We start from the raw sequence: 72,089 nt of genomic DNA on the forward strand, positions 1-72,089 counted from the left end.
CGCGCCACCGCTATTCAATCGGGAAAACTCTAAAGCGACCGAATGCAAAGAGGAAAAGGAATAAGACGAGAAAAGGGTTGAAAATACTACTAAATTTATTTACTATTTACAGGCTCAAAATAACCAAGGAAGAAGGAAAGATAAGAAAATAATTTACAGAAGATATTAGAGACACAGTGCAACGCTAGCTTACCTACAGTCTTAATTAACCCAGGGACAGAACAAACAAGGACAGACTCACGCGGGGAATGATGATAGGACTGGCAGGAGGTGAATGGCTGGAGGGAGAGGAAGGTCCACGGGTACTGCAGCAGTGCAGCACGATCGGCGCGTTTAGCAGCCGTCGTTCTTTTGCGGCCCTGCTCAAGAACTGCCGTCAAGGCCCCAAGCTGCTGTGGCTGCTGCTGTGGCTCGAGCTGCTGTAAATGCAGTTTCGGTGGCTCGAGCTGCAGCTAACCTCTGGACTTCTCTCGGACTCAACTCAAAGCGCCTCTCTTGGACTCAACTCAAAGCGCATCTCTTGGACCCAACTCAAAGCGCATCTCTTGGACCCAACTCAAAGCGCATCTCTTGGACCCAACTGCTTGGACTTGGACTCCCTCTCGTCTGCGCTTGGGAACACCCCGCCGGCGGGTTATATAGGCCCCGCCCCTCAACCTTTTCGAACCTCCCCCAAACGTTCTCTCTCCGCCCTCTCAAGCCAAACCCCTGGCTCATGGTTGGTCGAGTGGGGCGGGCTCACTCCTCCCCTCTATGACGAGGTGGAGACACGCCTTTCTTCTCCGACCCTGCCTCGTGGTCAATGGCGGCAATTGGAGGGGAGGTAATTGCCAATCGACGAAAGGGGGAATGGAGGTTTTGGGAATGGGAATGAAGGGAATCTATCTCTTTCACTTGGTGCAATGGAGTATTTAAGTTAATGGGAGACACAGCCTTACTCTAAAACACATAATAAGATATAAGCTACTGAACAGGGATATTCTATGATTGGCTGACGTGGATGCTTTATGGACTAATTACCGAGACGCCCTTTTTACCTTTACACAACTCCGGAGGCAGGAGGCGCAGAATAAACAATAATAATAATAAAGCACACAATAAAAAAAAACGCAATCCTCATATCCGCAACAATATATATTTATATATATATATATATATATATATATATATATATATATATATATATATATATATATATATATATATATATATATATATATATATATATATAAATGTAGTGTATATATATATATATATATATATTGTTGTGCATTTGAGAATTGTGTTTTTTTTGTATGTAAATATCACCCTCCTTGGTGTGAAGGTCAAAAGGTCGTCCCTTAGTTAGTCCATATACAATCACGTAGCAAATCATAGATTTCCCTTTTCAGTAGTTATCTCCTTATTATGTGTATTAGTTTAAGGCTCTGGCTTCCATTAATTGACACTGCATTGCACCGAATTGAAATAAGGTAGATTCCCTCCAATTCCCCATTTGTCGGCAATTGCCAACTGCACTCCACCATTAGCCACGACGTAATTTCGGAGAAGAAAGGCGTGTCTCCGCCATCATCGTCATCGGAAGGTGGTGCCAGCGAGCCCCCACCCGCCAATCAGGACTGGTGAGATACCATCACGGGCGTGGGGCGGGTTGATCTCGAGGCGCGTTATAAAAGCGCCCGCGCAAGCCTTTTTAGGAGATGCGGCAGATGAGTTGAGATGCGGCAGATGAGTTGAGATGCGGCAGATGAGTTGAGATGCGGCAGATGAGTTGAGATGCGGCAGATGAGTTGAGATGCGGCAGATGAGTTGAGATGCGGCAGATGAGTTGAGATGCGGCAGATGAGTTGAGATGCGGCAGATGAGTTGAGATACGGCAGATGAGTCCAGATGCGTCAGAGAGTTGGCAGTCCACCGGGAGAGAGTTGAGTGGTGTTGATCAGTTCAGTGGAGGAGGAGCAGTGAGGTTGGGCGCAGGAGGCGGAGGACACGTGAGACCGCTGCCGGTGTGAAACCGATTACGTGGAGCTGCCGGCTCCTTGCTGCCAGCCCGAAGCGGAGCTGTGTTTGCCGGGTTTTCGCCTCGACCCCAAAGCGTGGATCGGAGCGCGCGCTTGGAGCGGGACCTCGACGCCTACCATCTGCCTGGACCCTCCTCTGCCGTCCCAAACCATTCCTGCCATTCCATCCTTCTGTGTACGTGAGTTTGTTCTGTGTGTCTTGTCCCTGGGAATAAATAAGACCGTTTAGTTAAGCTGGTGTTGCACTGTGTCCTTCTGGTCCGTCCCTCTTTCTGCCTTTATTTTATTATCTTTCCATTCTCCTTGGTTCTTTTGGTCTTGTAAATAATAATAATAAATTAGATTTGTTCTTCCTACCTTGCCTTTCTTTCCCTTACATCCGTCGTCTTAGTGATTTCCTTCATTGAATACCTGTGGCACGATTTGGCCAACGTTAAGGATCGGGTCAGTGCTTGTTAATAGTTCGTGCCGCGGTTGCTAAACCGCTCGGCAATTACCATCTGTCCGCGGTCACGAACGGGGTTGCGCTCCTCCCTCTCCAGAGGGAGCGGTGCAGCGTCAGGACTCATGTCGGTCAGTCACGAACAAGGGGACTAATCCCCCCTTCTTAAGGGGAAGAAGGCCGACGTAGAAATCCGTAACATTATTTATATATATATATATATATATATATATATATATATATATATATATATATATATACATACATACAGACGTGGCCGAAAATATTGGCACCCTTGCACTTATTTCAAATAACTCAAAATTTTCTCTAAAAATAAGTTTAAATTGACAAAAGTATTTGGGTGTTCACAATTCTTTATTTCACTGTTAATATTGCAGAACCTTTGTTTTTGATTCAGAACTTAATATATCCTTTTAAATCAGAAAATAAAAATAAATGGCATTGACAAAATTATTGACACCCTCGACGAAATAATTGGGAGCACAGCTTGTTGACAAAATAACTTCAGTCAAGCGCTTACTTTAGCCGTGAATGAGCTTCGTTCACCTCTCTACTGGCAGTTTGGCCCACACTTCTTGTGCAAACTGCTCCAGTTCTCCAAGATTTGAAGGGTGCCTTCTCCCAACTGCTGTTTTCAGATCTCCCCACAGGTGTTCAATGGGATTTAGATCTGGTCTTATTGCTGGCAACTTCAGAACAGTCCAGCATTTTGTCTTGAACCATTCCTGGGTGATTTTTGAAGTGTTATTGGGGTCATTGTCCTGCTGCAAGACCCACGACCTTCGACGGAGACCCAGAGTTCTGACACTGAGTTGAACATTGTGCTCCAAAATGCCTTGGTAATCTCCTGATTTCATGATGCCATGCACACATTCAAGGCACCCAGTGCCAGATGCAGCACAGCAACCCTAAAACATCACTGAACCTCCTCCATGTTTGAATGTCGGGAAGATGATCTTTTCTTTGAAGGCTTCATTTTGTTTTCTGTAAACATAGAGATGATGTGCTTGACCAAAATGCTCTAATATGGTCTTAACTGTCCACAGGACATTCTCCCAGAAGGATTTTGCCTTGTTTAGATGTGTTTTGGCAAACTCCAGTCGGGCTTTCTTAGCAGTGGGGTCCTCCTGGGTCTCCTACCATAGAACCCCCTTTCATTGAGTTGGCGACGTAAGGTGCGAGTTGAAACTGTCGTACTTGTGTCTGAAAGTCAGCTTGAATCTGTTTGGTAGTAGTTGATTGAGGTGCTTTCTCCACCATTCGAACAATCCTTCGCTGCAATCTTTGATCAAGTTTTCTCTTGCGGCCACGTCCAGGAAGGTTGCCTGCAGTGCCATGGGCCCTAAACTTCCTGATAACATTGCGTATGGTGTGCACAGGAACATCAAGGTCTCTGGAGATGGACTTGTAGCCTTGAGATTGTCGCTGCTTGGCTACAATCTTGTATCTCACCTCCTCAGACAATTCTCTGGTTTTCCTCCTTTTCTCCATGCTTATTGCAGTACACACAGTGACAAAAAACAGCAGAATGACTCCTTTTCTCGATTCAAACTGGATGAATGATTGATTTTTATATTGCAGGCACCTGGAACTCACCACAGGTGAGTTCAATTCCAAAGTAAAGGAGAATCACCTGCTTGAAATCTAATTGTTTCTAACAACTTCTGCAAGATGCCAATAATTTTGCCTGGGCCATTTTAGGAATTATTTGTGGAATAAGCTAAGATTTAATAATTTTTTCAGCGTTTTTTTTTTTGTTTTGTTCCACTGCGCACCAAATAATTACATTTGTGGATACCAAAAGATTTTTTAATTTCAACTATTTTTTGGAAGAAATGTGCATTATTTTTAAAAAGTGCAAGGGTTCCAATATTTTTGGCCACGACTTTTATATATATATATATATATATATATATATATATATATATATATATATATATATATATATATATATATACACATACATACATGAAGCAGTAAATAACTAATCTTAAAATATTTTTCACAATCTGATTGTTGCATGTACGTGTGTAACAACTATTCTTTTTCAACATAATCTCCATTGTGTTCAATCTTGATGGACTGTTTGGTCTAAAGTGGTGGCTCATATTGGCAGAACGCTTTAGCGGGGTTACAGGAAGCAAATGATTGGCTTGTTTCATATCTTTCACCTCTAAGCTAGGGGAAATTTAAAATATCAACACTTCTGGCCAACCATTTGGAGATAACTCAGCTCCCTGGGTGTGTCTGTTCATGCAGGCCAACAGATATTGGGCATTTCCGATGGCTTGCCAACAAAAGCAGGCAGCACAAGGTCGGAGCCCATAAGCAGTTAATTTAGAACGCACGATGGAACAGCTGGGAAAGGGGTGCAATGTCGCAAGATGGAAATTGCTTCCATATAGTTTAATTAGCTTCTGTTGGCTAGGACAGAAGCCTGACTGCCTATTATATCCTCTGCCAGCCCTCATGCTCACAGAAATGGAAAGGTCATTTTCACATGTGAGACTGTTCCTGTTGTGATGTCACCTGACTTGCAAGAAGCATATTTGGCATTACCTCAATTGTGCAGAAATTGTGTAGGCCTAATCCAACAGACTTAGCTACAGATCTAGCTGGTGTTGTTGAATCATATTTTTGGTCACATGTTCCATAAGATACCTTCTTACCACTTGAATATTTTTTCTCCCTTCACTGCTTCAAAGTTGTAGCCATTACCATCTCGTAATTGTCTCCCATTTCCATTGATGATTTGTTTGATGAGATGACACTTATGGTACTGACATGTTAAAATATTCGCCCACATTGGAGTTTTCCCAATTTGTGAGAATGTATTTTATCACATGTACAGCACCTTTAAATACATGTAATTTGTAGCTTCTCACACAAAATTCACATTGCTAACACAACTCTTTAATTTGAGGTCGTGATATAACTCGAGCAACTACTGGGTGGCAGGATAACGCTGTTGACAGTGTCCTCAACATTGACTTGTCTAATCAGATTTTGTTGAACTCTATGGGGTTGAGTTTAACTAAAAATTGCAGATCTGATGCGGTTCCGACAGAGGGCGGCGAATCTCTGAGAATGCCCACTCTTTGAACGGCAATGTAAAGCCGGCTGTCCTGTTTGCATTCAGTGTGTACACATCATCCAACCCACGGTAAAAGAGAGGCAATTCTGGCGATATTCTGTGGCTAAGAGGAATATGTAAATTACATTTTTCTCCCAAAATTCTTGGTAAGTAAAAGAGTAAAAGTTGTTCCTGAAATTAGTTACAAGTGATGGTGAGTTAGATGAAACAAGGAGAAAGATGTAAAATGCCATAGCCCGCGTGCTTTTCTTTATCATATCTTTAAAATGGAATTATACTCATAGTGGGGCGGCTTAGCCCAAATATTCAAAAGAATTGTGCATTTTGTGATACAAGCACCAAATTTGGCACACTAGTAGACTATCATATTATGAAAAGATCTGGATATTGGGCCATCTCAGATTCAGAGATTTGATTTTTGCAAGATTTGCAGATTTTGCAAGCTGAGATTGCAACGCCAGGGACGGCCGACTCCTTCCTACGAGCTGCCCACGTCACCCGCACAAGAAGAGCTCATCAAATCACTGCAGCGGCACCGCACATCCTGCAACACCGTGCGTATGAACGCCACTGTATGACATATGCTGATGATGCAGAAGACCTGCCTGAGTTCGAAGACTGGTGTCACCAGAGAGGAGAAGACATTCCCAACTTTCAGTACTGGGCAACTGTGCTGGAACTAGAGATGTTGGTACTGGTCTACGTGCGTTCTCTGCGGCAGGCTTCATTCACGATGTACCTTGATGCCCTGACGGAACTGGTCCCATGGTTCCATGCCTTAGACCACACACACTATGCCAGGTGGGTCCTTGTTCACCTGAGGGACACGGTTGCACTCCCAATGAAGCACCCAGATGTAGCCAGAGAATTCAGGGCTGGCAACTTCACTGTACAGAAGACGAAGAAGGTGTTCTCTTCGATCCCAATCGAATCGAAATCTTGCAAAAATCAAATCTCTGAATCTGAGATGGCCCAATATCCAGATCTTTTCATAATATGATAGTCTACTAGTGTACCAAATTTGGTGCTTGTATCACAAAATGCACAACAGGTTTGCTATGCTGCTACACTATCACCATTATGTTGTCCAATAAATAGTTACACACATAAACAAAATGGCTGCCACTGAACGACCTTTGATCAGACCGTGAAAAAAATGAACTGCAATGGCCACCAGTCGGCCATCTTTGTTTAGATTGCGAAAAAATAAACTGTCAACTTTGGTTGGATGACAAAACAAAATATTCTGCATATGGGATTCTGTCATGCCAAGTTTGAATAAAATTGGTTTAAATGCCATAAATGCCCACAAGTCGGCCATGTTGGATCTGATCTCGAAAGGAAATGACGTGCATATGTAAGCCATCATTCTTTATCTCTGTGCCAAGTTTGAACCACATCGGACCATGCATGTCCGAGAAATGGTTGAGGGCATGTTCAACATCGGGTTCGTACAACTAAAATGGCTACCAGTCGGCCATCTTTTATCGAATCGCGAAACAAAATGATGTGCATATGTATACCATCATCTGTTGTCTTTCTGCCAAGGTTGAACAAAATTGGTACATACATGAACCACATATGGCTGTGGACGGATGGACGGACGAAATTCAATCCACAATCCCCAATTTCGAATTAAGTCCAACAGGGGCTAATTATGAAAAAAATTGGATTATCAATAGAAACTCTTTGCTTGAAATTCTGCTTGCTTCTTCCCTCCCAACAAGAGATGGAGGCTTTCAATCTCAGACGTGAGATCAGGACCGTCTATCCTGACATATCTCGATTATCAAGCAATTGAGATGGTCTGGCATCCTGTCTTGTTCTCGAAATTACTCCCTGACTATGGCATCCAAAGCTACCTCCACACATGACCTAGCGACTTCCTCTACTCTCGTAGACAACATATTGCTCTCAAAGGGTTCCTTTCATCTCTGCTCCTTTTCAAGGCTGGAGTGACCCATGGCAGTGTCTTGGGCCCATTCTTATTCCTAATCTTCATCAATGAAATTTCTGACTGGAAAATCATCTTTATCTCTTTAGTCTGATTACTCAACCCTCTGCAGTAACATAAATCATCCTTCAAATGGGCTAACAGCAACCTCTTCCCTCTCTCCGGAGCTTGATAGAACCACCAACTGGTCCGCAACTTGTAATATGTCGTTCAATCCCGGCAAATCCCACACACTCACTCTCTCTCTGAAATTACTTCTGTCCAACCATCCCATCTTCTTTAGCAATCCTCCTGGGAAAGTTCAATCACTCTAACGTTTGGGTCATACCATCAGCCACGATCTTTCTTGAGCAAACCACATATCTAAGTTGGCCTCCAAAGCCAGTTGTCGACTTGTGACCAGTTGTCCTCCAAATCTTTCCTTAGTACGCCTCAATTTTTATCGACCTACAAGACCATACACAGCATGATGGAGTACTGCCCTCCACACTGGGCTGGCACCCCTGCCTCACACATTGCTCAGTTTGATCCAATGAAGGCTTTCAAAATCATTGGTATCTCTTATGATGACACTGACAATCTGGGCCCTTCTCTTTCACATCACAGACAGGTCAATGGCCTCTCTGTGTTGTACCATCTCCTTTCTGGCATTACAGCTTTTGCCCTTTGCATGCCATGTGGAAGGTTTCTGCAGGGTGCAATTGGCCTGCCAGTTTTACCCTTCTGGTGAAAATCCCAAACCTCACTGCTCACCTCCACTCACTTGTTCCTCTTTTCACACATGTAGAACCAACCTCCTCAGTATCTTCAATCTCATTCTTCTAGCCAGGGCTGCAAGGCTGTTCTTTGCCACCACCTCAAGTCATCCAGCATCCATAACCATGATCTTTTCTACCCTCATTAACCTTCACCGAGCACACCTTTTCTGGGTTTCGAGTGTTCCTTCCATTTCTGTAAATGAGAATTTGAGGCTCCAGCCATTTTGTCCAACCCTTGGGTCTTCCCCTAGCCCGCACTCTTACCTACATCTCTTATCCCTTGAGTACCAGTTCACTGGTAATTCCCTGTTTGTCGTTAAAGGCGGCAAAAAGGGTTGGCGTCAGGAAGGGCATCCGGCCGTAAAACATTGCTTCAAATAGGGGACCGAAAAACAACAACAACCACGGTTCCCGAAAAAGGCCAACCCCCGCTTTGCGGGGAAAAATGGCCTCTAAAGGTGGTTATTTTTTTTTTCTCCCTCTATGGAGTCCCAAAACACTACTGTTGGTGTGTTCCAATCCCCCACCCGCTTCTCTTTCTACTGTTCGTTTCATTCTGTTATGTTGTGATACATTCTGTGTTCTATCTGCCACACAAGCTTTCACGTCATGATACATTCTATGTTCTAGCTGCCCCATGGGCTTTCGGCACTCTGCCAAAAAGTACGTCATTCATGAGTAATTTGAGAGAATGTGTGTGTGTGTGTGTGTGTGTGTGTGTTGTGTGTCAAAAGCAGAAACACGGCATAGAAGATATTTGTCTTCAATAATCTTTAGTTATAAACTGCAACTCAATGCTTCGTGGGTGAAGGAAAAGGTGGAGGAGGAGCAGCAAATTTGGTTGCACCCCAACTCTCGCACTTATTGTACACAACAACAACAACAACAGGCATTTTAAGGCCATTTTCTCTGCTAGAGCGGAGGGGGGGGGGGGGGCACTTATTGTAGGTGTGAGATATTGTTATAATTATACAACTGAATCCAAGCAGGGAATTTGCCCAAAGTATTGAAATATGTCACGGGTTATATTTTTGCATACAGACGTTTAAAACATCATTTCAACTGCAGACATGGCAGCCTGATGTATATGTCCAACCATAGGACAGGTTGCAAAGTATCCAATCTGAAATGCCATCAAAATTTGAAACCCATTTTTTTAACTCTGATCTAACGCTTGTAGATGAGCTTGTCCCTATTTCCAATTGCATTGCAAGGATATTAGGAGACGTATCAGCATATTTCGACAATAATTAGAAAAACCTGAGCAGACAGTGGACAGAATTCAATATTGTACATGGAGTTCGATCCTGGGATTCCAGCATCACAAGCAATGGGCTCAAATGGGGGCAGTAAAGAGGCCAATCCAATTTTAAGCCTGATTTATGGGATGCCAAACTATAACATCGTCTTATATATTTCAAAAAACATTGTTGGAACTTTTTTTGAGGATTGGGATGGGCACAGGTTTAAAATGGTGGTGGGAGGGTGGGGGGCCCACATAGCGACACACAAGACAATGATTAACAGGCCATTTTAAGGAAGTCATTATAAGACTCCAACATTATTTTAAAAAAACAGAAGCTGGGACTTTTCACCAATTCAATTAAATATTCCCACAATTGTCATGGTTGTTAAAGCCACATAGTCGTTAACTCTTTGTTCTTCTCTGCATGCTTCAGCATTTTTTTTGAGTAATAATTGCTTACACACCTTTAGTTGAGGTTTTCCATGCTGATCCTGCATCCCTTTCGGTTTTTATTCCAGTGATTATCCCAAGTTCATTGAAATTTCACCGATTTTTCCATCACAGTTGCATTCGCGTGTTCAGTATTGAAATCATTAATCCATTTCCCCAGTCGATAAAACCATGGCAAATGCGCCATAAATGAGCAAATATCTTCTAAATTAAACCCATCGTCGACTGTTTTCTGAAATAGGCCAAATCACTGGTTCTCATCGGCCACCAGTGGGTTGTGCGTTGTTTTGCAATGTTTTTTTCAGGGAAATAACCACATATTAACTGCACAGCATGCTACTCTAAAACGCTTTTGAGACTTGCTATGCCAAGCCAAACTGGAACACAAAATTACTTTATAAACTGACGGTTGCGAAAATATACCATCACAATCAAAAGGCCATCTTCTTCTTTTTCGTCGTCTTATTTTAAGCCAGTAGTCAGGCCGAAGTCACATGACATGGATCCTCAGCATCCAGAGGGGGGGGGGGGGAGAGAAGGGTAAGTTAAAAAGCTATCAGTCAAAATGCTGTCAGTTACATTAATTTCTGTGTCATGGAGTTACAATTTTTACCCCTCGCATATGAAGCGAAAAGCGGGGTTAAGCAATTGCTTCATGTCCATCCGTCTGTCTGTCTCATCAGTTTATTATCGAGGAACAACTTACTTATATCAAATGGTATATTTTGAACACAAATCGGAACATTAATTGGAAAACAAACCTGTACGTTAGCAGTACTTTGGCTCTGAATCCAGCACTTTGGTCCCGGTTACACATGCGCAGTGGGGAGTGAAATAACTTTTAAGCGGTGAAGCCGCTTCAATATTTGCCTATGTCTGTCCATCCATCCGACCATCCGTCCATCAAAATGAAGAAGAAGAACCTTTTTACCCTCCATTTTTCATTCTAAAGGATTATAAAGTATACTTCTAAGCCTACGGGCTCATTCTAATGGGTTGTAAAGGGTTCTAAAGGGTAATCTAAAGTATTTGAAAGGGTAATTCTCAAGGGTAATAAAGGGTAATTCTAAAGGGTAATCAAGGGTAAATAACATTTAAAGGATGTTACAAAGGACACAGACGATAAGCACAAATTCCGATTTCTATCTTTCCCGATTTTTTTCCTGAAACTAAACTTCTAATTTCTCTTTTTCAACAACTTGAAAATCTTTATTTTATTTCAATTTAATTATACACTTGGACACTGTAGAACACAAATCACCTTTTTGGCACTTTGAAAACCCTTCCTTTTTCAGGACTTTAACAAAATATTACGCCATTTTACATTATCATGACCAATCAAATTTTCTGCTCGTAAACCTGCCCATGTCCTCGTTTCTCAAGACTTTATGGGATAATGTGTTCCATGAACTCTTGAGTAATTAAGCTTTCTTTTTCAATTTTATAATGCCTTTGAATTTTGAAGCATATTCTTCCATGGGGTGGAATGGCAAAGATAAAGTGGTGATAGTAACTGCAGTGGAGGGCAACCCGCTGTGCTTCAATTCATCACGGTTTGATGCAGCAATAGCTCCTTTGGATTTCTAGAAATAACTTGATAGCCAAGAAGGTCAAATGGACTGCGGGTGCAGTGTGACACCCAGAATTCACAACAATATCGACATTACGTCCTTTTTTGGCCTTAACGTTTTGGTTCTGTTTTTCCTGTTTTCCTTTCTATCCTCCGTTGACATATTTTTTTAATTGATGATTAATATATATATATATTTTTTTATTGATGTAGTCCTTTTCTTCCATCCTTCTGTCGAATATTTATTTGACAAGGAATTGTATGAATTTGCTCTGTTGTTTGCATCATCATCGAGGGATAGATAGCTCTCCTGTTGATGAGCGGACGATCCGAAGATCTCCAGGATTACCTTCACTTCCATCGACAAGATGATGGTGAGTATGATCAAGATGATGATGCATTATACCTGTAAAGTATGGCAAGAATTTTGATTTGATTTGGAAGATCAGCACCCAGTGTTTCATTATCTTCAAAAGGTGCCTTTGGTCCTGTAACGATCACCAGTAAATGCTCGTAGATGGAATAGTGAGCTTAACATCCCTCTGATGGATGGTGTACCCATTGATGTAACACGCTGCATGTAAAGCACAACTAGGGTGATGGTTTATGGTGAGGTCGGGAATGAAACACATGCTGCGCAGCTCAAACTTGAGAGTACCATGCCTCAGCACAATCATGTCTCTCCCCTTATATTGTCTGAAAAAATACAGCTGATGAAAATTTTTAGCTTTTTTTAAACCAAAAGGAGTAAAATGTTTATGAATAGAGATGCGTGTTGAAAAAGTGCATGGCTAAAGCTTTGTTTAATGTTGGCTGTGATTAATCTCTGTACAAATTGCTATTAGCCATTGAGTTATCATTAGTGTGAAGATGGCTTAATCTGAGGAATTGGTGGAAAAAGTCTGAAAATCACTTGTTTATTTGGTCAGCTTAATTGGCTTTTAATAGTCAACACAAAAAAATAACATTTTAGGTTGTTATGCTTCTTGGTGGAATGGAATGGGTAACGTTTATCATTGTGGCAGATTTTCTTGTCCACTTTACAATGCTCTCTGCATACATGGCTATCACAGAAAGGCCTGGGCCAGCAAGGTTTCTGGGTATGTCTGTCCTGCCAGATTTTTTAGATCGGCAACTGAGTCTCTACAAAAATTCCGTTCACATTCTCAACCTTGTATACCGCCCGAAGTTGACGCGATCCACAGGTGTTTCCTTACACTACTCAAAAACATTCCTGTATTTATTTACAAAGTACTACAGAGACGTTAAATTGAATATATTTCTTAGTTGATTTAATAGGCAGTGATGGCACAAATGGCTACTGTATGGTACGCTAAGTAATCTTTCTGGAGGCTGCATAATGAAAAATGTGTAATTTTGGGGGGTTTCTTTTTATGTAAAAGGCGTGTAGTACCAATTGTCTTGATCCTCTATAAATCTTAAAATGGGAATGTAACTGACATAAATAGTATGAAAAAATTCCTTCACCTGATCGAGTAGCTAATTCAATGACAAAATGACCATCATCTGGGCACTGCTCATCGAGAGATCTTTGACCATTTGTTTCCAGAACCTTTCTGTTCAAACTTGTGTCGTGGGTGTACAGAGATTGAATGTCCACGCACACCAGGAACAAGTATTGAAGATTTATTATCTGTAAAAGATTCACTTGATGGCGAAGCATCTATCTATAATTCCAGTAATCTCTGTACGTTTGTACGTCTGTACGTTTGTCTGTGACCGCTGTTTCTCGACAACCACGGGTCCGATATACTTTTAACTTGCCAGGTATATTGCTGGGGACCCGAGGATGTGCCTTTTCAAGGTTTCATATTAATCGGACAATTACTTACCGAGCTATGTCCAAAAAACGATTCAACCAATCAGAGAGCAGCGAACTATCGCGTGTGCCGAACGTGGCGGACACACTCTGCCTCGGATGGCACATTTGAGAGCGTATTCATTTATTTCACGTTTGCAAACTATGTTGGCGTTAAACTATGTTTTAAAACTAATAAAAACGAATTTGCGATTCATTCGCTTTCCTGCGCGTTTGTGCACGCGATGGCGATTTCTTTACCAAACTCCGGAAGCCGTTCGCTTTGGACCAAACCATTTCATGTAAATAGAGGGGGGGGATTGTCACCGTACTCGCAAGCCGTTCGCTTTGGACCAAACCATTGCATGTAAATAGAGGGGGGGGATTGTCACCGTACTCGCAAGCCGTTCGCTTTGGACCAAACCATTTCATGTAAATAGAGGGGGGGGATATAATTTTAGATATAGATATAGTACGGGCAATGCCCTAGTCTGTTTAATTTCAACACAGGCCATAAAAGATAAGCAGTTGGAGATAAAAGAGTGCAAACATGGTGTTTTCGTAGTGCTGGCACCATTGGAGAAGACTCTTGTTTGGTCTTATCTGGAAAACAGCTTTGTTCGTCTTTTTTTGTATAATTCAATATCTTTAAAAATATTGTATCTCTTCCTTGCACAGATTAATCAATGTAAGCTTTATTCCTTTAGGTATTTCTCAGCACAGTAAACACACAAGTTCTATAATATACGTATAATGCAGATTGATCAAAGATTTATCACTGATAGTATATTGTTGCGGTTTTGAGAACCCCTCACTTTGTAAATAATACTTGTAAATATTCCCTTTGTAAAGGTAATTGGAGCACCCGTAGTTAGGCCACAACAACACGTAGGACACCATAGGACTTGTAGTTATCTCCTTAATATGTGTTTCAGATAAGGCTGTGTTCCCAATAGTTGCATCTGCGTTGCATTAATTAAATAAGATAGGTCCTTTTCCATTCCATTCATTTTGCGGCTTGACTCTCTCCAAATTGTGGTACGTGCCTCTGCTCGCCCAGCAGCATTCGCTGCCTGGCTCAAAACGCCATTACGCACGCGGTCAAGCTGGAGAAGGGCGGAGCGCCGGGAGGAGGCGTGGCCCCCTGTCAACTCGTCATCAAAGGTGGAGCCAGCGAGCCCTCGCCAACCAACCAGGGCTGAGGTGAGCTCACTGGTGGGCGTAGCCCTATGAAGCGCGGCTTAATCGACTCCCGCGTTATATAACGGCGAGCGGAAAGCCCTTTCACAAACGGCGGATGGGGGACTGAAGCTGCGCCACGCTCTCGTACGAACTGCGTGCTGGGACTCGCATGGACTTCTTGGGATTCGGATTCGCACGGCCTTGGTGAAAGAGCGCACTGAGTAAAATCTGCGCGAAGGTACCCCCTGAGATACGAACAGTACGAAAGAGAGAGAGAGAGAGAGAGTTGAGAGTACAAGTATTACGTACGCATCCCAGTTTCCCCCGCTATATTCTTAAGGTCCGGTTGCGCGCAAATGACACGAAGGCGCCTACCATTCTTCGCCGCGGGCCTGGAGCTTGGACCGAGGCCGGATCTCGTCGCCTGGAACCATCTACTTGGACTTTCCTCTCCTACCACTACCCTCCCGTGTAAGTCTGTTTGTTCGTCCTGGGGTTAAGTAAGACTGTATAGGTAAGGTTGCCCTGTGTCCTGCTTCTTCTTCTTCTTCTTCCTTTGTATATTCTTTCCCTTTCGTTTCCTCTTTGATTGTTGTCATAAATCCTGTGTTCTTCCTTACCCTTTTGGTTTCTTCTCCATTCGATCGCTTTAGTCTTTTCTCTCCATTGGGTACCTGCGGCACGATTTGGCCAACCGCTCAGGATCGGGTTTAGTTCCTTTGTTAATGGCTCGGGCTTCGGATTGCTAAACCGCTCGGCATTTTCCATCTTGTCCGCGGTCCGAGCGGGAATTATCTCCCTGCTTTGCGGTCGGATTGGCACTCAGGTATTTGGGACTCCATTGACCAATCACCCTGGCCAATCTCGACCGGAAAGGAGCGTTATAATTTCCAGGATCGGGGGATGGCCAGCTTAAAAGACAAGGGGATTAACCCCCCCCCCCCTTGGTAAGGGGAGCGCCGACCCCCGAATCCGCAACAATATGCTTTATTTTTATCAGCAATATATATATTGAAGACTTTAATAACTGGTGTCTTTGTCTTGACCCATGAGGATTTAAACAATTATTGGGAAGAGACCATCGTTGAAGGTTTGCAATTGTCTTTAAACAGCAACAACAAATGACACTTATCAATCCTGAGAATTAACACAAGTGAAAAACAAATTTGAAACAAGATGCTAGCGATAACTCACCTACTAAGAGAGAGCAGGACATCTCATGAACAGTTGGAAGTCCATTCAGACACTCACACTTGGCATACAGAAAATGAATCATAGGCTACATATGCAATTCATCTTTTCTCGACATTAGATCCAAGATGGCCAACTGGCAGCCATTTTGTTACTTAAACGTGTCTCCGTGTCGTGATGTACCAAAACCTTTTCTCGACATGCATGGACCGATTTTGTTCAAACTTGGCACAAAGTCAATACCTGAGAGTATAATATGCAGAACTATCCAATACTGCATATCCACAAGACAGCTACTTTAAAGACATGACCAGACACAGCGAGGAAGCCAATCTGCCACAAAGCAGTCACCCTGGTGACATGATTTTAATGCTGGCTGATTTGGACCACCATTGTCTACATTGCCTCCCATTTATGGAAGCCTTCTTTGCTGAGGCTTAGCGATTGATGTGCTTTGTTCTCCAAACACTACAGCATTTCCTTTCTCAATTGAATGCCGAATCTCATACGCCAGTATCTTACATGGCAGATGTGTTCTGGCATGCATCCTTCAATCCGACATACCCATTTCAATGAACTTGGGTATGGTTGGCCTGAGTGTCTTACACAGGTGCGTGATAGGTAAGATTTGTGATTGTGAGAGGAAAACTTGTGGATATCTATATAAAGGATTTAAAGCCTGCTTTGAAGCATATTTGATGTAGGACTTCCAATCATGGAACAGCATCTATGTTTGATGATCACTGACACTAGGATGCCAAGCCATATATCATTTTAGGGGTACTGATGAAAATATTAAATTTTTTGACACCCAAATGCTTTTTGTTTGGGACTTTTCACCAATTTCACCAATATTCTTTTCACCAAGTTTGGTAATCAGTTTTTGTTTGTCTTCAAAATGATGCTTCAACCAATTTTCTCTTACTCAGCATGAAATTAGCTTGAATTAATGATCAATGCATTAGGTGATCACACACCCAGTGGTATAATCTCTTCGTAACAGATGGATGTGTCTTAACGTAGTTATACCATTGTGGCCAAAGATATGTCTCAAGGCAACCTAGGGAGCAGGATTTTCCTGTAAGGGACTGCTCCCTGCTTTCAATATTTTTTTTATTTCGCCCTCAACAAAATTCTTCTCTCCCCGACACTCCTGCCTCCACCTTCGTTAGTCACCCCAGAAAGAATTTCTCACTATGCGAATCAAGAAGGAAGAAGTAGCAAGAAGTCTGAGACAGTTTCCTCTACTCTGTCCCTACAAGTCTCCCCTGCTGCTGAAAAGCACCCCCATAGCATGATGCTGCCACTCTCGGAGGAATTATAAGCAGGATATTTATTTTTGCAATGTTTTCTGAGCAGGGGAGATGGTAGGTGAGTCATCGCCAGCACCCTGACCAAATTATTTTATTTCTCACCGAATCAAGATATAAATCGTGTGCTATTGTGCTCTTACAGAAACAGTCTTGCTACAAACCAAGTAATGGTAAATTAATTTGGTGTAGTTTTTATGTACTGTAAATTTCTTCATAAATAAAGGGATCTAGTTATATATATATATTGTGCTTTGACATTTCAACCTGATGTTTGAACCAGGTCTTCCCAATGGTGTATTCATCTATCTATAATGCCAGTAATCTCTGTGTGTCTGTCTGTGACCGCTGTTTCTCGACAACCACGGGTCCGATATACTTGAAACTTGCCAGGTATATTGCTGGGGACCCGAGGATGTGCCTTTTCAAGGTTTCATATTAATCGGACAAGTAGTTAGCGAGCTATGTCCAAAAAACGATTCAACCAATCAGAGAGCAGCGAGCTATCACGTGTGCCGAACGTGGTGAACAGACTCTGCCTCGGACGGCACATTTGAGAGCGTATTCATTTATTTCACGTTGGCAAACTATGTTGGCGTTAAACTATGTTTTACAACTAATTAAAACTAATTTGCGATTCATTCGCTTTCCTGCGCGTTTGTGCACGCTATGGCGATTTCTTCACCAAACTCCGCAAGCCGTTCGCTTTGGACCAAACCATTTCATGTAAATAGAGGGGGGGGGGGGATTGTCACCGTACTCGCAAGCCGTTCGCTTTGGACCAAACCATTTCATGTAAATAGAGGGGGGGGATTGTCACCGTACTCGCAAGCCGTTCGCTTTGGACCAAACCATTTCATGTAAATAGAGGGGGGGGGGGGTTGTCACCGTACTCGCAAGCCGTTCGCTTTGGCTTTGCGAATGGACCAAACCATTTCATGTAAATAGAGGGGGGGGGGATATAATTTTAGATATATATATAGTACGGGCATGCCCTAGTCTGTACAATGTTAGATAATATGATTAATTTGTGCCATGTCACATACATGACAAATTATACATTGTGCTTTGAGACGTGGTTGTCGCGCGACTCCCCCTCGGTTAAGACCGGGGAAATCACGGATAGCAATCGAGCTTACTTGAGGCGTTCGGTTCAATGGCGGATTTCTATGCAAGCGCAGGAGGAAGAAGGAAAGAAGAAGAAGCGGCGATATTTACCTCACGGTCCGCGCGCGCCAGCGTCTTCACCCTGTGGAAATTAACTCACATGAACGGGTTTAGAATCAAAGGGAAAATAATAAAAGGATTTGTAATGAAATTGTATCCAAGTTGAACCCAGGTGTTATGCTCTCTCTAACCACTGAGAGGCGTCTATAAGAACTCGGACGGCCATCGCTCCGGAACATTCCTGTGACATTTATTCCGTGACACGTAGACTCGAATGGTGCGTATCTGTAGATGATCTAGGCTTGCTTGCATTGATTGATAATTGTGGCCTTCTTTTCGCGAACTCTCACCTCCGCTGAGCGGAGACATTTGTCTGTCAAAAAGGAGGCATATGCCATCGTCGAGTCGATTCGGCGTTGGCGTCCCTACTTGCTCGGACGATGCTTCCAAATTATCACGGACCAACGGAGCGTTGCGTTTATGTACGACACCCTGCATGCTCAACGCATTAAGAATGAGGAAATCACTCGCTGGCGCATCGAACTCGCCGATTTCTGCTACACAATCAAATATCGCCCTGGGAGGGATAACCTGGTTGCCGACGCCTTATCACGGCCGGCAACGTGTGCGGGCCTCATATCTTTGGAGGATCTGTGCACTTTGCACGACACTTTGTGCCATCCCGGGGTGACGCGTTTCGCTCATTTTGTGCATAGTCGTAACTTGCCCTATTCGGTTGAAGACATTCGCCAGGTCTGTCGCAATTGTTCTGTATGTGCTGAACTCAAACCGCGTTTTTACAACCCTCCTATGGGGACACTGGTCCGAGCAACTAGGCCATGGGAGAGATTGGCGCTGGACTTCAAAGGGCCACTGCCGGCGTCACCGGCATCGAGTAACTCTCGTTATCTGCTCACTATCGTTGATGAGTTCTCGAGATTCCCTTTCGTTTTCACGTGCGTAGATATGACAGCCGCCATGGTTATCCGGTGCCTGCAGAACTTGTTTTCTATGTTTGGGAATCCGGCCTACGTGCATACCAATCGAGGTGCGGTGTTCCTGTCCCAGGAGGTGAGGAGCTTCTTACTCCAGCATAATGTCGCTTCTAGCTATACCACTCCGTATAGACCGCAGGCAAATGGGCAGGTTGAATGCTTCAATGGTATTATATGGAGAGCCGTCACGCTAAGCCTTAGGTCCCTCGGCCGAGGCCTAGATAAATGGGCTTGGTCGTTACTAGAGTCCCTGTATAAAGAGAGTTGCGCCATGTGCTGACCCGAGATTTCTGGTCACGTGATTTCGTGGCGCCATTTTGTGTCTAACTTCACCGTGCGTGAACGTCAGCTTGGTACGGGAATGTTGTTTATTGCCAAACAAAATGACTGGTTGTTCTGCTTTTGGTTGTTCAAACCAATCTGGGAAATATAAGATGTATAGATTTCCAAGTGATCAAGTCAGAAGACAAATTTGGGAAGCGAAAGTCAGACGAAAGAGCTGGAAAGCGATCGACTCCTCGAGACTCTGCCAGGTAGGCCCACGCCGCTTGATGATCGATGTTCAAAAGCAATTCTATCTGCTCCGTTTTTTTTTGGTTGTCTGTCCGTTGAAAACCCTTTTAAAGGGAAGTGATTTGTGTTTGTTTATAATCTTCAAGGAGCTGACCAAAAATGCATTTCCGTGGGAAGAACCCTGCTCAATTTTTTTCGCGTAGTCCTTGCGGACCGCATATTGTCATTGATTGATGAAATGTCCCGGTACAGTGACATTGCCTGGTCTGCGGTTGGGTAGTCTGCGGGCAATGTCACTGTACTTTTTCAGAGGGAATTAATTTTGATTTTATAGGGGTGGGAAACCCATGGTCCGTTTTGTTTTCAGTTGTCTGTCCGTCCATTCAAAACTTATTCCGAGGCAAGTTATTTTTTTGGTTTAAAATCTTTAGCCTAATCGGCAATCATAAAAGCAATTTTAGGGGGGGACCTGCTCAATTTTTTTGCGGGTTGTGCAGCCATCCATACGTCCAAAATTTGACGAGTTATTGTTTGCTTTGTACAGTGCTCATGCGTCTTGTGGCATATTTGCTCAAATATTTCCCACCCCGGGATTTATGGCCAAATTGTAGCGATGGAAGATTTTGCACATTGGACAATCCCTATATATTTAACCTGGTGACAGCTATCGTTCCCAAAACATACAATATTTCTAGGTGATTAATGCAGTAAAACAGGTGTATTTGTGTACCCACATTTAAAACTGGCTCAACTTTCAAAAGCTGTTATCCCTGTTTGATATCAATATACATGTGGTCGATAGAGCTAGCGATTTGTCTGGCCATCTTCCGGAAGATTGTCCATGTGATTTTCTGTTGTGGAAGTACTAGTACATGACAGCTCATTAAAATTAAACTGTGTTGTGTTAGAATAAAAATTTCAATAAATAAATACATCAAGGACACTCATTGTATGATTGCAGGAACATTTCGATGTGAATCAGTTTGAGAGGGGGCGAGCTGATGACAAAAAGAGGTTGAAGTGCTCTGCAGTTCCAACAATATTTAGCTACCGGAAACCCGTGAAGCTGCGCATTGCCATACCACTTTTAATATCACCACACAGCTCTTTTTCACGGCAATAGCTGAGTTTTTGACAAAACAAATATCACCTGTATGTAATAATAAGACTAAATATGTGTAGTAATTTTTTTTTTAGCAGGTTTAGAATATATCACCCCATATCGCGAATGTACATGTATATCTAATCCGACAAACTTAGACACAAAATGGCGTCCAAATTTGAGTTGACACAACTCCCTTTATACAGGGACTCTAGTCGTTACCTGCGGCACTGAATTCGATCAGGACTTTATTGTGTACGGCCACCAACCAAACTCCCCACGAACGGATGTTTCATCATCCGAGGAGCTCGGGTAGTATCCGACCTTTACCTAGTTGGCTTGCAGAGCCGGGGCCGGCTTACCTCAAACGTGCGGTTCGCATGAGTAAGTATGATCCACTAGTGCATAAGGTGCAAGTACTCCAAGCTAATCCCGAGCATGCTCGCGTGTTTATGGCTGATGGACGCGAGTCCACTGTCTCCGTACGCAACCTGGCCCCTTGCGAGGAAATCGACGAACTAATTTACGAGTCTATGGACTTTCCCGTTGCTCCGCCTATGGAGCATCTGCCAGCCATCTCGCCGCCAAATACACCCCAGCCTGTAGGCACTGTGGTGCCACCTTCGTCACCTGACTCAGGCGGCTACTCCGACGCGGGGGACTCCGGACTTGGGGATGTAGTACCCGGTAGTTTCCGGACCCGTGCTGGAAGGGAAATTCGTCGCCCCGATCGCTACGGATGGACCGACTGACATGGACGGACAATCGCTGCCCTACTATTGCTGCTGCATGCTTGATTCCTGCCTTAGCGGAAGTGTAGTTCTAATGGCGGATAGAATGTAATGAAATTGTATCTAAGTTGAACCCAGGTGTTATGCTCTCTCTAACCACTGAGAGGCGTCTATAAGAACTCGGACGGCCATCGCTCCGGAACATTCCTGTGACATTTATTCCGTGACACGTAGACTCGAATGGTGTGTATATGTAGATGATCTAGGCTTGCTTGCATTGATTGATAGTTGCTGAACTTCTCCTTGATTCCATAATCCTGATATATTGCATGATTGTATTTCTACAGGATGTTGCCAGAGATCGAATTGTCATTAAACCTACTATTAGGACAATGTTGTGGATCTGACTTTCATAACAGGATGTATTTAATAAATATCGGGACAAGCAAACACGACGATAAAAACTAAACCCCTATAATGGAGCGCTCCCACATGGACTTCAACTACACAACAAATGGAAGAATGAATAAAAGAAACCGTTGTGTGCGCATTTGTGCTGGCTTTGTGCGTCAAAGAAGCGTTTGCGCTTGGGCCGTTCATGCTCCGGTGTTGGCGTGAAGCAGGCCTCCCCGTGCCCCCGTTCACCAGGCCTCGATGCGTCCCTGTTCGCACTCCATCAGCCTCACCGAGCACCTCACTCGCGTCTGGCTCATCACGCTTCGGTGGCGAGCCTCGCCCGTACACTCATCATTCGCACGCGAACGCAGGGAAGGAGAATTGTCAGTGCTCCGTCTCTCCACCGTCTTTCGAACTCCTCATTCCTCCACCAAAGTCCGAAGGCAAGAGAAGGTCCAGCGCAGAGGGACAGTCCAAAGCAACAGGGAAAAGGGAAGAGACAAAATGCCAGCGAGCGAGAGGTTTTACTGGCCATCTCGTGACGTCAGCTCTCTTCCCCTCCATCCAGCGCGTCGCCTCTTGACCTGTCGAATGTTCCGATCGCTTCCGTCCCCTCTCATTGGCCAATCACGAGTTCTCCTGGGCATGGCTCCCGGCCTGCCTGTGCGATGTTTGCTTATCATGCCGGCGTTGTGCGCGGCCGCTTCTGGTCTGTTCGTCCAGTCAGGTTTTATTATGAGAGGGAATTTAATTAGTGTGTTTGCGCTAATGGGCCTGGCTAATGCATATGAGTGCGTTGCCATACGGGACACCGGGATGATCACAGGTTTCACATACCAGGGAGTTAGCATAATCCCTACAACTATTTAACATGCCCCATTCCTCGTAATTGGGATGAGGATACACCTTAATCCGACAAACCGGGCTAGACAGGTCCCTGACTGACTCTACATCGAAATGGTTCTTCTTCTTCGCGACATTGGAGCACCTACCTATGCAGATATACCTGGATCTATATATCCCCCTACCCCACCAACATAACATGGTGTCGGAATTGAGTCTTTTCAATGTTGAATTCATATATACTGTCGTGGCTAAAAATATTGGCTGCCTTGCACTTTTTTCAAATAATGCACCATTTCTTCCAGAAAATTGTTGAAATTAAAAAATATTTTGGTATCCACATGATGTATTTATTTGGTTTGCAGTGGAACAAAATAAAAAAGCGGAAAAATAACTAAATCTTAGCTTATTCTACACAGATATCCTAAAATGGCCGGGAAAATATTGGCACCTTTTAGAAGTAGTTAGAAATAATTAGATTTCAAGCTGGTGATTCTCCTTTACTTTGGAATTGAACTCACCTGTGGTGCAATATAAAAATCACTCATTCAACCAGTTTGAATAGAGAAAAGGAGTCATTCTATTGTTTAAGTGTTTCAAACAGCATTAAAACAAATCTAATGGTGGTTATCTGTACATACATGTGTATGATACTAGAAATCATATTATCTCATTGCCAGTCCGCTGGAAAGCATTCGATTTTCCTTTGGGATAGTTTAGTCTTACTTCATGGTTATTACCTCCGCTACCAAAGGTGGATGGAGGTTATGTTTTCACCCCTGTCTTTGTCTGTCCGTTTGTCTGTGAACAAAATCTCAAAAAATTGTGGACAGATTCGGACGAAATTTTACAGATATGTAGCGTAGAAGGACTAAATTATTAGATTTTGGTGAAAATCCGGTTTCGGATCCGGCTACTAGAATTTTTTTTAGTGATTCTTCACCATTGAGAGATAGGGCCGAAAACTATACATAGCAGGATATCTCAAAACGTTGTGGACGGATTTGGATGAAACTTGTTGGACAGGTTGTGTTTGTGACAAGGAAGAATCGATTCAATTTTGGTGAAGATCCGGATCCATCTACTAGAATTTTTAAAGTGATTCTTCACCATTGAGTGATGTGGCCAACCAGGTGGATGTATGCTCTCCATTGAGTGCCGTTCTAGTTGGTTAGGTTATTGCTGGTATTGGTTAGGTGATTTCTGCAGCACATTCAGATTTCAAAAGTTATTCGAACAGCAGCCCATATTCCTCGTCTCTTATTGATCCATCATGTTCAAGATCATTGTACCAGGTATGCCTGAATCAAGGCAACGACTGTCAACATTTTTTGATGTCCTGATCGAGGGATGAAACACAATTCCTCAGCGGTACTCTGGAAGGTTATCAACTGGTACACATTGCGGTCACCTCTTATTGATCATATTGACTGTTCTTCAGTATGCCATGAGTGATTGGTCCATTTACAGTATTCTCTGTACATTGCTATACTGTAAGTTCTGAGTAAAAATTCCATAGTATTACAATTTCCAATGATTATATGAATGCTGATATTGTTGATATCCAAAGATTGCTCATCAGCGTATAGAAAAGTTCAATACAATGTTCAAAACTTAGTACAAAAGTGATTCCATAAATAGTGCGATTTTAAGCATCCTGCTTGTACTGCCAATATTTGTTGGCATAATTGTCAATAACATAATATGAAAATAAATGACGTTGATTTTCAATTTTATGCCTTTAAATCAATGCGGCATTGTCAGTGATAGGTTGTAGTTCTATGGTTCATTGAAGCACATAAACGATTGACCAACTCGTCTTTTCCTATCTCCGATACACCACGTATTGTAGCTCCTTGTGATTCCATTGACACAGTGATAGTTTCATGTTTCTAAATTTTTGACAAACTAGATGTATCTTCGAAAAATAATTGTCACCTCACTCTTCCATGAGCTTTGATCTTGTACGGATTTTTTTTTCCGAATTTTTTTTGAATAGAATGCCGAGGCTCGTGGAGGTGCTAGAACGGATCAAGACAAGGTAGAAAACAAAAGGAACAGCTATGTGGACAAGAATGAGGGGTAGGTGAGAACACAGTGGATGGGCAAGATGGATACATTAATGAAGGGAAAACTGGAAACTTAGAAAGAGGTGGGCTCGGGGTGGGTTAACGGGGGCAGGACATATCATGGTTTTGAATGGGGGATAATCTGATCGATGCCGGTGAACAGCGGTCTTGAAGCACTGGGGGAAGAATGAGATTGAAGGCCTTAAGGGCATTTATAAAGGAGCATGAAAGGTAGTGAGGTTATAACAGCCAGATCATTTGACAGTTAAACATAATGTGAGCAAAGCAGGACATTTATTTAATTTTCAGACAGCAATTTGTAAGGACAAGTTGTTGACCGATTTTCTGATTTGCCTGGACCATCAGCTGGGCTCGATTCTTCATTGAGCTTTCGTCCTGGCCCAGAAGCTTTCCAAGCGGTGAGCCCACAACGTTAGCGGAGGGACAACATCAGTGGATCCACGATGTCAGCTGTGTCTAGACAGCCGATCAATCCGGCAATGCAATCTCACTTTCAAACATTTGCATAAAGCTTTACCTGCAGGTTTAATAGGTTCTACCTTCCTTGTTATAGCCTTTCATGCAGCTACATGCATTCACTGATTCACAATCCTTATAGCACATTCCACGATATAACAATACATATTTCAACTTTAGATTACTATTGAACACACATGCATGCATGCATACACATAAACACACACACACACACACACCTTAGTTATCTTGCAGATTACGTGGACATTACCTGGCACATCCATTTTAATTACCAATAAATCGAGCTGTTATTTAACTAGAGTTATAGGTTAATGTTTATATTTTGATTATATATATATATATATATATATATATATATATATATATATATATATATATATGTATATATATATATATATATATATATATTGTTACGGACCGCGGATTAGATGTTATTTTGACCGAGCGGTGGTGTAACCGCGGCCGAACAGTTATTCCCCGACTAAAACCCGATTCGTCCCAAACGTTGGCCGTATCGCGCCACAGCTACTCAATCGGGAAAACTCTAAAGCGACCGAATGCAAAGAGGAAGAAGACGTACAGAAGAGTAACGGGATTTATTATTTACACACGCAAGCAAAAAGAGCAGTCACGATTATTTACAGGGACATGAGACGCAGGTGACACAGTGAATTCCTTATACAAGCTTAATTACCTACCCAGGACAGAACAAACAGACACTGACTCACGCGGGGAATTGCAGAGTGGATTGCTGGAAGGAGGTGTGTGGCTGGAGGGGGGGGGGGGGGGGGGACGGCACGGAGCTGGCTGGAGCTTGATCCCGCACGGGACGTCGGGCTGGACCTCGACGGCCGCTGATGCCACCGAGCCTGTCGTGTGCACGGAGTCACGGGTCGGAGCTGCTTGTCTCAGTAAAAGCGCATCTGCTCTGGCGACCCAGCTCTTTCTTTGGACTCAGTAAAAAAGCAACTCTGACGACCCAGCTCTTTCTTTGGACTCAGTAAAAGCGCAACTCTCTGACGATCCAGCTCTTTCTTTGGACTCAGTAAAAGCGCAACTCTCTGACGATCCAGCTCTTTCTTTTGGACTCAGTAAAAGCGCAACTCTCTGACGATCCAGCTCTTTCTTTTGGACTCAGTAAAAGCGCAACTCTCTGACGACCCAGCTCTTGTCTCCTCCCTCCTTGTCTCAACTCCTTCGGGAACGCCCCGCCGGCGGGTTATATAGGCCCCGCCCCTCAACCTTTGCGAACCTCCCCCAAACGCTCTTCCTCCGCCCTCTCAAGCCAAACCCCTTGTTCATGGTTGGTCGAGTGGGGCTGGATCACTCCTCCCCTCTCTGACGAGGTGGGGACCCGCCTTTCTTCCCCAACCCTGCCTCGTGGCCAATGGTGGTTGAAGAAAAACCACCCAAAATGCAGTTGGCCATCGAAATGAAATGAAAGGGGACCTATTCTTATTTCACTTGGTACAATGGAGTATTTAAGTTAATGGGAGACACAGCCTTACCCTAAGACACATAATAAGATATAAGCTATCGAACAGGGGCATTCTATGATTGGCTGATGTGTATGCTTATGGACTAATTACCGAGACGCCCTTTTTAACTTTATACAACTCTGGAGGCAAGAGGGGCCATATCCAACCAATGGTACACAGCAGTTTACCACAATCCAATACACACAATCAAAAAAATGCCATCCTCATATCCGCAACAATATATTGTTGCGGATCCGGGTCTGTCGACACGTACTAAGGGGAGGGGTTAAGACCCCATTTCCCCACAGACACTGGATCCACGGGCCGTCAATCGCGAGACGAAACTCAAGCCCGGTGGGTTGCGGAGCAACTCCAATCGCCAATCCCCCAAACACGGGCTGAAGAGTTATCGACCGCGATCCGAATACCTTCAAGACCACGTGGCAGGGAAGACCGGGAATTTAACCCCTCGCGATCCCACACCTATTTCAATCAGGTGTGCCGAGCGGGTCGCACGGTGTGGGTCACAGTTTTACCCTGCGTGATCTACGGGCCTCATCAAGCAGCCAAATTCGGTTAGAACGATGCCGGGTCAATGGGGGGGGGGGGGGAAGACGCACATGTGCAGGCCGAGAGGAAATACAATGTACACGTTTTATTTACAAAAAGCGCAGATAAAGGACGAGAAGCAGACTTAACAATAATTCTTACCGATCTAATCCCAACACGAGCGCCTGGCACACTTGCACACGGGGTGAATCACACACAGGTTAGACTCGTACCGGTGGACATGCGGACGCTGATTCTGGTCCGGCAGTTCCTGCGCGTGGAGTACGGATCGATCCGGCAGACAGCACAAAGGAGTATCGGCACGAAGGATGACCCAGCATGGAGGATGCCCCTGCACAGATGAAGAACCAGCTTGGAGGACGATCACCACGAAGAAGAGCCACCTCAGAGAATGGTCAGCACGGAGAAACCACCAGCATGGAGAAACCACCAGCACGGAGAACGATCACCACAGAGAAGAGCCAACCCGGGCTATGATCAGTCCGGACTTTTTTCGGGGCGAATGCCCTTCTAGAAGGTTCCATGGCCTACCATTGGCTGATGTTGGTCACGTGCGGTCATTCAGCCCCGCCTCCTTCTGGAAGGTTCCACAGCCTACCATTGGCCGATGTTGGTCACGTGCGGTCGTTCATTCAGCCACGCCTCCCTCTGGAAGGTGTTACGTGGTCCTCCCGGTAACTACCTGGTCTCGGTGACCCCCGGACCGTGAGAGGAACTCCGCCAGAAAGATCAATGATTTATACGCTTTCGTAATGCAATCAATATGAATTCCAGTCAATAAGAAACCCCACACCAAGGATCCGGAATAATCAATAATATATTCCCCGAGCAATCAACAATCAACAACCATCAACAATCAACAATCAACAATGGATCACCAATATTATTAAGATGGCCATCTTATATATACACAAAGAATTAAGTTAAGCACCCCCCCCCCCGTTTTTTTACAACCTCGCACATTACAAGTTTGTTGTCGTCAAAACAGTGTAATATACCCATGATATTGCTATATTTTCTGGAGAAGTGATATTATGGTCACATAAAAACATAACAATCATGCCGTTTTCAATATTTTATTCTGAATAATTTAAGGTGAAATTTTTTGGGAATTTTAGGCATATTTTCACCTCAATTTAAGTATGGAGCTATAGGTCCATCACGGACAGTGTGGATGACGTTTATGTTTTCTAACGTACAGTCATTGTTCTGAGAAGACCTCTAGCGATCTTTGCGTCAATAACGTGTGTAGGACCCACGTGATCGGATCACTGACTCAACCAATCACTTTTTTTCACTTTGATCACTCAATTTCATCAATGGATAATTGCTAATGTCATACCAATCATTATTTGATCTCACATACCTTAGAATATATGCCAATGTATACATATACACAAAGAATATATATTAGGGGGTGCTTACCTTAATTCGTTGTGTAGGGGTGCTTAACTTAATTCTTTGTGTATATGTGTGTCCCCTTTCCCCACTCCCGACCCCTTGGGTACTCACGACCCCTTTGGTCTCTGTCCCTCACAATGTCTCTGGGCCCCTCCTGACCAAGATGATGGTCGGCTTCTCCGCACACGGGCGGTTGAACGAAACCCGGGCGGACGTGCTCCCAAACGTGTACGTCGCGCACCGGGGACAGCTGCGGCAGCGCACACCTTTAAGAACGTGGAGTTCACGGTTAGTCCGTGCAGGAAAGTTCACTACCTGGATGCCTTTAAGAACGTGGCGTTCACGGTTAGTCTGTGTAGGAGCCCCGGCTCGGCGGCTCCACCGTATATAGGGCTTCAACTTCTCCAGACTCCTAACAGTTACGGTGGGACCCCTTGTCCCAGCCGTTACCTGACTGGCGGTCTCCTTTTCGGCCAGTGCTCTGACATTCATTCTTTCGGGAGGTGCCGTAACTCTGGGAGCCTCCTTAGTAATATCGGCTGCTGCCCACACCAAAACTACCGCCAAGTGGTCCTCTTCTGTAGACCTCTCGACGCCTACGAAATGCCTTCCCTACTGTTATGGTCCGACCTTCCAAATCCTTACCATTCCAATTCTTCTCTGCCTCCCTGGCGTCTCTTGTGCTTGCAAACGTGACAAAGCCGAACCCTCTTGACCGTTGCGTTTCCCTGTCTTTTACCACCCGCACTTCCACCAGCGGCCCATATCTGTTGAAGACAGAGGTCAGAACTTCTTCCTCTGTGTTGAAGTTCAGTCCCCCTACAAATAACTTGGAACTTTTGTCGCCATCCCAAGCTGGTGTGGTGTTATTTTCCCTGCTGTGCTCTTTACCAACCCTCGGGTTACCATAAATTTGCCCCCCGGCCAAATCATTCCCGATAATCACAGATACTCCCTCTACAGGAAGCGTGGCTTGTAAACCGACGGTGACCGGTCCTGACACCAAATCGGATTCCAAATGGATGACATGAAGTGGGGCACTAACACAGCCACCGATCCCTTGTAACCGAACACTATCACCAGTTGCGGTACTCTTTGACAATGGCAAAATGCCTTCAAGCATTAAGGATTGATGGGCTCCTGTGTCCCTCAAAACCCTAACCGGTCTTGGGTTAGTCAGGTCTCCCTTGAGTGAGACCAACCCCTCATAAATAAATGGTTGGTAACTCTTCTGTGGGTGATTTCTTACGCTTGCCATCACATTCAGAGTAGTAATAGTCGGACTCCGCTCTGGGTTTTCCCTTTTCATGAGGTAACAACTGGACATCAAATGTCCAGGTTTCTTGCAAAAAGCGCAAGTAGGCCCGGAGGAAAAACTCGTGGTCTGCCTCGGGCCCCCCAAAAAATAAGTTTGTCTTGGGCCCGTAGCCCCCTGATTTCGAACAGTTCAGGTATCAGCGTTGTCCCCATATTCATCTCGAGGCCGCCGCCATGTATTGTCGTTCTCCGCACCTGCTGTTCCCCACCTCCCCTGTGGAGATCTAGGCGAGGAGTTAGGTTCGTGGACCCCTATCCGGTGTGTTAAGGCATAATCATCTGCCATGGTGGCTGCGTCCCACAACTTTGGTACTTTCTTTTCCTGCAGGTACACTTTGATGTCCTCGTGGACACACTGTTGAAATTCCTCCACCAGGATCAAGTCACGCAATGTTTCGAAGTCTTTCCCGACTCCTTTTGACTCACACCACCGATCAAACATGTTTTCTTTCACTCTGGCAAACTCCACATGGGTCTCACTCTCCCTCTTCCTGGCATTCCTGAATTTTTGCCGGTAAGCTTCCGGAACCAACTCATAGGCTTTGAGGATGTGCTTCTTCCATACCTCATAATCTGCACATTGGTCCATTGGTAGCGCTGAATAAATCTCTTGAGCTTTTCCCACCAGCACACTTTGCACTAGTATGGTCCAGGCCTCCTCCGGCCAGTTTAACTGTCGAGCCACTTTCTCAACGTGTGGAAAAAATTTAGCGACTTCCTTTTCACTGAAGGGTGGAACCAGCCTCACATGTCTGCCCACATCCCAGGTGTTCTGGCTAGGTGTCGACCCCGTCAGCAAGGGTGGTACCTCTCCCCGTTCTCTCATTAACTCCAGCTCCTTGAATTTAATTTCTTGCTGAATCGCCATGTCACGTTCCTTTAATTCCCTTTCCGCTTTTCTCTCCTCTGCTTCGAGTTCCCTTGCAACTCTCCTCTCCTCTGCTTCTGCTTTCCTTTCCTCTGTTTTCATCCTTTCTAACCTTTCCTGGAGTTCTCGTTCCACTCTCCTTTCTTCTTCTGCTCTTTCCTTTTCTGCTTTCCTTTCTTCTTCTGCTCTTTCCTTTTCTGCTTTCCTTTCTTCTTCTGCTAACCTTTCCTGGAGTTCTCGTTCCACTCTCCTTTCCTCTGCTTGTTGCTCTTCTCTCCTCTCTTCTGCTTTCCTTTCTTCTTCTTTGATCCGTTCCTGGCTCCGTAATTGCAACTCCAGTTTCCGGAGCTCAACGTCTTCTGGTTCTTCGGGTAGCCACTCCCGGGCTAACTCGTCCCATGTTCCTAATCCCACCATAGACTGTATCACCGTGGTCTGCAACTCTGCCTTCCTCAAATTAGTTCGGACCTCCAAGTTAAAATGTTTGGCCAATTTCAAGAGGTCCGACTTTAGTAACGCTCGGAACTGTGCCTCACTCGGGGTTACCGCAAAGTTCTGTGCCACAAACGCCATGGTGCCTATCGTTAACACCTGTTAACCTTCACCCAAGACTTTACCCCCAATTTCCCCAAAAATTTACCAATTAATACTTAATTAATAAATTTTAATTAATAAAAATATTATTTTATTATTTTATACAATTTTAGATCCCGGACAAGCCCCCAATTCTGTTACGTGGTCCTCCCGGTAACTACCTGGTCTCGGTGACCCCCGGACCATGAGAGGAACTACGCCAGAAAGATCAATGATTTATACGCTTTCGTAACGCAATCAATATGAATTCCAGTCAATAAGAAACCCCACACCAAGGATCCGGAATAATCAATAATATATTCCCCGAGCAGTCAACAATCAACAATCAACAATCATCAACAATGGATCACCAATATTATTAAGATGGCCATCTTATATATGTGTGTCCCCTTTCCCCACTCCCGACCCCTTGGGTACTCACGGCCCCTTTGGTCTCTGTCCTTCACAATGTCTCTGGGCCCCTCCTGACCAAGATGATGGTCAGCTTCTCCGCACACGGGCGGTTGAACGAACCCCGGGCGGATGTGCTCCCAAACGTGTACGTCGCGCACCGGGGACAGCTGCTGCAGCGCACACCTCCTTGCCAAGCAACGGGGCAAGACCAAGCGCGGCTTGCAACGCGCGCGAGGCCCAAGGTGCGACCCATACGCGTCCTTGTAGACGGTGAGGCGAACTGTGCCGGACGCTGGGTTCCGTGCACGAACCCACGGCAACTTGACGTGTCAAGGGGTAATTACCCCGCGCAGGTAACTCCTTTTGTCAGATGGGCTTTCAAACGCAGCGTCCTCCACGCTGCTCTATATCGAGTATCGATCCCAACTCGCGTCGGAGCTGGGCGAGGAAGAGGAAGAAGATCGTTGCTTCTCCAGGACCTCGTGTCTTTTCTTCTTCCGTTTCCGGTCTCCTTTTTCCCAGAAGGGCTCCTGACCCTTTAATCACAACAACCTTTAATCGACGACACATTGATAAGCAAAGACCTGAATAGTAATTCACATAAATCCACATAAATCCGTAACAAAGGTTTCACAGCCTGTTCTCGCCCACCCATGAACCAACGTCTTCTTTCAACCACACAAAGGGTTGGAATCCTGCCTAACTCAACGCATATATGCTTTAATTACTACATAATGGAAAGGGAACTAATCTCTACCTTTAATAAGAAATAACTGACTGATGCAGGCTACATGTTGTCGTGTAATTAACCAGAGGGGTATCGTTTATTGCAAAACCGTAATATATATTCACTGATTCAATCCAATATGGCTGCAAAACCATGTGACCTATGTCATAATTTAATATTTCAATATTATGGGTCATAGATCATGTGCATGCAATTTCAGATTTTTAGGATAAGGAATTCAATTAAAACATTTTTGGCTGGTATACCACTTCACCTATGATGTCATCATTATCATGCTTTTGTTCCCCCATTGGAAGTACTTGACAATGTGCCAAGTTTCAAATTTTCCCATTCAGCGGTTTCTGAGAAATAAAAATTTAATTATTTGCTTTTAATCCAATATAGATGCCATAACGTGACCTATGACGTCACAATTATCATAAAAAAATTCTGTATGGGTGTCAACTTCTACCTGAACGTTTTGGCTCAACCGGACATATGGTTGCTGAAAAAAACGAGGTTTAGCCTGGACACAGACGTACGGACGGACGGACAACCCGAAAACAAAATGCGACTTTGTTGGCGGAGGCACAGAAACCCGATATATAACTAAATAATACACTCCACGGGACATGAGGTAAAATTGCTCCGAACAGAAATGTTATATTCACAATCGCCAGAAGTTCCCGATAGATTTTCTCTTCAGTGTGAAAAAGACCAACAGCGACTATTAAAAGCATCATCAAATGTCAAAAGGTTGCAGCCCATCGGCGTCACAGACATTCTGAGGCACACAGTTTGTGTTGGCCTCAGGCTTCAAGCCTTTTGATCTGTAGGATAATTCTTTTAAATGGCCAAGTGGAATTGGAATCAATCCAAGCTATATAAACACGATGTATTACATATGCACATAAGCAATAGTAATGTCGTGTCGTGTAATGTCGTAAAGTCATGCCACAAGGCTTTGTTACATAACCCGAGTTTTTTTTTTTGGTGTCATCGAGCAATCAAGCCAGCGCTCTATGCTTATGCACTGCCCAAATAAAATAAAACATTCGGAAGCGATTGAGGCTGTGCTTTTCCATTGCCCACGTTATTATTATTATTTTTCTGAAGAAAGTAAGGCTGTGCTTGTACACCATAGGTTTGTGCATTTTGCTTTTACTCCTGAAGCACACCAAAGAAATCCCGCCTAACATTTTGATCCGTTCATGTTTAGAATCCCATTTCAACCCGTTCCCGTTTCCCATTCTCTTATTGCAAATATTTTTTCAGACGTAATTCATAACTTTGTGTGTATAATCCTCTGTGTTTTGTTGAGTTTTGTGCACCCACTATGATTGTATCATACAGTCTTATTGAAAGCTGATATTTTCATTTGATTATTTTATTTTATTTTACACCATATTTTGATTTTATTTTATTTCTGGGCAGAGACACCAGTAGCGATCTTTTTGGATTCGGATTCTACTTTTTATGTCACCTTTTGTTGATCCCATGAAAGTCATTGTCTGGTCTGTGTTCTTGCTCTTCCACGAGCCTTGATGATGTATAAAAAAATACAAAAAGTCCAGTATTCTTTTATTATGCATCTCTTTATTAACATTTTTTTATTAATAAAGTAGTGCCACAAGTGCGTAAGATCGCCGTCCATGTAACGACTGTTATTGATACGGGTCCGAGTGGAGTGTTCCCATGTATGCACGCACACTACGTATTCTTTTTCTTTCACTGGCAATGTATTTCGCTCCCAAAAAAGGTTGTTTGCGGTTTTGATCTCCAACCCCCTGCCCTGTACCTTAACCCTATTGTGACACCCAGGGGAGTCCAGGGCTCCTGGTAGTTTGTTTACAGACTGCACCACTTCCCCAATATCGGGTGGGAGACCCTAAATAAGTAATTTGACGGCAATTCTCCAAAGGTAAGTGTTCAATTAACTGAACAAACAGAGATTTCAAATTAATAGAATTTATTTGAAAGTTTGGTAGGATAGCACAATACAACACTTTATTAAACTTGAGAATATCCCAAAAGACAAATATCCGCCAAGTAATAAAACCTATCAAAAGAACAGCAGCTGACAGCACTGAACAAATATCTGTGAAGAAAACATAAAATTTCCTTTCTCATACTTAAAAGCATCCCCAAAAGGGTTTAACTTAACCCAACTACCCACCAATATAAATATACAAATCAACTATACACAAAATGCTAATTGTTTACATGGCATAAAACAAAATCACATACCCTTTTCACAAGCGATCAGGGGTTACCCAGAACACGGTGGAAACACTCCACTGTACCTCTGCCGAGACAGTGAACACATAATGCGGTTACCATTTAACAACAGCGTCCGTATTCCATTCATACATAAAAAGAACAAAATGGCGTCGCATACTCGATGCAAGCCTACCTTCGTCTGTCGGTTACATGCACAGTTTGCACACACCCACTGGTCCTGAACAGCCAGGAATTCACTGGAGTACAAAAACTCGAAAATACACTTCTTGAGCAGACGCACCCAAGCACAGCACCCTCGCTAGGACAACCAGGAAGTACTATCGGAGAGGACCCAAGCAATAGTGGTCTCCCGATATGTCTGCACAGCTAGCTTATAAAGCCAAAAGGGGCGGAACCAATTTAATTTTCTCTGACGGCGACTAATGATTGGTCCCACAGGCTACACTATTATCTACCATTGGAAAGGTAATCATCGATTTACTTGGTTGAAAAAACCGTTGGCTTGGTTACATATTTTGTTTGAATGCACATGAAGATGAGTGGGGGGGAGAGGGGAGACAGGAGAGGGAGAGGGAATTGGGAGAGGGAGAGAGGGATGAGGGGAAGAGAGGGGAGGTGGGAGAGAGTAGGGGAGGGAGTGGGGGAGAGACCGGAAAGTGGGGGAGAGAGAGGGTGGGAGAGGAAGGAGAGAGGGGAGGCAGATGCCGGCACTTGGGACAGGTACTCTTCCTAGTCATTTCTATTAGAAAAAATAGAAGCATTGAGCTGTAGTTTATCTGGACCCTGGCCTAATGTTGCAACCCAAAGTTGGTAGCATTCTGACTGGTGGGTCTGGAGGAGCCGATTTATGAAATAATTTACGGATTTTCCCAGTAATTTACAGATTTTCCCAATAATTTATGGATTTTCCCAATAATTTATGGATTTTCCCAAATAATTTACTAAGTCTGCCATTTTGACACACTTTAAGTCAGGCGATTGACATGACCTCCGCAATTCAACATCCCTACACTAGCAGTAACCTATAATGTAGTAACCCAAATTTGGTAGCATTCTGACTGGTGGTTCTGGAGGAGATTTTTGAAGGAATTTGCCAATTCTGCAATTTTGATGTACTTAGAGTCATGAGACTGGAACAAGCTTTGCAAGCCCTGCTGTGAGTCAGGAGCGGATCCTTGCTGCCAAATGTCAGCCAGATCAGCCCAGCAATTTGGCCGGAGATGTCGAAATAGGAGATGGATGGACAGACGGTGCACGATGACAACACATTTTCTGGAATTCCAATTCTGGCCAGATAATAGTGGGGGGCAAGTGGACACCTGTAGGATTTTCATGATGAGAAGGTGCCACCTATTTTAATTCATTATCTAGGTACCAAAGTACATGAAAATGCATGTTGCCATTTTTGGAAGTGTGGCAGACAGCAGCCATCTTGGATTTCAAAATGGCCGATGTTTTGCCACTATTTTTCGCTTGGTTAGTTTCAATGAAAGTATTTTAGATATAGCGGGATGAGTCAAGCATAATTCAACTTATCATGGGCAAAGTAGTCATTGACAAAAACTTCTGTTGCATCAAGGTGAAGCTGCCTTTTCTGCCGTTCTGACTGCCAGAATGTACATGGCCATCTCTAGTACCATCTGCATATAGTCGAGAAATGCCTTGTCATGTGGCCCAAGATTTTCATCAAATGTTTCCATTAGCTGTGAGATACGTAAGGAGTCAATCGTTTGTTTGAAATCCGTATGGGCAACTTGAACATCCTCATGATTATCGCTTGCACATGCTTTGATCAGAAGCTTAGCTGTTGCTGTACATGATTCAAGAACATCTGGGTGTTGCTTGAAAAGGGCATCCCCATACAATTTGAACAGGGCTTGTAAGGATGTCATGTGGGCTTGAACACCTCGCTTTACATGTTTTCCTTCTAGTATCTGTCTAACCATAGCTGGTCCATACAAATCAGCTTCTGTCCAACACAAGTCAAGACCACTGTTATCAATAAATGTTCCAATAGTCCGCAACTGAGCCATAACCGTGTGGAGTTCACCTGGGCGAAGAATCATATGATCGCAGTCTTGTCGAGACATCTGCAATTGCTTCGCTGGCTTATACAACCCCATGCCAAGCGTGATTATGGTTTTTCGTTGAGGGCCGACTACCTTTGCTGATATGTTTTGAGCTTGCTTTAAAACTGTAAGTAGCGTTTGCCACTCATGTGCTGGAGCAGCGATCAAAGGAGGAGTGTGCCAACTAGTAAGAGGTAGGCTTTTGCTGAGCATTGAATCGATTGCTGTGTTTAATTTCACACATAACTCGTTATTGCCAGCCTTTCTTATTGCTTCATGGAGATTTTTGCCAGCTTCATCAGTTCGGACTTGAAACAAAGGGTAGGTTTTTGTCGATTTACCATCACAAAAGAAACACACATCACTGTTGTATGGTTTTGACTTTGATCTTGTGAAAGCACTAGCACTGGTGGTTGGATTGGAAGGATCCAAAGGAGTGTGGGAACCTCCCGATTTGGGATTTGCTTTATGAAAACACGTGTTGCTCAAACCGTTCCTTGGCTCTTTTGCATTTGTCACGGTGACATGTGTTCTGATGACAACTATGCTAAGATGCGGAAACTGCTTTAAGGCTGTCTGCTGTTGAATCGCGAAGCCGTCGATCAATTTCTGGATATTCACCATCACCATACCCTGCGCGTTCTCTGATGAAGTCGATAACATTTTGGTGAGAAGTTGGTCTCTTAACAAGTTCTTCATCAGTCTTTTGCTGACAGATAATGCAGAGACAAAAATTTGCTTCCTGCCTTGACGTCTTTGCACTAGGTGGTCCAAAAGCATCCATTTTCCATTAGCAACACAGTAACTGTTGGGTTTACTCCAAGGTGGGTCGGCTCACTAGAAAATTAAGAAAAAGAACAAAACTGCATTAATTAGATTCTTTTTACAGCCTTTCTTTTTAACTTTTTGTAAAACATTTTTGACAATCTAAGCACAATTAAATACAAGTACTGCAACTTACCTTACTAACAATAAGTCGTGGTCACTTTGCATAACATTATTTACAGTATAAACTTCTGTCCAATACCATGTGCATGTCGTACACTTCGCACCGAGTGGTTCAAAGCAGCCACACAGTAATCTAAAGGTTTGCTCCAAGGTGGGTCAGGTCACGAGAAAAAAAAACATAAATCCATAATATGTGTACTGGGGTAGTGTTTATGTGTCCATGTGTGGTTATGTGGGTCAGTGATTGGAAGTATTTCTACATGTTAGCATACTGTGTTTTAATAGAGATATATTTTAATTTAAAAGTTATCCAGAGTATCCCATACGGCTTTCCGTATTTATCAATTCGTTAGCATTGTTGACACCTTGTTGGCGTTGTTGCTGTGTTTTTATAAAAAATACAATTTGTTTAGAATACTATTGAGGGAAAATATGTACAGACATTTTATGTTTATATATTTCAGTCTATTGTTACAACTTTCCCAATGGTTATAATGGATGATATAGGCCTATGGGTGATAAGCTTTCCACATTAATTCATTAGCTTCTTATAGAAGCCTTTCTTTAAACTTTTTGCTGATATATTTTCAAAGCTTTCTGGACATGTAAGCACAATTAAAAACAAGTACTGTAACTTAAACTTACCTTAGTAACAATATATGCTGTGATCCCTTTGCATGACAATACAGCAGAAACTTCTGTCCAATGCCATGTGCTTATGGATGTAATAGAGGTAGCAGGTAACCCAGATGCTTCCCTCTGTAGCTAATTATTTGTTACGGATACTCAAAAGGGCCAATTTATTTCATATATTATTGTCTGTTAGACGTAGCATCCCAAAGTTTCTTAGAAATAAGAAAAAAATACTCTATTTCAATGGATTTAGAAGAATATTTAAATAAATAAACAGCTCATTTCAAATGGCGGCCATTTTGAAATTCAAAATGACCTTATAATTATTTTAAATATGCATACAATAAATCATAATGTCTCCCCTATTCATGTTCACTCATATTATGGGATAAAATTTTGATATTATTTTTAAAATATGAGCGATAATTGTATTCATTGAAGAAAAAAGCATGATCATGGCAGCCATTTTGGAATTCAAAATGGCCGCCATTTGACCTCCAAAATTGGCAACATCAATTTTCCTGTTCCTAGACATATGTATAACATATCTAAACTAGTGGGGTCACCTGTGGGAATCCCACGGGCATGGACGTGTGTGACATTTCGACATATTGAGTTAGATGCTGCACCTGTTTCACAATAACACACACACACACACACACACACACACACACACCTCGTTTTTTCATTTCTGTATCTCACAATTCGGTCTCTCTCTTATTCACACACCCACACAACACACACACACACACACACACACACACACACACACACACACACACACACACACACGTACACCGACACACATATACACATACACACACACATATATACACACACACGCAAACACACATACATGCAAACACACATACACACACACACACACACACATGCACGCACACGTACACACACATGTACACCGACACATGCATATACACATACACACATATACATATGGATACACACACATACACATATACACACACATACACACAGACACACACATGCATACACATACACACATATACATACATACACACACACGTACACACATGTACACCCACACACATGCACACACATATATATACACATACAGACACACATATATACACATACAGACACACACATATATATACACATACACACACATACACATGTGTACACACACATGTACACCGACACACATGCACACACATACACATATGCACATACACATATACACACACATATATATATACACATACACACATGTACACCCACACACACACACACGTACATACACACACACACACATATATATACACACACACACACACACATATACACATACAGACACACACTCACACACGCATAAACACATACATACACACTGTAAACACATCACATACATACACATACATACACACATACATACACACCCCACACAATCGCTCGCCTCCCCTCACATACACACACACACATACACACACACACACACACACACACACACACACACACACACACACACACACACATATATGCACGCGCACGCACACACACACACACACACACACACACACACACACACACACACACACACGCGCGTCCCACATGTATATATCCCACATCCCACATGTATATACATGTTTAAAGTGTACGTGCCCTTCCCCCCTCCCCCACCCGGCAACGCTGAGTACTTCTGCTAGTAACTAATGAAATAAAAACGAAGAAATATCTCTGGGTAATTTCCTGAAACTCGGTGAAATTCGCTGAAATTCGCTGAAATTCGCTCGGTGTATCGGTGAAATATTTTATTTGGGCGGTGTAGAATTGCTTCGAACGAAATATCTCGAAGCAATTTCCCGTCTGTGTTTCATGTCCATGCACACGTGAAATGGTGTTTGTTTTTGCACACGTGAAATGAACATGTGAACCTTTACTTCCGGATAATAATGTTGAATGAAATAAAAACGAAGAAATATAGTGGGGTCACCCGTGGGACATTTCGACATATTGAGTTAGATGCTGCACATTCAAAATGGTTACTGGCAATTCATCAGATCCAGAAATGGTGTAATGAACACAATTTATTTATTTCACATAATATGTGACCCCTCACTCCTCTCCACCTGACACTCTCCTCTCTCCACCTGACACTCTCCTCTCTCCACCTGACACTCTCCTCTCTCCACCTGACACTCTCCTCTCTCCACCTAGCACTCCTCTCCTCTCCAATCCCTCACACTCCTCTCCAATCCCTCACTCTCCTCTCCAATCGCTCCTCACTCGCCTCTCCAATCGCTCCTCACTCGCCTCTCCAATCGCTCCTCACTCGCCTCTGCAATCGCTCCTCACTCGCCTCTCCAGTCGCTCGTCACTCGCCTCTCCAATCGCTCCTCACTCGCCTCTCCAATCGCTCCTCACTCGCCTCTCCAATCGCTCCTCACTCGCCTCTCCAATCGCTCCTCACTCGCCCCTCCAATCGCTCCTCACTCGCCTTTCCAATCGCTCCTCACTCGCCTCTCCAATCGCTCCTCACTCGCCTCTCCAATCGCTCCTGACTCGCCTCTCCAATCGCTCCTCACTCGCCTCTCCAATCGCTCCTCACTCGCCTCTCCAATCGCTCCTCACTCGCCTCTCCAATCGCTCCTCACTCGCCTCTCCAATCGCTCCTCACTCGCCTCTCCAATCGCTCCTCACTCGCCTCTCCAATCGGCTTTCCCCGTCTCGTTTCTCTCGTTTTTCTCCCGTCTCGTTCTTTTTCTTGCTCCAAATCGGCCCGTCTCACCCGTCGGCCCGTCTCGCCCGTCTCGCCCGTCGGCCCGTCGGAATCGGAAATCGGGCCGTCTTGCTTTCTTGCTTGCGCGTAAATAAATTGTGTTCATTACACTGTAGCGGCTGCCGCTGGGTTTTCACAATCGCCTTGCACCTATCAAGGACGCGGAGCGATCACCATGCCGGGCTCGTCCAGGACGCCCGGGCAGGCCCGCGCTCAACTTGCCAGGCCTCGGTCGGGACGCCCGGGCATGCCCGGGCATGCCCGGGCAGGCTCGCCCTCAACTTGCCAGGCCGCAGCCAGGACGCTGGGCCACGCCCCCTGGCGCCGGGCCTGGGCTCCGGGATAATTGGTATATATATTGCTGCCCGATAAACGGGTTTTCAGAGTGCCTGAGTGTTTGATTTGATTAAAGCAACTCGGATGAATTCCAGCTTTTTGTCGCGTCCATTCTTCCGATCGACGTGGGAGCCCCAGCTCCTTCATTGGTGACCTATCGACATGGACACGGCAGTCGCCCTTAAACTGCCTACCTTCTGGGAGGCTCACGCGGCGGTTTGGTTCGCACAGGCGGAGTCCCTGTTCGCCCTGCGAGGCATCACGGCCGACGACACCCGCTTCCACCATGTGGTAGCTGCGCTCGGTTCGGCTACCGCGGCCCGCGCCCTGAGCCTCCTCGAGAGCCCGCCAGCCGCTGACAAATACGGCGCGATTAAGAAGCTTCTCCTCGATGCTTTCTCCCTCCCATCGGCGGAACGCGCACGGCGCCTGCTCGAACTGCCTGAGCTCGGCGACCCGCGCCCTTCCGAGCGAATGGACTACATGCTTTCACTGCTCGGCGAGCACTCTCCGGCATTCCTGTTCCGGGAGCTGTTCCTCCGTCAGCTGCCTAACCCGGTACGCCTCGCCCTGGCAAGCACGACGATCACAGATCCCCGGGCCCTTGCCAGAGAAGCCGACAAGATCTCCGCCGCAGGACAGCGCATCGCAGCGGCGACATGGGACCCACCGCCGTCCGACGCAACACCCATGGCGCCCGAGCACCCGGCACGGTCGACGGCCGAACTGCCGACGCAATTGGCGGCCGCTACACCGAGCCGACCACCTCCAGCACGACGACCGGGGCCTCCACCTGACCAAGCGTGGTGTTACTATCATGCCAGGTTCGGACAGAAGGCCCGGACATGCCGACCCCCGTGCACCTTCGGCAGGCCGGGAAACGGCCGGGCCGGCGTTCATTACCAGCCATGAGCGCCGGCCACACGGGCAACTTACTGTTCATCACGGATAAAGCGTCCGGACGGCGTTTCCTGTGCGACACCGGCGCCCAACTGAGCGTCATACCCGCCTCTGACCAGGACAGGCAATCCGCGGTTTGCGGCCCCTCCTTGGTTGCGGCCAACGGATCGACCATCCGCACCTTCGGCCCGCGCAACGTCACCCTCTGCTTCGGCGGCCAACGCTTTGCTTGGACGTTTGTAACCGCAAACGTGCCCATGGCTCTGCTAGGCGCCGACTTCCTCTGCGCACACGGACTGCTGGTGGACGTCCAACGGCGTCGTTTAATCAACGCTGAAACCTTCAGCTCCCTGGTATGCACATTGAGCAGCTCTGCCCCGACCGAGCTGGCATGCACCGTCCCGGCGGCGAACGAGTTTGCTCGCCTGCTCACGGAGTTCCCGGCCCTCACGCGGCCGACGTTTTCGGCCGTCGCAGTACGGCATGGGATCGAGCACCACATACCAACCACGGGCCCGCCGGTCTACGCCAGGGCCCGCCGCCTCGACCCAGCCAAGCTCGCCGTAGCGAAGGCCGAATTCGACGCGTTGGAGCACCTCGGCATCGTGCGGCGCTCCGATAGCGCGTGGGCCTCGCCACTGCACATCGTGCCAAAGCCTGGGGGTGGATGGCGCCCGTGTGGCGACTACCGCCGTCTCAATGACGCTACCACCCCCGACAGGTACCCGATCCCGCATATCCAAGACTTCTCCGCCCGTCTGGCGGGACGGGTCATTTTTTTCGAAAATTGATCTCATACGGGGATATCACCAGGTACCTGTCAGGGCGGCCGACGTCCCTAAAACGGCAGTCATCACGCCGTTCGGCTTATTCGAATTCTTGCGGATGCCGTTTGGTCTCAAGAACGCGGCTCAGGCGTTCCAGCGCTTGATGGACGGCGTGCTGCGTGACCTGCCGTTCCTTTTCGTTTACCTGGACGACATCCTCGTCACCAGCACGTCCCGGGCCGAGCACCTCCTCCACCTCCGAACACTGTTCGGGCGCCTCAGCGAGCACGGCCTCATCGTCAACCCGGCCAAATGTCACTTCGGCACGACGGCCGTTGATTTTTTGGGCCACCACATCACCAAGAACGGGGCCGTGCCGCTGCCAACCAAGGTCGAGGCCATCACCACGTTCCCGCGTCCCCGCACCATAAAGGCCCTGCAGGAATTCCTGGGAATGGTGAATTTTTATCACCGCTTCGTGCCCCGCGCTGCTCAACTCATGCGGCCCCTCTACGAAGCCCTCCGGGGCAAGCCGGCCAAGCACGACATCGCCTGGTCCGCAGCAATGGACGCGGCCTTCCAACGCTCAAAGCGGGCCCTCGCCGACGCAACACTGCTCGCTCACCCGGTGCTCAACGCTCCCATCGCCCTCACCACGGATGCCTCCGACTACGCGGTGGGCGCCGTACATGAGCAATGGGTGAACGGGGTTTGGCAGCCACTCGCTTTTTTCAGCCGGCAGCTCCGGCCGAACGAGCTCAAATACAGCACGTTTGACCGGGAGCTCCTCGGTCTACACCTGGCCGTCCGCCATTTCCGCCACCTCCTGGAGGGCCGACCTTTCACGGTGTTCGTCGACCACAAGCCGTTGGTTTACGCCATGGCCAAGGTCACGGAGCCATGGTCGGCCCGCCAACAGCGCCACCTCTCCGCCGTGTCGGAGTTTACCACGGACATCCGGCACGTCGCCGGCAAAAACAACGCCGTGGCCGACTGTCTTTCCCGGGCCAGCGCGAACGCGGTCCACCTGGGCGTGGATTTTGCGCTTATGGCGGCGGACCAAACCACCGACACCACGGTGCAAGCCCTCCGGGCGGCGGACACGGGCCTCCGCCTGGCCGACATCCCCTGCGCGGACACTGTCCTGCTCTGCGACGTCTCCCAAGGCCAGCCTCGCCCCATCGTGCCCGTCACCTGGCAACGCCGCATCTTCGCCTCCCTCCACGGCCTTTCCCACCCGGGCCGGAAAGCTTCCCAGAAGCTGGTGTCGGCGCGTTTCGTCTGGCACGGCCTTCGTCGGGACGTCCGCGATTGGACCAGCACCTGCACGGCCTGCCAACGGGCCAAGGTCCACCGACACACCCAGGCCCCGCTGGCACCTTTCACCGTGCCCGAACGACGTTTCGACCACGTCAACGTGGATCTGGTGGGCCCCCTCCCCCCGTCACGGGGGTTCACACACCTGCTCACCATGGTGGACAGGACCACCAGGTGGCCGGAGGCCGTTCCCCTCGTCTCCACCACCACCGCCGACGTGGCGCAGGCTTTCATCGCCACCTGGGTCGCCCGCTTCGGCGCACCGGCGGACATCTCGTCAGACCGCGGACCACAGTTCACCTCCGAGCTGTGGGGCGCGGTCGCCCGCAACCTGGGGGTCAAGCTCCACCGTACTACGGCCTACCACCCCCAAGCAAACGGGTTGTGCGAGCGATTCCACCGCTCCATGAAGGCCGCGCTCATGGCCGGCCTTCAAGACGGCGGTTGGGCCGACCGGCTGCCGTGGGTCCTTTTGGGCCTTCGCACGGCCCCCAAGGAGGACCTCCAGGCATCCACCGCCGAGCTTGTCTATGGCCAGGCGCTACGCGTCCCGGGCGAATTCGTGCCCGACGCTACCAGTCCCTGGTCCGCAGCTCACCAGCGCTCGGACCTCCAGGAGGCCGCCCGACGGTTTGCCCCCGTGCCAACATCCCACCACGGTGACCCCCAGTCCTACGTCCCCCCAGCACTCCGCACAGCGGAGTATGTTTTTGTGCGTCACGACGCACATCGGTGGCCACTCCAGCCGCCGTACGACGGGCCCTTCCGGGTGCTGCGACGGGACGACAAGTCGTTCGTCATCGACATCGGCGGCAGGTCGGACCGGATTGCGGTGGACCGCCTCAAGCCGGCGCACGTGGAGGTCGACCACACACCACGGGTGGCCCTTCCGCCGCGGCGAGGCCGCCCCCCATCCACGGTGCCCCCCACTCGACCGCCCACCACCTCACCGGACCCCCTCCCACGACCCGCCAGGGGTCGCTTCGGCCGGGTCATCAGGACCCCCCTCAAATTGACCCTGCCGGTGCAAGTCGATTCTGGGGGGACGTGTGTAGCGGCTGCCGCTGGGTTTTCACAATCGCCTTGCACCTATCAAGGACGCGGAGCGATCACCATGCCGGGCTCGTCCAGGACGCCCGGGCAGGCCCGCGCTCAACTTGCCAGGCCTCGGTCGGGACGCCCGGGCATGCCCGGGCAGGCTCGCCCTCAACTTGCCAGGCCGCAGCCAGGACGCTGGGCCACGCCCCCTGGCGCCGGGCCTGGGCAAACGCTCCGGGATAATTGGTATATATATTTGTGCCCGATAAACGGGTTTTCAGAGTGCCTGAGTGTTTGATTTGATTAAAGCAACTCGGATGAATTCCAGCTTTTTGTCGCGTCCATTCTTCCGATCGACGTGGGAGCCCCAGCTCCTTCAACACCATTTCTGGATCTGATGACTTGCCAGTAACCATTTTGTAAAAATGAATGTGCAGCATCTAACTCAATATGTCGAAATGTCACACACGTGGGATTCCCACGGGTGACCCCGCAAGTTTGCATTGACGTTCGTCGACGGACTCGTTCGCCCGTCTCATTCGCTTTCTTGCTACATCCTGTTCAAGTCTGCGTTCTTCATCGATCGTCTCATTCATTTTGGAAATAGAAGTTTCCAAGCAGCGCATGAATTGTCGCGATCCTCAAGGGGAAGTGTCTCGTAATCATCAAATGATAAATGGCAAGTAAATTATATTGTGGAAAATTTAAGATTTCAAATAAACCTATTTAAAGTGTATGCGCACATAACTAATAAAAAAAACGAAGAAATATCTCTCAGTAATTTCCTGAAACATATTTTACTTCCGGCTAATAATGTTGAATGAAATAAAAACGAAGAAATATATGTCGGCATCATTGTTGACGTTTTTGTGACGACTGTCATCAAACGAAAAAGTAATATATCTTAACGGAAAAGCAAAAGCGAATTTTTAATATATATCGACACGTTGCCGTCGGTGTCATGTTGGGCGGTGTATGATACACCATGACGCGATTTTAAAAAATACATCTCTGCATTTTCCCGCGTGTGTGGAATGTTTGTGGGAAATTAAAGATTTCAAATAAACCTATTTAAAGTGTATGCGCACATAACTAATAAAAAAAACGAAGAAATATCTCGGTAATTTCCTGAAACATATTTTACATCCGGCTAATGTTGAATGAAATAAAAACGAAGAAATATATGTCGACATCATTGTTGACGTTTTTGTGACGACTGTCATCAAACGAAAAAGTAATATATCTTAACGGAAAAGCAAAAGCGAATTTTTAATATATATCGACACATTGCCGTCGGTGTCATGTTGGGCGGTGTATGATACACCATGACGCGATTTTAAAAATATATCTCTGCATTTTCCCGCGTGTGTGGAATGTTTGTGGAAAATTAAAGATTTCAAATAAACCTATTTAAAGTGTATGCGCACATAACTAATAAAAAAAACGAAGAAATATCTCTCGGTAATTTCCTGAAACATATTTTACTTCCGGCTAATAATGTTGAATGAAATAAAAACGAAGAAATATATGTCGGCATCATTGTTGACGTTTTTGTGACGACTGTCATCAAACGAAAAAGTAATATATTTTTAACGGAAAAGCAAAAGCGAATTTTTAATATATATTGACACGTTGCCGTCGGTGTCATGTTGGGCGGTGTATGATACACCATGTCGCGATTTTTAAAAATACATCTCTGCATTTTCCCGCGTGTGTGGAATGTTCTCAATTATTGCTGACACCGAGTCTGAAACCATCGATAAAAATGAAATCATATGGTGAGTTAGATTGGAGATAAAGGCGTGAGAGAGACTCAATGGCCTTGAAGTTACAGGCGTTTGAGAATTCATTTCGTTCTATGAACGGCAACTTTCATCGGATTTTCTTCCCGTTTTTTTTCAACCGAGTCTAAAACTATGTTAGCGACTGTGAAAAATGAAATGATATATCGAATTTGATTTGAAATAAAACTGGGAGAGAGAGCAAGACACCACGGGCCTACAAAACAGGCCTCAAAGCTATGCGAGTTAATAAAATGGTGGATATTTGTTTATAATTATATGAAGCCACTCCCAGAATGGGTGGAGCTATGGGTGGAGCTATTCTGCAAACCGAGTAAGCCACACCCCGGACAGACACCCAACAGACAGACAGACAGAATCATATACGGCTATTATAATATAGATAGGTGGCAACTTCTCATCATGAAAGTCCTACTGGCCCATTGTCTAGCACCACTTGCCCCCCCACTATAAGCTAAAAACTGGAATATAAGGCCCATCGACAGCCAGACGCATGGACGCACATCGAGAACGAGCTCCATGTATCTATTAAATGGAGTTATGTTTGTTTCACACAACTGAGTGAATACATTTACTAACTATCATACATAAGTGGATAATGAACACGAGGTTAGGTCTCACAGACTACACCATCTTTATTTTGCAATCTCATGCTTCTCCTACCCTCACATCCCCCCTCTCCCGAAGCAGGATACTTAGCTCCTAGTGCACGATGTCTCACCACTGGGCTTATGAAGACCACTCAGTGGTTGAATAATTCGTCCGAGGATTGCCTGCCGAGAACCAACACTAGTTGGTGGAGCATTCATTTTGAAAATGGATCTTTCCAACTACAATCAGTTTTTTTGATATCCATAATACCACATAAAAACCACCGTTTAGAGGCCATTTTTCCCCACAAAGCGGGGGTTGGCCTTTTCGGGGACCGTGGTAGTTGTTGTTTTTTGGTCCCCTTTTTGAAGCAATGTTTTACGGCCGGATGCCCTTCCTGACGCCAACCCTTTTTGCCGCCTTTAACGACAAACAGGGAATTACCAGTGAACTGGTACTCAATTAGCTGACCTCGAAAGGATGACAGGCTGAGTCAACCCCTCTGGCATTAATTCAGCGATCGACCGGGATTCGAACCCAGGATCCTGGGATCCTAAGCCGGCACCCTAGCCGCTAGCCCAACACCAGGATAATACCACACCATAATACCACATAGATGAAAGAAAAATTTCATTTTCATCTAATTGAAGGTTTAGAGAAGGAGTTAAATGAAACTGAAAAGTGGTTATATATTTATATATACTTGTACATTACAAGGTCAGAAGTTTATCGTCCAGCTGTCTGAAGCACTATGCAAAACACATTCAAGGTCACAACTCAAATGTGCCTTTCGTTCCTCTGCCAACGAAGGTAGATGTAGGTTATGTTTTCACCACTTTCTGTCTATTACTTACAAAAATGGAAGAATTTTCAAGTATATTGGTTGGTCTTGTGCGTTATTCTGTCTGTCTGTATGTCAATCGCCTACAGGTCAAAATTTTCAAAACCGATCTTTACGAAACTTCACCAAGTGGTGGAGTTGGTCATAAGGAAGAAGCATATTGATATTGTGGTCAAATAGTCAAAAGGTCAACATAGGCCAAAGGTCATTAACTTCAGTGAAGTTTCTAAAATCGTCAATTTTCATCCGATTGACTTGAAATTTGAATTGCATATCCGGTCAGTTAATTCAACCACCAATTATTTTTGAGGTCCAAAGGTGAAAAGGTAAACATAGGCCGAGTTTCTAAAATCGTCAAATTTCGTCTGATTAACTTCACATTTGAAAAGGATTTGCATATTAGATCAATTAATTCAACCACCAGTTATTTTTGAGGTCAACATAGGCCAAACGTCAACAACTTATTTTAGTGATTTTGGAAGTATTGTGCTATGCATGGAATATTTCTTGTTTGTCTGTTTGTTTGTGAACAGCATATCTGAAAAGGTTGTGGATGGATTCGGACGAAATTTGGTGTAGATATTGGGTGTGTGACATGGATGAAATGATTAAATTTTGGTGAAGATCCGGATCCAGATCTGAATCTGAGAGTTTTTCAAGTGATTCTTCATAATTGAGAATTAAGACAAAAAAGGATATATAGCACGATATCTCAAAAAGATTTGGACGAAAGTTTATCAACTAGTTGTGTGTTTTACGAGGACAAATCGATTCGACTTTGGTGAAGATCCGGATACGGATCTGGATTAGAGAATTATTTAATTTTTAAGTCATTCTTCACCATTGAGATAATCAGCCAAAAACGATGCATAGCACGATATCTCAAAAAGTTGTGGACGACTTGTGACAAAACTAGGTGGATGAGTTTGTCAGGTGACAAGAACAAGCCGATTCGATTTTCGTTCAGGTGTGAATCCAGATCCGGCCTATCAGTGGGATACAAAACATAAACTGTTCAGCCTATCGGATGTATGCGCCCTACCGAGCGCAATTCTAGTTGTAGTTTGTCATCAATGAATGTGCTGAATTCCAATCATTAGTTGTTTAAAAATAAATTAATCTGAGTCAGATTTGTGTAAAATAGTTATCATTTTTAGGTCATTTCATCTCGATTCTCGAAGAGATGCACTTGTAAAATAGTTCGTGATGCCCGGATGTCTGTCCGTCCATCCATTAACTTTTTGCTCTTTTTACTTTTTTCTCTTTTTGCTCTTTTTGTTATTTTTGCTCTTTTTTGCTATTTTTTGCTCTTTTTGCTATTTTTGCTAGTTTTCTCTTTTTTGCTCTTTTTGTTCTTTTTGCTCTTTTTGTTATTTTTGCTCTTTTTTGCTCTTTTTGCTATTTTTGCTAGTTTTCTCTTTTTTGCTCTTTTTGTTCTTTTTGCTACTCCTTCCTCATCTCCCGGCTGATTTTTCTGAAACTTGACACATGAATACAAGAGTAGCCCACTTCGATTTTTCGATTTCGGATCATGGAGGATCATGGGGGATCATGGGGGCTCCCAGGTGGCTTTGCCCCCTGAAACTTCGGATCTCTACTCCTCCCTTATTAACCAACCGATTGCTCCGAAACCCGATACAGCTGTTCTACTAAATGATCCACATGTTCGCTCGGTCTTGGACATGTGGATTCTGTATCAGGGGTCCTACCAGGGGGCATCCCGAATGAGCAGTGGTCTGAAGTACAACCTCAAGAGATGACCGTCATCCCACTCCGAGCTATCGACGAGTATTATTAACCCTTCCATACCTTTTTTGCTTTGTCTTTTTAATGCATTCATCTTCTAAATACAGAATTTTTTCGTTTCCGCTCCATTGTGTACCTTTTAAATACATACTCTTTGAAAATCGCTCGACCGCGGGGACGAAAATGGCAAAGCTTGAAATGAACACAAAACCTGTCCAGCCAAGAACACTGCACCTGTTTGCTGCTGCGCCTATGAGACTAACCAGGTGTCATTTAACAAGGCTTGCCTCATGACATCCTCTGGTGTATTTCAACTCATGACAAGCCATATTTATTCTCATTTCTCTCTCGCACTTGAGCGCATTTGCACCTGAACCACCAACCGACGATTAAGTATGGCGCATTTTTCTTTGTGCCAGGAATTCACTTTCCTGATGGACCCCATTGAGGTCACTGGGTTTGATCGTTGCCTTTCAAAGTCATTGTTAACGCTGCTGCTTGAAAACACCATGGGATCGTTAACATCCATCTGGACGACAATTCCTGGCCGAGGGATCCTCCAGCTGAACATGCACCGTATTGATGCTTCGCCCTACCTGTGAAACACCAGGATGGCAGTTTATACCTGGGTTCTTCTCACCCAGACTACACAGGGTGAATATCTATAAACTGTCCTCTTAGCCTCGAATAAATTATACAAGACAGATATTTGTAAGAAATGTTTCTCACCATTTTGATATCATCCTGCCATAGTCTGACTTTTATGTCCCTTCTGAAGTTTCCAATGCAGGATTTGGTCTTCTGCTTGATAATGTTTGTATCATATCCTGATGCTGTGTGCACTCTGCTTTCTGATGCTGTGTGAACTATGCTTCCTGATGCTGTGTGGACTGTGCTTCCTGATGCTGTGAGAACTGTACTTCCTGATGCTGTGTGGACTGTGCTTCATTCCTGATGCTGCGTGCACTCTGCCTCCTGATGCTGTGAGAGCTGTACTTCCTGATGCTGTGTGGACTGTGCTTCCTGATGCTATGTGAACTGTACTTCCTGATGCTGTGTGGACTGTGCTTCCTGATGCTGCGTGCACTCTGCTTTCTGATGCTATGTGGACTGTGCATCCTGATGCTGCGTGGACTGTGCTTCCTGATGCTGTGTGGACTGTGCTTCCTGATGTTACGTGCACTCTGTCTGCTTTCTGATGCTATGTGGACTGTACTTCCTGATGCTGTGTGGAGTGCTTTCGGATGCCGTGTGGACTGTACTTTGTGATGCTGTGTGGACTGTGCTTTCTGATGCTGCGTGGACTGTGCTTCCTGATGTTGTGTGGACTGTGCTTTCTGATGCTATGTGGACTCTACTTCCTGATGCTGCATGGACTGTGCCTCCTGATGCTGTGTGGCTTCTGCTTCCTGATGCTGCGTGGACTGTGCCTCCTGATGCTGTGTGGATTCTGCTTCTTGATGCTGTGTGAATTGTACTTCCTGATGCTGCATGGACTGTGCCTCCTGATCATGTGTGAACTCTACTTCCTGTTGCTGTGTGGACTGTGCTTCTCGAGACTCTGCTTCCTGATGCTGTGTTGACTGTGCTTATGTTAAATTTCATCTGCCAATCTTTTGCCCAATGGATTAAAGTGTCTAAGCTTTCTGAATCTGATCATCCCCTCCATGCTCTTTACCTTACCTACAACTTTTGTATCATCTGCAAATTTGGAAAGCCGACTCTTATGCCACTGTCTAAATCTAGTACTGATCCCTGAGGTACACCACCACTTACATCATTCCAGTTAGGCATCCTCCCACTCATCGCCACTCTTTTCTTCCTATCACTAAGCCAGCAGCTTCCAATCCAGGTAGCTACCCAACCAGCCACTCTTTAAGCCGTTACCTAAGTTAACAACCTCGACTGTGGTACATTATCCAAGTCTTCTGAAAATCTACATCCACTACATCCACTGCACTCCAGCTGCTAGAAATCCACTCAGTCAGAAACTGTCATAGAACTCCAATAAATTTGTTAAACATCATCTCCCTTTCGTCAATTCATCCTCACTGCCTTTAATTAGCTTGAAATTATTTAAATAATTCCCTATATCAAATCCATTAATTAATGTCCCCCACAACTGAAGATAAGCTAACAGATCTATAGTTGCCCAATTCCTCTCTGGATACTTTCATAAATAACGGTGTTACATTTGCTAATCTCCAAATTTGACACATCTCGAAGGGAGTGAAAAATGGCAAATTATACTTTGGTGTTATCTAAACATTTATAAAATATTCTGATGGCAGATCATTGTCTCAGCTTTATCTCACCCTGACCTGTTAACTCAGCATCGCGGTTACCAAACGTCCGGCTTTTAGCACTTTAAGTGTCATCACAACTCACCCCAGAAGCGAAAAACGGGTATTAGTATAAGTTATTGCTCAGCAGTAATGGTAACAAACTGAGGCCTTGTTTTAATTATTTAAATGAAGGTGCATTGTTGCATCCGGTGTGGCATGTATCTCTTGTGTGTATGTACTCCAGGTAGATGGAATATGAATACAAAACAATATGAAATTTCTCCAAATGGAGATGTTGATGCTCAACCACAAATGTTTCCCTCCGGCTTAGCAGAATTAAAGATGAAGGAAAAATAATAATTGCAGGTTTGTTAGAACAACGGGGTTAGGGGAATTGCATGATTGAGGAGGGTGGATAGAAAGGATAACTCAGTGGAGGGCGTATCTCTGCCAGGCTGAAAAAAATGTTTTTTTTTTGTATACAGAATCGAGGCTCATGTAAGAGCTAACACATTGAACATGAGAACATGCACAGACACGTAAAACATGCAATGAAGGGAGCGGGGGACAAGAGGGGAAGAGAGGGAAACACACAAGCACAACAACAGTAGAGAACAGGGACGCTGGGTGATCTGTGGAAGGGGGAGGGCTGGGGAGAAGGGAGGGGTACACGGTATAAAGCAAATGAACACTACTAGGAATTTCACTACAAGGAATTTCAGGAAAGAAGTTGGGGATTGAAAGAGGCGGGGGCACAAACAAACAAACATTTGTGGTGTATTAACGGGGGTATAAAAGATCTTTGGGAGGGAGAGGGCTTGGGGGGGAGGGGACATGAGAAGGGAGGGCGGGTGGGAGAGGTAAAAAAAACACGTGGACACTGACTGCTAGGACTTCCAGGAAAGAAGTCGGAATTTCAAAAAAGTGGATCGGGTGAATTAACGGGGGTAAAAAAAATGAAGGTTTTGGATGGGGGAAGATAAGAGGTGGTGGTGAACAGCTGTTTTAAAGACCTGGAGGGTGGAGTGGGATTGAAGAGAGTGAGGGAGTTTTTTCCAGAGGCGGGAGAAAAGCGGAATGAAGGAGTGAAGGTGAATAGAGAGTTGATTTTGGCAGTTTCACCAGAAGAGGGTTGCAGGCAGATCTTATGCGACCTGTAGGAATATTTGGGGGTCAGACCACAGAGAGAGCTGGGGGTGGGGGGGGGGGAAGGCCGGAGAGAAGTCGGCAAAAGACAGAAAGACCACCTACCTACCTACCTGCCTGCCTGGAGTTTATATTTTGTATCCCACTGATGGCCGCATCTGGATCCAGACCTGAACCAAAATCTAATCAGCTTATTCTTGTCGCTTACCAACTCATCCACCAAGTTTTGTCATAAATCTTCCGCAACTTTTTGAAATATCGTACTATATAACACTTTTGGGCCCCATTAGTCAAGTTCACGATGTTTTTTCGTTCAATTTTTTTGGAGATTAGCAAAACTGTACATTTTTGGAATACTCAGAGCATGAGGAATCCAAAAATTAATGTTGGCATTTGCGTAGACACCTTTGCGAAAATGACACTCAGGACAATGATGAAGATCTGTAAAAGCATATTCCTGAACGGTATAGACCAAGTACATTCTGTGTATAGGACTTATAGTTCAATCTGATACTAACAAGGCTGCTTTCTTGCTTTATAAACCCACTAGCAAAGGTACCCGGCGTTGCCCGGGTTCCAAATATGTAGAAAGTAAATGACTTGACTTATAGCAAGTTGTTATGTCGTTCATGTTGTATGTAATTATCTGTACATAACATAAGAACTTGCTATAAGTTAAGTCATTTAAGTTAAAAAAAAGAGCGAGTGAGTTGGTGATTTAGGTCCAAGTTCAATCCATTTAGGGACTATATCTCAGAACGGGCCACATTTGGTGGTCTTCACAAATTTTTGCCGCTGCTGGGATTGGAACGTGGATCGTCTGCGTGACAAGCAAGCACATGATCCACTGGGCCACCAGCGCTGTCTAGGTAAAATATTAACAGACGTGTTTTAGTCGGCAAGAGCTCTGGGTTAGACAACATTTATTGTTCTGCCGTTTGGTGCTCTGATGAAAAGATTTGTGCTTGCCCCAACACGTGAGCATGCAATGTAGAGTTGACCATGAGAGAAACATGGACTTGTCAGTTCAACTCCAGCAACCTTGAGAGACTGTCCCTGAGACTTGTTGATGGTCATAGCAAATGATAGTCTCACTGGAAACTGAAGGCGCTTGAACTGAAATGGCATATCTGTTGGGATGATGGGAATCCGTGGAATAAAAACATCCTCTCCCTTGGCACAACCAGTCATAATGGTGGCTTCGATCACATGGGGCATAAGAGTTTTGACAGCGAGTCTTGTACCGTTACAGAGTTTTGGTGCATCCAAATTTCGTAGCAACATAATGGGGTCTCCCACTTTCAGTTGCAGATTGTGAGGTGGAACACCAGTGAGCTGAAGAGAGTTTAGAAACTCTGTTGGATAGTTGAGAGCATCGTCAAGATCAACTACAGTGTCAACTGACTTGTACCATGTGGATTGGTCTGGTAGCTGTTGAATGATGGTGGCATTAATATCCTGCACAATGTCATTTTTGTGAGCAAGGATGGTACGTTCACAAAGCCACTCATGGTTTTTATAATTCTGTGAGAGGCGAGGATAAACCTTTAATAGCATTTCTTCAGATGTGTTGATGATTGTTCCACAATTTGGGGGTGTTGTGACATCTCCAGTCTCAGTGTCTACTGGTAGCTGACCATTGCCCAGTTGAAGCAAAACCTTTGGAAACTGGCCTGCTGAGACATCTCTATTAAGTGCAACTCTCATGTTGGTAGAAATATGGAGTTTTTCCACTCGTCTCCAAATATAGTATTCTTTGAGGCATGCTCTCAACTCATCAGCAGGTGTACCCTTTGGAATGACTGGTAGAGTTTGCCTGAAATCTCCAGAGAGCAAGAGTGTGACTCCACCCATGACTTTAGCGTTACCTCTGAGATCCTGTAAGGTGCGATCGAGAGCCTCAAATGCAAGTCTGTGAGACATTGTGCACTTCACGCAAGCTTCACGGTATGTTGCACAGACATATCCAGCAACTGTCTTGAGATCCTGGAATGAGGTTGGACCATGAATGTTGTGCAGGAGGAGTCTGAGATAAAAGCACTCAGAGTTGCTGGGATGAACAGTGTAGACACGACCTAACACTTGACTGGATCTGATGTGAGGGTGTCCAGGGATTGTTGCACCTTGCTTTCTTGGCTGAAATGCCTTTTTCCCTTCTTGCCAGGTGTAATATCTGGGCACTTCACTGTAGAGAAGTCTTCTAGCAAAGGAATCCTGTTTGCACAAATCAAAGAATGCAGTTAGTTTGGTCCGAGGTGGCTGCTGGGCTCGCTGCGGCGCGGTTTCTTCTGTGAAGTAAACTCTTTCCCCATTTTCCAAATGGATCTCAAGATGCATAACACTGGGGTGGCGTTCATGAATGGGAAAGTTGAGAATACACCACACAGCCTCATTACTGCTGATGTAATGACCCATCTGATATGCTGATACCTCATCATTTTTGGTTTCCTTTCTCTGCAGACCAAAGACTGCCTGATCAGTACCTTTGTTGACGTACTTCAAGACATACTTGATAGACTTGACTGAGTAGCATGCTTCAACATTGATGTGTGATTTGAAGATGCGTGAAAGGAGAGGGTTGAAGGGCACCACCCACTGGTTGTCAATGACAATTTCTTGTTGTTTCACTCTGAGAGTAGTGGTGAAGCCCCCATCACCTGGCTTTTTTCTTCTGTACAAAGGATATCCATCCTGATCTGTCTGAGTTTCTGTAAGAAGAGGTCTGGGGTATCGTTTTGTGCATTTTCCCGCTTTCATGCAAGGAGAATGAGTGTTGATGTGACCACAGGGACCATGGAGCATGTGCTTCACCACTACTTCGTGCAATACTTTGTCCTCGGTAGGATTTGGAATCTCTGCACTGATGATATCATCTACCTGAGCTGGACGAATCTTATCCTTAAGCCAGACCAAAATGTGGATGTGTGGCAATCCACGCTTTTGCCATTCAATGGAGTACATGTAACATCTGCAATCTCCAAAAACAGCACCTTTTTGATGAGATTCATAAGTGAAATAACCTTCTGGTGAAACACTCTGGCAAGAAGATCATGCCTGTCTTGGGCTGTCTGACCAAGCATAAGTTCTGCTGTGATCTCGGGCTATGTAGGATTGCAGGTAAAAGTGATAAACAGATCAGGTCTACCATAGTAGCGAACATAAGTCATGGCATCCTGTGTGTACTCATGCATGTAGGGAGGACCCCCTGTGAAGGAAGAGGGCAGTATAACCAACTGTCCAACATTGGCAGCATGACCATCATTTGCAACAGCATCTCTAAGGTGAACATAGCCTTCCACTCTTAATCTCTTCTTTGTGTCTGATGTAGCACAATCGCTCAGACTCAATCTTGGCATACATGTCAACAATGAATTGGTGGAAGAGCTGACCATATCGCAAAATATGACTGTCCATTTGTCTGACCATAATTCGGTAGGAATAGAAGTCATTGACAGACACGTTTTTTCCATCACGTTTTTGGTGTTCAAAGTGATTTCCATCCTCACCTTTCCAGAATATGAGAGGATACTGCAAGGCATCATAGGCCTTATTAGTTTCAGAAATACGAATCAGTTTGTCATCTTGCTGTTGGAGAATGATGTCTCACCGATTGAATTCCTGTCCCGATATGAGGACAACCACAACCGAAACAGTAGGAGCATTAAAGCGCCGTGGATGCTGTCCTGTTGGAGTTCTGTCAGCATGGATGATTACTTTCCAGTTTGGCTGTGTTAGATTATGCAAAGTAGTGCGAAAACTCTTAACATAATTATTATTACGAGCATGGAGCATCTGCTGAAGGGCCAGCACAATTTCCTCTCTGACAGTTGTAATATTTCTGCAGCGCTGCTGTACCTGCTGCTGCTCATCACCCAGGAAATACATTTGAAGAAACTTTGGGTCTTCATTAGGTAAGGGCAAAAGCGAACCAGCCAAATGGTAAACCTGTCCCTGAACCCTAAAAGTTGGCATCCATCCTTGTTGCTGCACAATGCTTGTAGTACCAAATGAGGTCATTTGATAGCAGGAGTTGTACTTTCATATGTTTTCCAAGAAATGGTGGGAGTCTCTGTTGCTGCCAGCTAAAAGTGACTTTAGTGGTTCAGGTGGTTCTGTGAGGGGTGGGAGAAGCACTTTGCCTCCAGCACAACACATTCCAGGTGATTCAGCCTTCCACTTCTTTGCTCGACAGTGTTTACATACATTCCACCTATGTGAACAATAGAATCACCTTTATAGTTGATGGAGGAGTCATATTGAAAGGCAGCAAGCCTCTTGTTCTGCCACTTGCTTGCTCTCACTGCTGTCTGCCTGGTGTGGTGTGCATCAAGTCGTGCTCTTGTCTGGACCAGAGTTTCTGCTGCCCTGGCTGCTGAATGTCTGGCTAAATCAGCCGCTTTTCTCGAAGTTGTCTGGGCCGGAGTTTCTGCAGCCCTGAGTGCTGTCTGCCTGGTCTGCTGTGCAGCAATTCGCGCTTGTTTGAGCAGGAGTTTGAGCTGATCTCAGTTGTGCCTGTCTGGTCTGCTGTGCAGCAATTCGTGCTTGTGTTTGAGCTGATCTCAGTTGTGCCTGTCTGGTGTGCTGTGCAGCAATCCGCGCTCGTGTTTGAGCAGGAGTTTGAGCTGATCTCAGTTGTGCCTGTCTGGTCTGCTGTGCAGCAATTCGTGCTTGTGTTTGAGCTGATCTCAGTTGTGCCTGTCTGGCTCGCTGGGCTGCAAGTCGAGCTTCTCTCTCTCTGTTGAGGACTATCTTTGTCTCTTTTGTTGTACTTGTATTGCATGTGCATCTGCACTTGCAGAACGTTGCCTCTTAGGCTTTTTCGCTAACAACTCAGGCTTTTTGGGTTTTTTGGTTATTATTTGGGTTTTTTGTGGGTTTCAACACACCCAAAGACCCAGTCTTCATTCATGCAATCGCTTGGAGTTCCCTTAGTATGCATGCAAAGTGTGGGGCCACTAGTTTACAAGGTTTTGGAGTTATGGAGGAGACAAACGCATGCGCACACACACATGTACGCATGCACACACACACGCATGCACACACACACACACACACACACACACACACATACACACACACACACACACACACACACACACACACACACACACACACACACTGCCTTTTATTATTATAGATATGGTAGAGTTTGTTTCTAAAGTAATGCAAGTTTAAGACAATCATACTAAAATACACAATTTAGTGTCTGTCTCGCTGTCTGTTGTTTTGACAGTGATACATTGGTCTTAATTATCAAATCTCAACCAAACTTGACAGGAGGACTGAGGGTCACAAAATGGAGGTTGTAGTAAATGAATTTGCCTCCCGCCTCCCCAAGGGGTTTTTTTTTTCCTCCAAACTCCATGTTAACATGAATAAATAGATTATTGTGGCATTCTGTTGGGCAAGCCCACCGGAAGTAGAAACATTATAAAGCACAAGCACGTATTATTAACTTTTTAAGCAGTCGTTACTGCTGTTTAACACTAAACTGAAAGAAGTTTGGAGGAATCCTGACGTTCTTGAGGCTTATGCTTATCACGTCCATCACAGACTAATGGACCTGAGCTTATATCTACTGTAATCTATATACCCCAGGCAGGATAATGGCATGACCCTTTCTGCCGCTCCCTTAAGGTATGGTTGTACTCATCCTTTAAATGCCGAGCATAAATAAGGAAGTAAGGAAGTAAGGAAGCAGCACATACCAGACTTTATAAAGCCTTTGTTAAGTCTCACCCTGAGTTAGTACCGAATCGCTGCCCTCCCAGACTTAGAGCGGACGCTTTCAAATTCAAGCCACTGAGTCTTTTCAAGGGAATTACCTCCTAATATTGTTTTTTTTTTACATAAATTTGTTTGCACAAAGCAGATAATCAAAATGATTTAGAAACTACAAAACTCAGGCCAAAATGTAAGCCCACCCATACCTGCAGAACTTTTGAGCAAGGAAGATGTACAGACTTGCATTCATCACACTTGATAACATTACCTTGTAATATGAAATTAACCAAGTTTAATATAACATGCCAGTTAATATCAGGCTGATAATGACATTTCACATAACAAATTTAAAAATTGGACAAAAGTTTAATTTTTTTGTTTTGTTTAATATAACGTGACACGGTTCCTTTGACTGCTCGGTAGCTAAATTACTCTGGCAACCGATCTTTTCAAGCTGACCTCGCGTCTAATGGAAGTTGTGCTTAGGGACTCAAAAGCGGCAATTTCTCTCATTCTCTGAGCTGCTTCGTGCAACATTGGTTCGTTAGCAGTAATTAGTCTTTGTGTGCAGGCGCTTTGTGATGGGATCCGTTAATTACTGTGCACCCGGGTGGAAATTAGGCCAAATATTATATTTTAATTAGCATTCGGTATGAAACGATAGGGGCTTTCGACAAAGTGCACTAAAGCCGGTAAATGTTAACAATGCTCTATGACGTTACAATATGATTGTATTTTTAAATATTTTTGTGTTTTCTCTGAATATCACATGAAATTTTTAATTAGCGAATCTTGTTTATAGTCGATACATCAGTATGCAAGGCTTGTGTAAGAGGTTGGGTAAAAAAAAATAATTCTGCTTTGAAATATTTGTTGATGCTGATAGAATGCTTTAAATGTTCTTTTTATTTCAATAAATATTGCTTTTGTATGCATTTTCATTTCCATAAAAACAATTTCAAATGCCATTTACTAAAGGAGAAAAAGAACCTTCATTTATTTATTTTTGCATGCAGCAAAATGATGGACAAATAAAAAATAATAATAATTCTGCAAATAACAACATTTTTACATATTTCAAAAAGATTTGTAAACGACATAGTTGGGAGTTTACGATGGTTTAAAAAATATGGACTAAACACTGGATTGGAATACACCACAATGGACGAGCTGGATGTTATGAGGATAAGTGTGAAGTTCACCCTTTGATATTCAATGGAAATTCTTACATTTGCGCTAACCTCTTCGAACAAACTGCAAACTGATTTTTGTGAGCTTACATCAATTTCTTGTCGCAACATTTTCTTAAATTTTTAGCAATTTGTGGCCTACTCGTTGGCATTTTTCTGCTTCGAAACAGTTGTTTCACAGAACTGTCTCTCACCTCTCTTAATCACTTTCCTTGATGGAGCTTCACAACCCTCAATATCTCTCAAATACTTTTTGTGCGAATATTAGTGTCCCTTCAAGGCTGGTGTTGGCTTGGTTGTTAGGGTGCTGGCTTGGGATCCTAGGATCCTGGGTTTGAATCCTGGTCGATCGCTGAATTAACACCAGGGGGGTTGCCTCAGCCTGTCATCTTTCTGAGGTTGGAAAATTGAGTACCAGCTAACTGGTAATTCCCTGTGTGTTGCAAGAGGCGACTAACATAATTGGTGGCAGTAAGGGCTTCAAAAAGGGGACCTTGGTGTCCAAATAAGGCCAACCCCTTCTCTGTGGGGGAAAAATGGCCTCTAAAGGTGTTTTTATTTTTATTAGTGTCCCTTCACAAAATGCAAACTATGCAAACAACAAAATGCAATGCAAACTATGCAAACAAATGCAAACAACAACAAATTCAAACTATTTTCTGTTCATGTTACGATGCTCAGTTTTCTATTTTTGGGAGAAATTGCAGCACTCTGCACAGAGGGAAAAAAAACTGCGCTTGTTGCCGCCCGATTGTTCTGGTTCCGGGTCGCCCTCCTCCACCCCCCATCCCACATGCTCTCTCTCAGGTCTCTCACTCTGCTGCGTTCGTGCCCCATGGTCTGGGAACGCTTGATGGTCTTGGGCTGGCTCAACAGAATGTACGACTGAGCAGCTGGTGCGGCAAGGCAAGGCGAACAGTACTGGTCTAGATGCGTCGTGTAGCTACACCTGAGCATCATTGAAGGTGCACCGGCCTTGGGCTTGGTGTGTCATCCGTATGTGTCTGTAAAAGCCACGCCGAATGTGAAAGAGCGAGTTGGAAAGTCAAAAAGATAGAAAAAGTAAAGAATAAATAGGAAGATCGCTGTAAATAAAAGTTGGAAAGAAGGCGAGAGAGTGAATGAGCGAATCTGTGTGTGAATCTCTGATCACTCACACATCACTTGGTGTGTGAATCTCTGGTCTTGAAATCCTGGCTCATTTATGGCTTCCCCCACCCCACTCCCTCGTTTTATGGCTTTGAGGCTCCCATTGGTGCTGGGCTATGGGGGGCAGTCAGAGCCCCCACTGATGGTGATTGGCTGGGCTCCATCTTTCTGCCCAGCAACTGAGTGTGATTGATCTAAAGGGGACCTTCTCAGAGGTTCTGTCCCGGAAACGGGAAGGGACAAGAACTTGGCACCCACCTGTCAGGGGTTTTTCGGGGGGGAGGGGGTGGAGGGAGTTGTGAGGGGTAGTGGAGGCTTTGGTGGAAGAGTAATGAGGCAGTCCTTTGTCTTCCTCCCCTCCCCCGAAGCTAATTGTGCCAAATATCCCTTTGTATGTTCGGTTGGTGGAAAATGATCCAAGTCCAGAATGTCAAGAATGATGTATTCTTCATCACTAATCAGAATACTAAGATATTACTGGCGTTAAACCAATGTGAATGTGCTTCATCATTGGTTACAGAACCGTCCTTCCTAGGGCCCACAACAGTCACACAACCCCCACCTCTCCATTTAGCCTCTCCCAAGGCTGATTCCATCTTTTGCCATTCCTCTCCATTCCAGCTCTCGGTCCCACTTAAATACAGACAACTCCTCTTAAATATGACCCTGTTTAAGTGTACAATTGCATTCCTACATGATATTTTTTTTTTTTTGAAAACAACGTGTTTCATAACTACAGTGATACATCCTATTTTAAACAACACTTATACTTTACATTTGGATTCTGTACATATGGAAAAAAGTGTGACTTCATCAGGTGGGTACTCTTTAGTCCTCTTTTGGAGTCCAGAGTTTTTACGCTGGCCTCCAAGCCTGGTCTTGGCTTAACAATAAAGGTGGCTAGCTTAAGATATTACGGTCTGGACTTTAAGCCCCTGTCGAGTCATGAAAAACACTAGGTGGGTTGACTTACTCTGTCATCCCTCTGAGGTAATGAGTACCAGCTTAATGGAATCAGGGGGAACTGCATCAGCGGCATGGTCACACTCCCTGTAGTGATGCAATCAGCATTCACAGGCTGTATACAACAGGAATTTTAAGGCCATTTTCCCTGCTAGAGCGGGGGTTAGCCTTGCGGGCCCCATGACAATATATAAGATTCTGTATATAAGATAATAATAATGCTGGCCCCCCACTGCCTGGCAGCGACCCCTCTCCATCACCTTATTGAAACTCTTCAGCCTAAAGAGCCCAAATATGTGGCTCTGATAACTCTGAAGACCGGTGTGTCTATGAAAGGACCATGGACGCCATCTACAACATTCTTGTGTGGCTGGATTTTTGCGCCCAGGGTCGGTTTACCATACTTGTGAGATGACTGAAGTAGATGGGGAACTGTGCTGGTGGTTGCATAACAAATACTAATTGTCTGAGCGAACCGTAGTTCCATACCATATCATTCACTTGCAGCCCTTGAGGAAGTGGTGTTGATGCTGGGGACATACACTACATGGCCAAAAGTATGTGAACACCCAAACATCACACCTGTATATGCTCGTCGAACATCTCATTCCAAAATCATGGGCATTAATATGGAGTTGGTCCTCTCCCTTTGCTGCTATAACAGCCTCCACTCTTCTGGGAAGGCTTTCCACTAGATGTTGGAACATTGGTGCGGAGATTTGCTTCCATTCAGCCACAAGAGCATTAGTGAGGTCGGGCACTGATGTTGGGTGATTAGGCCTGGCTCTCAGTCAGCGTTCCAATTCATCTCAAAGGTGTTCGATGGGGTTGAGGTCAGGGCTCTGGGCAGGCCAGTCAAGTTCTTCCACACCGATCTCGACAAACCATTTCTGTATGGACTTCGCTTTGTGCACGGGGGCATTGTCATGTTGAAACAGGAAAGGGCACTGATGAACCAAGTCCAAACTGCTGCCACAAAGTTGGAAGCACACAATCGTCTAGAATGTCATTGTATGCTGTAGCGTTAAGATTTCCCTTCACTGGAACTAAGGGGCTGAGCCCGAACCATGAAAAACAGCCCCAGACCATTATTCCTCCTCCATCAAACTTAACGGTTGGCACTATGCATTCGGGCAGGTAGCGTTCTCCTGGCATATGCCAAACCCAGATTCGTCCGTTGGACTGCCAGATGTTGAAGCGTGATTCATCACTCCAGAGAACGTGTTTGCACTGTTCCAGAGTCCAATGGCAGTGAGTTTTACACCACTCCAGCCGATGCTTGGCATTGCGCATGGTGATCTTAGGCTTGTGTGCGGCTGCCGGCCATGGAAACCCATTTCATGAAGCTCCCGGCAAACAATTGTTGGGCTGATGTTGCTTCCAGAGGCAATTTGGAACTCAGTAGTGAGTGTTGCAACTGAGGACAGACGATTTGTACGCACTATGCGCTTCAGCACTCAGCGGTCCTGTTATGTGAGCTTGTGTGGCCTATCACTTTGCGGCTGAGCTGTTGTTGCTCCTGGATGTTTCCACTTCACAACACTTACAGTTGACCATAGCAGCTCTAGCAGGGCAGAAATTTGACGAACTGACTTGTTGGAAAGGTGGCATCCTATGACGGTGCCACGTTGAAAGTCAGTGAGGTCTTCAGTACGGCCCATTCTACTGCCAATGTTTGTCTATGGAGATTGCATGGCTGTGTGCTTGATTATATATACCAGTCAGCAATCATTAGTAGTCAGCAATTATATATACCTGTCAGATTATATATACCTGTCAGATTATATATACCTGTCAGATTATACATACCTGTCAGATTATACATATCTGTCAGATTATATATACCTGTCAGATTATATATACCTGTCAGATTATATATACCTGTCAGATTATATATACCTGTCAGATTATATATACCTGTCAGATTATATATACCTGTCAGATTATATATACCTAAATCCACTAATTAGAAGGAATGTCCGCATACTTTTAGCCATGCAGTGCATCTCGCCCTGCTGCCCTTAGGGATATGCCGATGACGCCGGCTGTTTAGCTGCTTCAGCCTTTAAGAGACCGAGTGCCCGTGGTGGCATGGGCAGTGTCTTGGGTCATGGAGCTTTAAGTGAAACATAGGAGTCAAGGAGAGCTCAGGAAGACATACAGTTGCCATCGTGACCTCGACACCAGCACAAAGTGAGTCGAGTCGAGAGCCATGAAATGACCCCATTCCTTCTTTGACAATGCGTACAAATGCCATTGCTGTCTTGCCAAACAATTTTGCATTCACTTTATAGTGTTGTTCAGCAATGATTAATGAAGGGTGCTCAAAATATTCCACCAACGAGATGCAATTGTTAAAAATGGGACATGGTTTTATTTTTCAATGCATGAAAATATATTTAATCAGTAAGAAAACATGTCCATCTTCTTTTCATTGGCTCATTCTTTGTCTTCCTTTGTATGCAATGCAATTGCAAGGTGTTCAGTCGCTTTGTATTAGTTAGACTTTACCTCATTTTCTTTTGTGAGGATGACATGCATTATGTTCAAACTAGTATAAAGCTTGTCAAAAATGCTAGGTTTCAACAGGTTGGTATTTGATGGTGCAGTTTGGAACCTTGGTCTTTGGGGTCTTTAAGGGTCTTCGGAGTATTTTGGGTCTTTAGGGTCTTTTCTGTCTATGAGGTATTTTGGGTCTTTTGGGTGCTTAAGGGTCTTGGAGTCTTTAACAGTCTTTTGGGTCTTCAGGGTATTTTGGGTCCTCGGAGTCTTTTAGGTCTTTTAACCGGCGGACTCAAGTCGTGCTCAAAGATTGCCTGTTAAAACCCCACTCAAATCCCTCCTTAAGCGCTACTCAAAGCCTTTAAAACCTATCATTATTAATGGGGACAGGCACCACACAAACAGACAATTATACAAACAAACAAACACACAAACACACACATACACAAACACACACATACACAAATACACAAACACACAAATACACAAACACACAAAAATACACAAACACAAAAATACACAAACACACAAATACACAAATACACAAACACACAAATACACAAACACACAAATACACCAACACACAAATACACAACACACACACATACACAACACACACACATACACAAACACACAGATACACACACACACACACACACACAAATACACAAACATACAAATACACAACACACACACACACACACACAAATACACAAACATACAAATACACAACACACACACATACACAAACACACACATACACAAATATACAAATACACAAAAACATAAACACACAAATTCCAAAACACACAAATACACAAACACACGAACACACAAATACACAGACACACAAATACACAACACACACACATACACAAACACACATGTACACAAATACACAAATACACACACATATACACAAACACACAAATACACTAACACACAAATACACAACACACAAATACACAACACACACACATACACAAACACTGCTGAAACACACAAATACACCAACAAACACTTGCTGAGACCCCTCACACCTTTGACGACCATTTAAATCTCCCAAGACCCTTAAGACCACCAAGACCCAAAACACCCCAAAGACCCAAAATACCCTTGAAGGCCCTGGGGTTCAAAAAGACCCTGAAAACCCAAATGGCCCCTAAGACCCAAAAGACCCCAAAGACCCAAAACACCCCGAATACCCAAAAGACCTGGAAGATACAAAAGACCCCAAATACACAAAAGACCCTGAAGACCCAAAATACCCCAAACACCCAAAACACCCCGAAGACCCAAAAGACCCTGAACACCAAAAATACCCCGAAGACCCAAAACACCGCAAAGACCCAAAAGACACAGAAGACCCAAAAGACGCCGAAGACCCAAAATACCCCAAAGACTTAAAACACCCTGGAGACCCAAAACACACTGGAGACCTCAAACAACCTTTAGACCCAAAAGACGCTTAAATACCCCGAAGAACCAAAATACCCCAAAGACTCTTAAAGACTCAGAGGAAACAAAAGACCCTTAAGACACAAAAGCCCCTGAAGACCCAAAAGACCCCGAAGACCCAAAACACCCCAAAGACCCAAAACACCATTAAAGGCCCAGAGGATCCAAAAGACCCTGAAGACCAAAATTGCCCTGAAGACCCAAAACACCATGAAGACTCAAAAGACCCAAAAGACACCGAAATGGTCAAAGATGCCTATCCCTCTGAAACGACGTGAGGTGAGGCGCGCAGGGCGCGCCGAGTCACGCTAGGTGCGCCAATGAGTGAACCATCTCACCGAGTGATGTAAGCCAGGTATCACCCAATTTTTTTGTTTCGATATGAAAAACGTACAGTTTTACAAGAGTAGGTCATTATGTACCAGCACCCTCACAAAATTGCCAATTATTGTCATCGGCAACTTTGTCAGGGTCACCAGAGTCATATGGCATTGCGAAATTAATGCTTTTTAGCTTCGCCTTGCATTGCGCATGCATTGCGATTGGATCGAATTGGGTTTGTGAAGACAAGCTCACCCCAACATTATTTCACTTTTCACAGAGGATCAATCCATTAAAGGTTTCCATTGAAGTCAATTAAGTTTTATGTTCCGGTAGCTTCGAAAAGTTGCAAGGTCCATTTTCCAAGTTGATTTAAGACTTCCAAATGCTACATTTTTTTTTCAAAGTGGCATATACTGTAGCTTGTAGTTTCAAAGCAGCTTCCCTAAGACTCACGTTTACCCAAAGAGCACAATGACGTGTGTGAAGCGGTGGGAGCTTGTAACGGAGTTGGAACACTTCGTTCTCAATCCTGAAAGGCCACTGCTAAAGCAAGAGCCAGGATGCTCCCTTAACAAGCCACAGCTACATTATAATGAGGCATTATGATGAAATGGTGATAAGTGAAAGAACATGATGTGCAAAGTAACACATGATCAATAAGGTACTTACAGCAACTTGCATATATGTCATTTTCAAACAAAAGTTTTCGCCTCTTTTTGAAAATGTTTTTGGTACTACTTCCCTGTGCGTTTGTTGCTGGGAAATGCCCAAATTGTCAGTTGCATGTCCTTTTCTTTTTACCAATGTCTTTCATAAACGAACTCCATTATTTTGGGCCACTACATATCTCATGAGTGTGTGAATCATTACACTCATTACAAAAACATTCAAACCTGCTCCTCAGAGTGATCATTCCTACAAATCAAAACTCTGCCGAGGAGCTTTATAGTGTTATTACCCTGCGCTCGCGAAGCGAGAAGCATGGTAAAGCGATCAGTTACGTGTGTACATGTGGCATACGTACGTACGTATAGCGTCTGTATGTACGTGTGCATTTTTAAATTCATCATCTGATTCACACGAAATTTTGCACCATAGGAGCACCTTCTGTTGTATAATTTTTAGTGGAAATTATGACGTCATCGAATCACGTGGTATGGACGCCATCTTGGAAAAACATTGCATCTTTATATCTATGAAACGGCTCAAAGGAAAAAATTGAAGCATGGTTCAATGTCAAGTACTCCCCATGTGGAATAACATATGTTAATGATGATGTCATCAGTACCTTAATTATGACGTCATAATTCGACAAGTACAACACTTAGCCGATCATTGTGAATTTTTTTTCTCAGCAACCGTTGGTCTGATGGGAACGAAATTTTCACCATAGGAGCGCCTCCTCCTATAGAATATTTTAATCTTACTATAATTCACCAAATGTCCGTCTCTCTGTTCGAAGGTACCGTAGAATTTGCTGAACCGATCGCAAATATATTTTGTGTGGGTAATCCTGGGACCCCTGGGAGTAAAATAGGCTATTTAGTTTTCCCAATTTCAGCTTTGGTCTCCAGCATTCTCAGGTTTGGACTTCCACATAACATTCGCGTTCACATAACGTTCATTGTGACGATGTTGTGACAATGTATGTGTTCACGGCAGTGTTTGACGTGACGGTGTGAACGTAATTTCGTAATGTTTTTCGTTTCGTAATCCTTTAATGAACGTTTAATGTTGAATGAACGTTTAATGTTTAATGAACGTTTAATGTTTAATGAACGTTTAATGCCCTTCGATGTCCGGGGCCGCACGCGCGCTACACTGGACGGGCCAGCATGTAACTTGCCCTTTGCCGTCAGGCTTGGGTAAACCGCTGAGCCCCATCGGCGATGCGGACTGGGGCTTGAGACAGTGTCCCACAAACGAGGAATTCCCAGTAAGCGTGAGTCATCAGCTCGCGTTGATTAAGTCCCTGCCCTTTGTACACACCGCCCGTCGTTACTACCGATCGGACCGATGTTAGAGGCTACTACCGATGTTAGAGGAGGGTGTAGAACCTTGTTGCGTTGTCTTTATTGTTGTGGTTTCAATTCCCTTAGCTATTAAGACCAAATTTTGACACGAAACAATGAATGGAGTGTCGGCCTGCATAGGATTGGTTCTTAGCCGCAGAATCGTTCATGACTTGTCATGAGTGCTCCATTGCTCTGAAAATAGCAGAAAGGAACTCTCCACCACCACCATCATTTGAGAAGCCATATATCTGTTTAGTCAAGTGGTTAACGACTTGTTCCTTTCTCCATTGACTGGTGTGGTTTCAATTCCCAGAGCTGCTCACTCACACCAACCTACGCTTAGCTAGCGGGTGTACACCTCTCAACATAGGTTGAGGGAGACATTAATGCAGAAGTGGACTGTTTTACAGTCGTTTTCCATTTTTTCATTTATATGACTGGCGATATCAACCTTAACAATGGATTAAATATCACAGGTATGTTAAATATGATTGGAAGTGGGTGCATTATTATGATGCCAAGTAACATTTTAATTGCATCTAGGTTGTCTTATTAATAATGTATTTTGAAAACACAGTACTTGTAGAAACGTTGGAGAGTTAGCTGTTTCAACAAAGGCCATTTCTAACAATTCCAACACTGGTTTTATCCAAGTTTAACGTTTTTTTATTGAAATGGATATTTCAGGAAGATCCAAACATCCATCAACATTTAATCAAATAAAGAACTAGAACGCCACTCAGTAGAGCGCATACTCCCGCCATGGGTCAAGTTGGAATAGTACGATTTCACAAAAGTTTGAGGGAGTAGTTCAGTGACAACACAAGACAAGACAGCACAAGACAGATACTGCACAGATATATATTTAGAATATATAGAAGATAATGTTAAAAAAAAAAACAAGGCAATTTCACTTACATTTTCGGATTCAGCGTTCAATTCCATATACAGTCACGTGAAAAAGTAAGTACACCCGATGTAGAGTTTTGACTTTTCCAACATATTTCAACATACAGCTATTTGATCTTCATTTCAACAATATTGATAGATAAAGGTGATATAATACAACAAATATCATGAAACATTTACATTTTGTAGTCCATTGTATAATTTAAATAAACATAAATGCAAATTTCGCATGTGGAAAAAGTAAGCACACCCTTGGCTCTAATAGGTGGTATTGCCCCCTTTGGCAGAAACAACCTCAAGTAGGCGTTTCTTATAACTGTCTACCAGTCTCTGACATCAACTGGGAGAAATTTTTGCCCACTCCTCCATGCAGAATTCTTTCAGCTGTGCGATGTTTGAGGGGTTTCTTGCATGCACAGCTCGTTTCAAATCCCTCCACACCATCTCGATGGGATTTAGATCCAGGCTTTGACTTGACCATTCCAGAACCCTCCATTTCTTTCTTTTCAGCCTTTCCTTGGTGGATTTTCTGGTATGTTTAGGGTCATTGTCATGTTGCAAGGTCCACCTTCGGTTGAGCTTCAACTTTCTGGCAGATGGCCTCACATTATCCTCAAGCACCCTCTGGTACAATGAAGAATTCATCGTGGATTCTATGATGGTGAGCTGCCCAGGCCCTGATGCATGCAAAGCTGTCCCAAACCATAATATTTCCACCACCATGCTTTACAGTTGGTATCAGGTTCTTGTGGTCTAATGCTGTCTTTGGTTTTCGCCAAACATGTCTTCTGGTACTGTGGCCAAATAGCTCTACCTTTGACTCATCTGTCCAGAGCACATTGTTCCAGAGTGCTGGTCTTTCCCTAGGTGTTCATTGGCAAACTTTAGACTTGCCCTGATGTTCTTTCTGGACAGCAAAGGTTTCCTCCTGGCACATCTCCCATGTAGATCAAATTTGTGCAGCCTCTTTCTAATGGTAGACTCGTGCACTTTGACATCAACAGTGGCAAGAGCTACCTGTAGGTCCCGTGATTACATTCTGGGGTTCTTAGAGACTTCTTTCAGCATCTTGCAGTCTGCTCTCTGGCTGAACTTGCTGGGGCGGCCTGGTCTGAACAAGTTGGCAGTTGTTTGGAATCTTCTACACATGTAGATGATCTTCCGGACAGTCGAATGATTGATTTCAAATTGATTGGAGATCTTTTTAAATCCCTTCCCAGACTCGTAGGTATCTATAACCTTCTTTCTGAAGGCCTCAGAGAGCTCTTTTGATCTCGGCATGGTGACGCCGCACACTTCAACAACAAAGAGTAAACCAAACGAAATGTCTGAGGTTTAAATAAGACAAGTTCCTCCAAGATCCTCTATAACGATGTTCTAATCACTTGCACCTGAGCTGGTGCACCTGATTGTAATTTTAGGTATTTGAAGTAGTGATAAATGTAGGGGTGTACTTACTTTTTCCACATGCGAAATTTGCATTTATGTTTATTTAAATTATACAATGGACTACAAAATGTAAATGTTTCATGATATTTGTTATATTATATCACCTTTATCTATCAATATTGTTGAAATGAAGATCAAATAGCTGTATGTTGAAATATGTTGAAAAAGTCAAAACTTTACGTAGGGTGTACTTACTTTTTCACGTGACTGTAGGTGAGTGTATTTTGAGGCATGTGTGACTTCAAATAAAATTGTAAGCCAGGAAAAA

Source organism: Myxine glutinosa, chromosome 4, assembly GCF_964187855.1.
Source record: "Myxine glutinosa chromosome 4, kmMyxGlut1.1, whole genome shotgun sequence".
Classification (NCBI taxonomy): domain Eukaryota; kingdom Metazoa; phylum Chordata; class Myxini; order Myxiniformes; family Myxinidae; genus Myxine; species Myxine glutinosa.